The sequence below is a fragment of the Meles meles genome, chromosome 1 (assembly GCF_922984935.1).
Source record: "Meles meles chromosome 1, mMelMel3.1 paternal haplotype, whole genome shotgun sequence".
NCBI lineage: Eukaryota > Metazoa > Chordata > Mammalia > Carnivora > Mustelidae > Meles > Meles meles.
The window spans coordinates 167630672-167702760 of NC_060066.1; the positions used below are offsets into that span (position 1 = coordinate 167630672).

At 37.1% G+C, this 72089-nt stretch overlaps 1 pseudogene; it reads left to right on the forward strand.

The window, feature by feature from the left end:
* Window positions 1-30812: 30812 nt before the first annotated feature.
* LOC123955487 lies at window positions 30813-39316 on the forward strand (annotated as a pseudogene).
* Window positions 39317-72089: the final 32773 nt, after the last annotated feature.

Below are 72089 nucleotides of genomic sequence, written 5' to 3' on the forward strand. Positions count from 1 at the left end.
TTTCATAGTAGTCTTTTATAATTGTGTATCTATGATGTTGGTTGTTACTTCTCTTTCATTTCTTATTTCATATATTTGGGTCCTCTCTCTTTTTTTCTTAGAGTAGGTAAATGTTTATCAATTTTATTTTTCCTCTCAAAGAAACTGTTGTTGGTTTCATTGATCTTTTCTATTGATTGTTTTGTTTTTGTTTTGTTTGCTTATTTCTATTTCATTTCCTCTCTTTATTATTCCCTCCTTCTTCTAATTTTAGGCTTTTTTGTTATTTTTCTAGTTTCTTTAGGTTTAAGTTGAGGTTTTAGATTTTGTTTCTTGAGGTAGACCTGTAGTGCTATAAACTTCCCTCTTAGAACTGCTTTTGCTGCATCCCAAAGATTTTGTACATTGTGGCCTCATTTGCTTTTTCCTCCATGAATTTTTTTTTCCTTTTCAATTTCTTAATTGACCTATTGGTTGTATGGAAGTAGAACGGTTAGCCTCTGCATGCTTGTTCTTTCCCCAACTTCTTTCTTCAAATTGATTTCTAATTTCATATTCCTGTGGTCAGAAAAGATGCTTAATATGATTCAGTCTTCTTGAATTTACTGTGATTTGTTTTGTGGCCTAACATTTGATCTATCCTGGTGAATATTTCATGTGCACTTGAAAAATATGTGCACTCTGTGGTTTTAGATGAAATATTCTGTATATATATATGTGTGTGTTAAAACTTATATGTCATTCAAAGATACAGTTTCTTTATTGATTTTTCTGTCTGGATGATCTATCCATTGATATAAGCGGGGTATAAAAATTCCCTATTATATTACTCCCTTTATATCTATCTAGATTATATTATCTCCCTTTATATCTGTTAGTATTTGTTTTATGAATTTAGGTACTCCAATATTGGGTACATAGATATTTACAATTGTTATATCTTCCTGTTGGATTATAATGCCCTTCTTTGTTTCTTGGTGCACTCTTTGTTTTAAAGTTTATTTTTTTCTGAGAGAACCATTGCTACCTCAGTTTTTACTTGTTTCCATTTGCATGGACTATGTTCCTCTGTCCCTCCACATTGTCTACATGTATGTAGAAGTGAGTCTCTTGTAGGCAGTAAATTGATGTGTCTTTTTTTATTCATTCTTTTACTATATGTCTTTTCATTAGAGCATTCAGACTGTTTACATTTAAAGTAGTAATTGACGGGTATGGACTGATGGCCTTTTTGTTACTATCTTTTGGTTGTTTTGTAGTTATTCTCTGTTCTTTTTTTCTTTCTCTCTTTCCTTGTGATTGATGACTTTCTTTAGTGTTATGCTTGATTTTCTTATTTTTTTGTGTGTATATCTGTTGTAGTTTTTTGGTTTGTTGTTACCCTAAAGTTCATAAGTAATCCAATTAAACACATTTTTCCCCCCATTTTATTTATTTTTTTTTCCGCATAACAGTATTCATTGTTTTTGCACAACACCCAGTGCTCCATGCAAACCGTGCCCTCCCTATTACCCACCACCTGTTCCCCCAACCTCCCACCCCTGACCCTTCAAAACCCTCAGGTTGTTTTTCAGAGTCCATAGTCTCTTATGGTTCGCCTCCCCTTTAAATTTTTTTCTTTTTTTTTTTTCCTGAACCTCTTTTTATCCCCTTTCTCCCCCCCCACACAATTAAACACATTAATTTCACTCCCCCTTCCACATTTTATGTGTATGTGGTCACATTTTTACATTTTTTTTTATTTTGTGAGTTACTTTAACTGATTTCTTGGATTTTACCTATTTTCTTAGATTTCACTACTGTCATAAACTTCATATCCAGCTTTCTAAATGACTGCTATAGTACCTTTACTGCATATTTGCTTTAACTCATGGAACTTCTTTCCTTTCATAAATTTTTAATAAGCCTCCCCCTCCCCAAACTTAAAAAATAAGTTCCTGTAATATTTCTTTTTTTTTTTTAAAGATTTTATTTATTTATTTGACAGACAGAGATCACAAGTAGGCAGAGAGGCAGGCAGAGAGAGAGGAAGGGAAGCAGGCTCCCTGCTGAGCAGAGAGCCCCACGTGGGGCTCGATCCCAGGACCCCGGGATCATGACCTGAGCTGAAGACAGAGGCTTTAACCCACTGAGCCACCCAGGCGCCCCTCCTGTAATATTTCTTAAAGGGCTGGTTTAGTGATAATGAGCACCTTTAATTTTTGTTTGGGAAATTCTTTACCTCTCCTTTAATTCTGAATAATAACCTTGCTAGGTTAACTATTCTTGGTTGGAGGGTTTTGTTTTTGTTTTTGTTTTTTCCTTTCAGCATTTTGAGTATATCATGCCACTTTCTTCTGGTTTGCAAAGTTTCTGCTGAAAAATCAGCTAATAGTTTTATGAAGTTCCTCTTGTATGTAACTAACTTGCTTCTCTCCTGCTGCCTTTAAAACTCTATCTGTAATCTTGGTCATTTTAATCATCGTGTCTTGGTGTGGATGTCCTTGTGTTCAACTTGTCTGGAACTTTCTGTGTTTCTTGAACCTGGTTGTCTGTTTCTGCAGGGCAATTTTTAGCTATTATTTCTCTATTCTCTTTCTGGAATTCGTGCAATGGTAATATTTGTTTGCTTGATGTTGCCCAAGAAATCCATTAACCTATCCTCACCTTTAAAAATTCTTTTCTTTTCTTCTGCTCTTCATCTTAGGTGCTTTCTTATCACTGTGTCTTCCAGATTGCTGATCTATACTTCTGTATCCTCTAATGTACTATTGATTCCCTCTAATGTATTTTTCATTTTGGTTATATTTTGCAAATCTGGTTGATTCTTTTTAAAATATTTTCTCTTTGTTGATGTCTCACTAAGTTCATCCACTTTTCTCTCCAGTTTGGCTCATCACCATTTCATTTAGCATGTTTTTGGGTTTTTTGTTTTGTTTTGTTTTGAGATATTTTTTCTTGTTCTTTCATTTGGAGCATATTTCTCTGTCTCCTCATTTTACTTCACTTTCTGTGCTTGTTTCTATGAATTAGGCACAATAGTTACTTCTAAACTTGAAAGAATGGTCATATCTATGGTCATCCCAAGTGTAAACTGGGTGTGGCTAGCTGACTGGTGCTGTAGCTGACATGAGCTGGGGTCAAGGGGCATACCATGCTGGAACTGTTCTGGTTGGATTCCCAGAGCTAAAGTGGGCACATGCCAGAGTGGTACCAGGCATCTCCACACAGAATGTGCCCCAACAGGAGAGCTGAAGCTAAAGTACATGACCCAAGTATCTCACATAAATTCATACACAACAAATTTCATACATATATTTTAAAAGATTAATTTTTCTAATTATATAATGACAAATTTTATTGTTGAATATTTGAAAAATATAGAAAAATAAAAATAATTAGCATCCATTCAAAATCTGATATTTTAATATATGTAGTTCTAGTTTCATGTGTGTGCATATGTTTGAAATATCATACTGCATATACATACATTTTTATATCCTGCTTTTCACATAGCAGTGCATCTTTAAAATGTAAACATAATTACTGGTGGCTTAATCATGTGCATAATTTACTTAGCGATTTTCTTCAATTGGCTATTTAAGCTAGTTTTGGACATTTAACTGTAAATGAGATTGTATTTAGAACAAAATACAGGAATGATTGGATGTTTATAATCAGGTTTCTTGATACCAGTGAAAAGTCAGAGACTATTCACTGGTTTAGCAAAGTGTAAGAAAAGACTCAGTTAACAGAATCCTTTGTTCTGTGTTGGTTTTAATTATTGTCCTTATCAAGGACAATGGTTAAAAAATGAATTTGAAGGCTAAACTGTCCTGAATTCTGATCTTGGCTCACATGCTGATCCTCAATGTATTAGTTAGTTGACTTCAGACAGGTCATTAAAGTTCTTTAAGCCTATGAATTTTCTTCCATAGAATGGAGTTGATAATACCAGTATGACAGAACAGTTGTGATGATTGATGAAAATAATCCATGTAATAGGACTTATAGTTAGGAGTCGTATATAAAAAAGATACACAAGCAATACAGAACAGTGTCATAGGTGCTAGAATGTATGCGAACAGAGTCTAATGGGAATAAACAAGAGTACTAACTGAAACAGGAATGGCAAGGGACAGGCATGGATAAGTAGGAAGTAGCTAGGAGTAGTAATGGAGTTAAATGTTTTTTAAAGGGACAAAGAGAAGCAAAAAAAAAACAATTTTGTAATTAGAGGACTTGGGAAAACAGGAGTAAGATCAGAATGTAGAAATAGGTAATTAATTTAGAGCATGGGTTGAATGAGCAGTCTGACAGGATTCAATAATCTGTACACATCAGGCTCAAGAAGGAGAAATTGATAGCCATGCATGACCTGTATGACAGAACCATTTTGATCTCTTCTTGTGGGTCTTGTAGAAAAATAGAGGAAAATTGTACCTTCAGTTGTAATATCTGAATACAACTACCTTCTTATTTTGATTATTTTAGGGATACTTTTCTACACATGATTGTTTTTAGATGGTGTGATCATTCCATGTACATAATTTCCTTTTTCCCTACAACTTTATATTATGCTAGGAATGTCTTTCCATATTTTTTTTTGTTTTTAAGATTTTATTTATTTGACAGGAAGGCGGGGGGGCGGGGAAGCAGGCTCCCTGTTGAGCAGAGAACCCAATGTGGGGCTCAATCCCAGGACTCTGAGATCATGACCTGAGCTGAAGGCAGAGGTTTAACCCACTGAGCCACCCAGGAGCCCTGTCTTTTCATATTCTTAACCCTTTGGAAACATTTTCATTTTTCATTTTTATCACTGTGTGAATGGGAAAGAAGCTTGTACTCAGATCCTCTGGGGCCCTGCCTTTCATCCTTTCTGCCAGATCTCTCATTATACGTAGTGCTGAGATGGTCTGTTCTGTAGACACTTCGATTTATTTGTATCTCATCATAAATGTTTTGCACACCTTTGCTTTTATCCCCTCAATGCCAGGTGTTTTTTGGCCTGTGCATATGTGAAACTCAACAGTGTTGGGGAGTTAGCACCTCTGAGGGAATGCCTGACCAAAGGTTTGTTATAATCAGATGGTACAATCAGATGGTATAATCAGATGGTACCCATAACTTTGGATAAACAATTTAGGATGACATTTTTTATGCTTCTTAGAAAGGTCTAACAGAACTGATGTCCTGTTGCCCACAGTGTAACCTGGATACTGCAATTGTAGTCTGGCTTTTCCTCTTTTTCCAGCTCACTAGGCCTAGTTTCTCATTTTCACTCTCTGAAGTGACTTTCCTGAACATGAATGCTTATCAAGCTCTGTTTTGGGGGAAACCCAAGCTAAGGCAAACATTTTTAAGTGTCATAATTAGTGTGTGTCATAAAATTGTCTTTTAAAATGTTCATCATTTCTCATAAGCTTTATTCTAATGAAATCTGATTTATTGGCTTTTCCTAAGGGTTCAGTTCCTAAATTAAGATTGTATTTTGGATAATGGCTGAAAAATAAATGTCTGTTTTACTCCATTCAAGTGCCAACAGTAACTATTTGTCCTTTTTAGGACAAAGTTGCACCTCAGCCCTAAAAACAATGCAAGCCAGGACAAGTATACATTTGGAGCCCTCCCTTCACAAGTAGACAAGGCCTGCAAAGACCTTGTTGCCATATGCCCAGAGTATAATGCCTGGAGGAAACCAAGCATAGTGCCACTGCAAGCATAGCGTCCCAAAAACCTGACCTGCCATCTGCTATGAATTTTTGAATCTTACATTCCACTCCTGGCCTTGCTTTAGTCCTGGAGGCCAAAATCCCACAGAAGACCCCGTACAATTCCTTGGGCTTTGCTCCTTCTACACATGGCACAGATGGTTCAAGGGACTACCTCTAAACAGTATCCTGCTTCTGAGAGTTCCAGCATTATCTATCCGTAATTCTCTGATCCAGGGTTTCTGCTTACTCCTAACTCATGCCCCTTTTTTTATTGACATGAGTTTGATTGGAATTGTAGTCATCTCTATGAAGTACACCGCTGGCATCGAGCTGGATGACTATTTATTTATTTATGGTTTCCACTTTAAAAACAAAAGATTTTATTTATTTATTTGAGAGAGACACACAGAGCGGAAGTTGTCGGAGGGCGGGGGGGAGCAGCAGGCAGAGGGAGAAACAGACTCCTCACTGAGCAGGGAGCCCGATATGGGGCTCAATTCTGGAACTCCAGGATCATGACCTGAGCCGAAGGCAGCTGCTTAACCGACTGAGCCATCCAGGCACCCCTGGAAGACTATTTAAAAAGAAGTTTAGAAGATGCAAAACAGATGATGATGGGATAGAGATATGAATCTGGGTGAAAAATTAGGTTGAAGAAGTGTATATTCTTGGAACCCAGGTATGGAGATTCAAGATTTAGTGTGTACTTTTTCACTTAGATACCAGGCTTCCTTCACCAAAGCCCAGGTGGGTTCAAGTACCACAAGCACATGCCCTATATTTCTAGAAGTGTCTGAAATGCCTAGAGGACAGACATGTGTTACATATCATGTGCTTTCTATTTTACTGAATCAAAGGCTCTACTTGGCTCACACCTAGTGATCATTGTACAAGATAAGTCTTTCCCTCTTCTATTGTTTATTCATTTAAGAGATGCTCAGGAGAGTATACAGAAGCCATGTTCTTTATAGAGATGTCTCTCGGATGATAACTTTATTTAACTATAAGCACATGTCCTTGCTGGGATCTAACTACACTGAATTATTCATTATCAGAACTTAAAACTGTTTCTTTATCTTGAAATCCAACTCTTGCCTTGAACATACTATATAATCTGCTTGTGTACTTTAGAGACAACAACAGAGTTATTTATTCTACCAAAGTTACCTGGAGTCCGTACCATTCATCACAGCTTGCAAACATATTTTGCTTTCTTCTCATTTTTTTCCAGCTTCTTCTCCTCCTGTGAGTAATGAACTGGAAAAAGAGACTGTTTCAGTTGTCATTCTGTACTGGGTAATCCCAAACCTGTGATGTTCTCCTGCTGCCAGCAGCATTCTCACTCTCATTAATTTATTTATTCAGCAAGTATTTATTGACTGTTTTGCCAGGCAGAATATAGCAGTGAAGAATATAAATGTGGTCCTTATTATTATAGAACTCATGATCAATTCTAGACAGTTGTCTCACTTTGTGTTTAGGAGAAATATTAAGCTAACTATACCACGAAGTATAAGTTGGGAAAGGAGTTTGGAACCAGCATTGAAACCTGGGAACCCAACAAGGAATGTTCACTCTCCCAAACACATGAAGAAATTGTCAAGCCGTTGTTAAAATCCCATGAGTTCTACATAGAATAAGAAGGTTTCTAGTCATGTCATGGAGGAAGGACAGTGTTTTCCTATTTCAGTGACCTTGAACAACTATTTTATCACCTTGTATTTATTTTGTCTCAAGTGTAAAGTGAGTGAGGTAATATTTCTTTTTTCATAAAATTGTAAACATTAAATGATTAAGTACATGTAAAACACTCAGAAAAGTGAATGGCACTGAAGTGCTCAGAAATATGAACTATTGTTATTGTTGTTGACACAACAAAGAGCCTCAAGAGGTCAGTATTTTGGATTTTGGATTCAGGGGTGCAGTTATCATCTGTGAGTTTTGTTCACAGGTAGTACAATATTGGCTCTGTAGTTCAGCTAAAGGATAAGCAGAATACTGATAGTGAGAATCAGAGCTTGAAGAGAAGCAGTTCAGGGGAATGGGAAAGGTAAGAGCTAGAAAGGTGCTAAAAGAGAAAGGAAAACTACCTCCGAGACATTAAGTAAGACTTCTAGAAGATGTGACAGATGAACTGAATTTCAGAGAATGGGGGGATTGAGTCATGAAGAGAGGGAAATTATAACTTCTAGGGAAAAGGGTAAAGTGTTTGAGGAACATCACCTTATGCTAACTGGCGTATAGGGTATATTTTGGGTAATATTGAAAGAAGATACTAAAGAGAAAAATCAAGACCACATATGTAAGCCTTACATCAAAATTACTTGTTTGGGAGGAAATTATCCCATACTGTGAATGGAATAATCCAATGGAAGTTTAATTCTTGATATTTAATAGATGTAGATACTAAATGAATAATCTTCTACTCAGTGACCCAGACACCTAAGATCACTCAATTTTGTTGCTCCATCACCTTAGATACCTTAAGTATTGGAGCTGTCTGCTGAATCTTGAATCTGGGGTAAAGACACAGGGAAGAGAGAAAATAGGGAAAGTCATGTGGTTTTAATAGGCCTGCCAAGTGGTAGTCATCATTTAAGGTGACATCCCACTGGCCAGAACTGAGTCACATCATCACATATGATTGCATGGGAAAGTAAAAAATATAGTCATCCCACATGTCCAGGAGGATAAGAAATGGGTTTTGATGAGCACATAGCAGCCTCGGTCCTAACAATGTATTTTTTTTAATTTGAAAATGACTGGGAGATTGAAATTTTTATTGACTAGGAATGTGGGCTTTCCAATTAGACAGAGCTAGTCTAAATCTTGCTTTAGCCATTTACTAAACCTTAAGTAAATTAAATTAAGTATATTAAGTTTCTCTGACTTTGTTTTTCCATCTATAAAGTTGAAATAGCAATAGTACCCATCTCATAAACTTACAGAGTAAAAATGACTTAAGGTAACTACCAGTTTATTGAATGTTTTCCATGTTCTGTGCTCTAAGAAGGCTCTTAGGGATATCTTACTTCACCTGCTCTACTCAAAAACAGAATCAAGAGCTGTAGGGGCTCAAAGATGGGGGAATAAAACATATCTGGAAGGAGCAGAATGAAGGAAGGATTTACTTTGATTCTTTGATTCTTGCATATGAAACCCAACTGTGAATGGCCACACCTATAGTAGCAAAAGGACCCTCCATGTAGAGTGAAAGGCTTATACATATGCATTAATTTATTCATACACTCAGAAAAAATTAATCATCACATATGTCTTAGGCATGGTTCTAGACACTGGGGATTTATCAGTAAATAAAACAGATTCATTTGCTAACATCATGGAACTTAGATCTTAATGGAGAAAGAAATATAAGCAAATACATCAACTAGTGATAAATGTTAAAAAAAGAGAGAAAATGATTGGGATTTATATAATATCCATGATAGTTTTTGAAGGGAAAAAAAGTTGCAGAATATGAAATAATATGGTCCTATTTTAAAACACAATCCTCTAAGGCTATGTATGTGTTAATATGAGCATTGAAAAATGGTCAAGGAATGCACACCATCTTGTTAACATTAGTTATCTCAGGGGGCTGGAGTTGATAAAGGGGAAAGAGACAGATTATTGCATTTTAAAATATAGTCTCAAATAATTGTGTAACAGATGGTAGAGTCAATTCAATCATTAACAACTATGTGATATGTGAACATATGGATGGCCCATCTCCCACAAAGTTGTGTCATCAATAGCCTTTTAAAAACAAGTAGCAGAAGATGAAGACATAGTAGAGTTAAAGTCATAGTCCTGGATGTATCCTTAGCATCATATCCATCAGCAGCCGTATTGACTTGAGTAGGATCAGTCGGACTCATAGTATAAGATGTTTTGGAAGGTGAAGATGGGTGGTTGGCACTACTATGGTCCTCCTTATCTGCTGCCCTCAATACCCAATAAATAAGCTGCTTTTGCCTTTTTAAGGGCCTGAAATCAGCAACATGCAACTCAGTTGTCCCTTGTGACTTAATTCAGATTTGGACCTCTGCCCTTAATTTCAGAAACATTACATGGCACATAAAAATTTTAAAAAATCAATTGTTTTGATTCCATTTAAAATAATATATAGGAAATATCACAGGTTTGGGACATAATCCATAACTCTTATTGGGTTTGAGAACTTAAGCTTCACTATAAAGGAAACATAATTGTACAAACCACAAAATGTAATTGTGAAGGTAAAGTGAGCATATAGCACAAAGTAGTGATAACTAACATTTATTGAATGCTTACTATATTCCAAGTAATATTCTAAGTGCTTGACATGAGCCAGGAATGCCTATTAAATGAGGCATGAATTTGTTAAGTAACAAGGATTCTAACTTCTGTAGGTGGTCAGACTACATTGTTCTTTACTATCTCAGATAATTAGCAAAACACTACATATCTAGTTCTTATTCTTTTTATATTGTAGCTATGGTTTTGGGAGCATCATTCTAAACCTAACATTTCTTTCTGCCTTGATTTCACAGATCTTGGTCTCTTTGAAGAGTGTACTTCCTCTACAGCCATCCTTTCCCTTCAGTTACCACAGTGTACCCAATCATAGAGACAGCAAGGCATTGAGCTGCGGGCATTTTACAAGTGTTCTCTCTCAACCAGCATTATAATCTTACAAAGTAGAAATGGTTTCTCCATTTCTTCAATGGGGAAAATGTGGCTCAGAGTTCAATCACATGACCAGAGTCACAAAGCCAATAATTACATCTCATCCTAATCCCCATGAGCTTTCCACTTAGTCATATACTTCTGTGTTTAGAATGTTATTCCTAGGATTAAATATACTACGCCTGCATTTCTCAAATTCTGTGTTGAGGTACCCCAGGGTGCTTCCACTAACTCAAGGAACTTTTTCAAAATTTCAAGAAAAACAAACTCAGATATTCAATGTTTTTCAGAGACCACATGACCTGCTAGCTGCATATAGTTCAGAGTTTTGGTATTTGGTTTTTATTTCTCGTTTTTTTTTTATTTTTTTTTTTTTTAAGATTTAATTTTCTGAGAGGGGAAGATGGCGGCGGTTGGGGGCGTGTGCAGAGGGAGAGTATCTTTTAAGCAGATTCCCCACTGAGCCTGACTGGGGCTTGATCTCATGCCCCAGTAAATCATGACTTGAGCCAAACCCAAAAGTTAGACCCTTAACCAACCGAACCACCCAGGCACCCCAAGAGTTTCAACATTAACTCACACTGCATTCCTTTTGATGATGTCACATCTTTGCAGAGTTATGATTTTTATTAAAAACAAGCACTAGGGGGTGCCTGGGTGGCTCAGTTGGTTAAGTGCTGAACTCTTGCTTTTGGCTTAAGTCATGATCTCATGGGTCATGAGATGGAGCCCCACCTCCATCAGGCTCCATGCTCAGTTAGGAGTTTGCTTGAAAATTCTTTCTATCCCTCCCCCCACCTCTCTCTAAAATAAATAAATCTTAATAAATAAATAAAGTACCAGGTGTGTGGGAGGAAGAGTTACATGGAAACACCCTGTACTTTCCACTTAATTTTGCTGTGATCTTATAACTGCTCTTAAAAAAAAGTCCACTAAAAACAAAACCACCACATGGGAATCAGTGTGAAACAGTAAGTTAGAGCGGGGGTGTTCAGTCTCATTCCAAAGTCCATGAGGTTATACAGTGTCCAAGAGGCACACAATTTCTGTTAGTAATTTTGGTTCCATAAAAATGATATAAAATATTTTTCTTTCAATGTACCATTTTTTGAACATCCACTAATTAGTTGGATATGAATATTTATTAGACTGTTTGTATCCAACTACTTGATAAAGAGAATTGTGTTAGTTCTCTTGGCTAGGAAACAAATACTGTGACACAAAGTATGTCACAAAACAAAAACATTTTTGAGATTTTCTCCTTTGCTATTAAACCCTTTCAGGATTAGAAGTCTGTGTGATATGATTTTAAAATCTTTCTGTCCTATTTGAACTTTGTATTTTGTATATTTACTGCTGTCCTGAAAGCATGACTCCATTTATATGCAATGTCTGAATAGAGACAAGAAAGTAAGTTAGTGCTTGTCTGGGGCCATGTGTATGTTTTAGGATGGCGGTGGCTAAGGAACAAGTAGGGTCTGCTAATAGCTGTGGACTTCTTTGGGGGAAATATTTGTGAATATTCCAAAATTCAGTGAATTGTGCACTATAAAAAAGGTTGCATTTTATTATATTGGATTATAGCTTAATAAGCTATTTAAAAGGAAAAAAGAAACCTCAGGCTTTCCATTGTGTAAGCTTCAAGGACAATTTTAGCAGTCTTTAATAAACCTCCATGTTACAACTTAAGCCAAAGAATTCACAAAGATCCCAGCAAATGCTAATGGGCAATGAACTCTACTAGTTTCTTGTGGGATTATCTATTCCTTTTTGAAAAGTATCATAGCACCTCCCAAACACATAATTAGAAATTGGACTGAGTGCCATGAGCCACATCTAGTATGAGACCTAACACATAGTGCCAGCTCAATAAATGCTTGCACAGTTGAAGGTGTGTCGGTAACATTCAATAATGGATAGTATGTTTCAGGGAAGAAGCTTTAATAGAAAAAATGTCATGTCTTCCCGAGATAGCTTGAAAAAGGCATGTTACCCATTTATGTTTTTAACCCAGTCTTTGGGTTCCAAATAAGTTATTGGGAATCTTCTTTGCCATTACTGTTTAATTACCATGGAACCTCTAATCCAGGCCAGAAATTCCTCACTGCCCACATTTCTCTCTACTTCAGAATGCGTATCTAATAGCAACCAATTACTTTTCCTACTTTCTCACTTGGAATCTGTTTGGGGAGCTGGGGATCACTATCTAACAAAATCGGTAACATCTGTGACGGAGGTGGCTAAAAGGGGAGAGTTAGTTGGCTAGACAGATTTCCTGCATGGTAAGGCTCTTTTCCTTTGCAGAGGTTGCTCTGGGACAGTTATTTGTAAGACCTCCTCTGATTTTTTTTTAATGTCTTTTTACCCTTTCCCACCCAACTTTTTTCTCTGAAGGGGGGAAAAAAGAGTTTTGTGTTTAAGAGGTCAAGTGACTTAAAGGAACCATTCCAGCCTTCTGAAAGTTTCCATTTCAAACACATGAAAAGTAATTTCAAAGAAACGACCCTAACTCTGCTTTTCTTCAGGTATGGCTTTGATTTTCATGTTGGCGTGCATCTCACACTATTTTAACTGGTCTTCCAAGAAACCAGCCTCAGTGCCTGAATACCGGTGCTTTTTCACATTTGGCCACAACAGAGCTGAAAGATTAGAAACCACATTCATTTTAATACTTATTTTTAAACTATGTGGAAATAAGTCTTCTATAACACTTAGAGACACAAGTTTATACTTGGAAAACACATCCAAGATGGAACGATATTGGATAATTTTAAGAAAACAAGGTAAAGGAAATGATCTTTTAAATTTATTAAATAATTTTTTTGGTATTTTTTCCCTCTTGTTTTATTTATTTATTTTTTTTTACAAAAGTCTTTTCTGTGTTCTTTGGCTCAATTGGTGCCTTGATACAGCTGCAATTTTCAGAAAAGGCAAGTTCAAGGGTGAAAACGATGGTTTTGTTTTGGGGAACTAATTTTATTGTTGTTGAACAGCTTCCCCACTCTTTAGAGCAGACAACAAAAGTGTCATTATCTGGTTTAGAGAGCTGCTGATAAATTATTCATACCACTAATGACGACTCTGAATCTTCCTGGGGAATGCTGTGACTTATTTTTCTTCCTTGAAAAGACGAAACCATTTTTTGGTAGACATTTCTGGCACACCTGCATGCTTGAGGCAATCAGGTGTCATATATTCCTGACACACATCCCTTTCCCCTCATTCTCTAGCTGTGGTTTTAAAATAGAAAACCTCTGGATATTTGGCCTTCTTTTGTATGATAGACACAATTTCTTAAATGAATTCACCAGGTTGAAGGAGGGGGAACTCACCCATAAGCTACTTATGATTAAGGATCTGACACCATGGAATCACATTAATATCTAAATTGCCAGTTGCAGGTGCACATGCCTTTGAAACTGCAGAAATGTTAAGAACTAAGGCAGTGTTAATGAGGAGACTAAACTATTAAGGTGGAACTCAGGTCAGTAGTCTTCACTGAGAGCTTCCTCTGTGCTAAGTACATTGTGCTCATTATCTCATTTAATCTTTATTTTGCTAAAGAGGAAACTGATTCTTAAGTAGGTTAAGTCATCTTTTCAATGTCAGTAACTGGTGAAATTAAAAGTTGAGTCAAAGCACTGGGTGTAATGCATAAATAATGAATCTTGGAACACTGAAAAAAAATAATAATAAAATTGAGTCAATAATATTACTCCAAATACCCTGCTTTTGACAATACAGCTATTTCCTAAGTCCTGTGTGTTAAGCAGCATGTAGGTGTTGGGAGTATAAAGGAAAGTAAGTCATTGCTCCTGCCCTCAGGAAGTTTACATTTTAAACTCATCTTTTGATTATATTATTCATTCACTGGAAGAACATTAACGGCCCATTTGGGGTCAGCTTCTTGCTGTGCAATGTTTGGTACCATGACTCTATTTCCAGAAACAAAATTTAGAACGTGCCATCTAACATGGAATTTGAATAATGAGTTGGAATATAATGGAAATGAATATTTGAATTGGGATGTTTGACACTCCTTGTGAAGAGGAAGAGAGGGGACAAGAGGAGGCAGAGGAACCAGCTATTAAGAAAAGAGACTACTGAAATTGAAAAAAAAAATGACTATCTTGGGATCATTATTCTGAAGAAAGGCCATGTCCAGATGAGATGGATGTTGTTAGTCTCTGGCAGCTTCATGCACAAAATAAACTCTTCCTTTGGACTCAAGATTGGCAACTAGAGAAGCTGAAGGACAGCTGATGCCAGAGCTCTGCCAATGAGTCTATTGCTGAAAATCTTGTGGTGGCTGAGCAAGGAGCCAAGGAGGGGATACCACAGGAATTCCCTTCTCTACTGGGGTATGTGTAGAATGGACCAATCCAGGAGTGAAACAGGGACAGTTGTGAAGATAGGCTTTATTGCAACCTTCCATTTATTCAATTATGCCAACTGGCTAGAAATGGGAATATTTATTTGAACCTATGTATGATTGCTCTAACAGGCAAAATTTTTGTAGGAAAACTGTTGACAAGTTAACTGCACAAATATAAATTATTTCTGCCCTTTAATGATAGGAAAAGTCTCTTTCCTTCGTTGTTCAAAGATTTTATTTATTTATTTGACAGACAGAGATTTTAAGCAGGCAGAGAGGCAGGCAGAGAGAGAGGAGGAAGCAGGCTCCCCGCGGAGCAGAGAGCCTGATGCGGGGCTCGATCCCAGGACCCCGAGATCATGACCTGAGCTGAAGGCAGCAGCTTAATCCACTGAGCCACCCAGGTGCCCCATCTTTCCTTTGTTGTTAAGGACAGGTTTGAGGTTCCAGTTTTCAACTTTGACCATTCCATGTTGTTAGTCAAACCACTTTTTCAACAGAATGTAAAAAATTAGAAGCAAACTATTTTCCTCTCTCCCCCAGGAAGGCAGAGAAGATGGAGATTAAAAAACTTTCATCAGAAAGAAGCATCTTTCTGATGAATCATAAAAGGCAGTGGGAGGGGAGGCAAATTTTGTTTTACTCAAAGATAGGCAAATTCAGCTCTTGAGGCTAGGTCTCTTTAAGGAAATTACTTCATCTCATTAGACTTTGATAACCCATTCTGTGTTGGACAGAATGTGCAAAGTAACACATGTGTCAACTGAGATAGACTAGGTTAAACTGCAGTAAGAACTAATTCTCAAATCTCAGTGGGTTAAAACGAAATGTTTATTTCACACTCAGAGTATGTGTCTAATACAGGTTGACAGCAGACCTTTGCTCATCATAGTCACTCAGAGATCCAGCTTTACACATGCTTCCACAGTCACCACAGCAGGAAAAGAAGATATGATAAATCAGTAACATGGGATCTTAAAGCTTCTGCCCACAGGTCACTTCTGTTCCTACTGCCCAGTCAAAGGAAGTCACCTATTACTTCAAGGAGTTATAGTGTGGGAGTGAAATCCTACCAGGTTCTTGGAAGGAGAGCCAGAAGTATTTGATGAAAATTCTAGAGAGTATCACTGTAGATGAACCTCCTGATGTACCATCCTCTCCCAAAATACAAAACTCAACACCAGCTATAGGATGAAGAAAGGGGAGGTATGCATTGTTCAAGCTCATCTACAAAGAAGAAAACTGAAGTTTGGGTGGGATGAGTGTGTACACAAAGTTGATAAATTGATTTCATTTTTCATTAGCTTTAGGAAAACATGAATGAAATCCTCAAATTATCTATTTTTTGTTTAGCTAACACATGTCGTATGGTTACAGTATAGATAAGAACTGTACTAGAGTATAAACATTTATTTCATTTAATTTTGTAGAAATCTTTACTATGTACTATTTATATAGCTTAGTATCACCATGGACTCATGAATTCCTTTTTAATCCAGTTACTCACTTTTTAGAAAGATATTTATTTATTTATTTATTTATTTGACAGCGAGAGAGGGAATACAAGCAGGGGGAGTGGGAGAGGGAGAAGCAGGCTTCCCATCAAGCAGTGAATGAATCCTAGGACTCAATCCTAGGACTCCAGGATCTCGAACTGAGCTCAAGGCAGATGCTTAATGACTGAGCCACCCAGGTGCCCCCATTATTCATTTTTAATGAACCAGTTGTCTCAGATTCAACCAGGGGGAACCACTTCATGTTAACTCCCATTTCTTTTTCTTTTCAGTCACCTTTACTGAGATATAATTTATTTAAAAAAAATGTATCCAATTGAAGTAATTCTAAGGCTAGTTAACCAAATTGAGGGCATAGTACCAGAATGCAATACCATGGGGGAGAATGTAATTCTAGTTTTTAAGCATGCATAGAAACTTTGGTCATATTAAATGAACAAAAATATCACAATAAGTTTCAAGTATTCAGTCAGAAAATTTTATGAATAGGAGGAAGCTAAGATTTTCCTCCTTGCCTTATTATTCTAATCTGTCTTCTCTAGTGCTGTATTCTGACTGATCTTACCCTATGATCCAGCTATGTATATACTTTCCATACCTCAGGGCCTTTGAACATACTATTCCCTCTGCTTATGATGCCTAGTTTGCTTGTCTTCCTGGAAAATACCAACTCTTTCCTTTGAGAGACAATTCAACCAACACCTTTTCTAGGAAGCTTTCCCTGAAACACTTTTCTCATATGATGACTTCATTGATTTCCACCAGGGAAATAATTATGCTCTGTCATAATTCTTAGAGGAAGAGGTTGTGTTTTTGTCCATACCTTCAGTACCTTACAAATGGCCAGATTTTCCATGTGTGTTGAATAAATCCTTATGCTGATGTCATTAAAGTATTCTTTTTTTACTAAAGTATTTTTTTTGAGGAGGATTCCTGTAAATATAAGTTCTTTATTTTAAAATTTCTTTAATCAAAAAAAGAAGTTAGCCAATAGGCTAAAGTAGGTAAACTCAATGTGTTTAAATAAATGTATATGCTCGGTGTGGTGGTAGAGTATGGACTCTCAGATCACAGGCATGACTTTAAACATCTAGTCCTGTAGCTAACAGTGTTATCTTGCTTCAATTTCCCAATATTAGTCCTTCTTAAATTGGAGATGATAAGGCAGGTGTGTGTGTGTGTGTAAGATCATTAACATATATGAATATCCAGCACACATTAATGCTCCATAATGAACAGCTCTTATAGGAGGTTCCTTTGCACTTTTAGAAATTTTCCAAAGAACTAATCTGAGACCAGTTTTTCCATCTCCATGTGTCTTGTATAAAATACATTAAAGAACAATTTTCATGCCTCAAAAGACCATTGTTTTTAAAACTGGGATGATGACCCCATGGTTTAGTATACACCACACCAGTGGACACAACATATGCATATGAAATTCATGAGCATTTTTCCATTCATTTGAGCAAAAGACTCATCTCCCCGCCTTCTCCAGCTTTACAGAATAGATCAAGGGTCCAACCATTCTTCATTTCTTTCAACCAAGCCTGACATCGAATATGCCTGCCTTCATTGCTTTCAGAAATAATTAGGTGTTGAAAGCTCTGACTAGAAGGATTAGAGATATGAATAACAACTTGACAGATCAAATCAAATACATTCTGATTTGATTACATTACTAAGTCAATTATTATTTCTTGTCACATTAATTATGGCAAGAGTTATAAAATGTGTCTTCCAATAATTCCCTAACTAAATCATAATGGCCATATCCTTGTGGTGAGACTGTGTAACAACAAGGGTACATGTTTGTGCCAGCAGTAGAAGAGGGAATTGAGGAGGAAAGAACTTTTTTTTAAAAGATTTTTTAAAGTCACTTCTACACCCCACATGGGGCTGAAACTTAACAACCCTGAGATCAAGAGTCACATGCTCCACTGACTGAGCCAGCCAGGTGCCCCAGGAGGAAAGAATGTTTATATTAGTTTCTTTACTGAATATTAAGCACCCTCTCTGTGTTAGGCACTTGGACTTAGTTATAAATGTTGAGGATAGGGAAATAAAAATATTCAGCTCCTGCTACCCTCAAGGAGCTCACAGTTCTGAGGGTGAGAAAGACCTATAAAGAGGTAAATCCATTTTAAGACCCAGAAAGGAGATGAACAGCACAGTGACAGAGTGGAAAGAAGCTTAATTCTGATGTTGTGTTCAGAAAAGTCTTCATAGAGGGTTTCCTGTCTGGCTCTCATGTTATCTTGAATCAATTCTACCCAGAAAGTGGCTAAAAGATATTTTGTTGGAAAAGATCCTTGTGAATAGGATAAATGACCCAGGAACATACTGAACATCAAGGCCTAGAGAAAAATCAAATTGCCACTCTGTCTCAATAGTACACACAGAGTTTTCAAGTGAGACTAAGAGATACTTAATGTTGAATCAAAATATAAAGTTACTTCAATGTATGAGTGTGTGCTTACATGTATTCTTGAGTTTGAAGATTCCTCCTGTGGGCCAAGTAGATGGCTAAGAACATCCTACTACTTTAGCTTACTCACCTCTCACATATTTTTCTTGAAGTACCAAGTCTCAATGTTTTGGTGATAGAATATTGAGAATTAGGGGGACTGAGTAATTCACCACAACAACACAGCTAGCATATGGCAGTACTAAGATTCAACCTGGTCATCGCTGATTTAAGAGAATTCCATTGTGATTATGGAGCAACTCAAAATGTAGACACTATCTTTCTTGAGGTGGGTCAGCATGTAAGTGACTTGTTTGAGATCATAAAGCAATTTAGGAGCAGAGCTGAAATTTACACTCAAAACATACAAGTTGCCTACAGGTGACTATTCTGTTTTCAAATTCTGTATTGAGCCAGAGTACATGGTCTGGGGCATCCTGTAATCTACATATATATGATATGTGTAATAAAGTGAATGGTGCAGAGCAGACCCAATGGTTCTAAGAACAAACTGCTCTACCCAAGAATCCTCAAGCAGACTTCTCTCTGAGCGCAGAGTCTGACACAGGACTTGCTCTCACAACTCATGAAGTCACGACCTGAGTTGAAACCAAGAATCAGATACTTAACTGACTGAGCCACCCCAGTGTCACTACTCTCTTGTTTAATGGAAGAAAGTGGAGAAAAGAGAAAAGGAATCAATTAAGTACTCTTCTAAGAACAACAATAATTATAATACAATTACAATAGCTATCATGAACCTAGCATATATTATAAAGAATTAGAAGCATTTTATGGATTAACATGTTTCATCTTCATTACCACCCTAAAAAGTAGGTTTCCTTATGATTCCCATTCTACAAAAGCAGAAACTGAGGAGCAGAGAACTTAAATCTCTAGCCCTAGGTCACAAGATGAAAAAGGTAGCATTAGTCATCTTTCAAATGCTCATAGTTTACAAATGTATTCTCATTTAACATTGGATTTAATCATATAAAATGTTACTGCCATTTTGCAGATGAGAAAATAGACTGAGAAGGAGAATGAAATGCCCAAGGGTCATCAAGAACAAGCAGCAAAGATAGGATTTTAAGCCCCAGACTATGAGTTTGTTTTGGGTACTAGTTATCTGTTAGACCAGAAGTATATTAAAAAAGTGGGGGGCACCTGTATAGCTCAGTGGGTTAAGCCTCTGCCTTCGGCTCAGGTCATGATCCCAGAGTCCTGAGATAGAGCCTTGCATTTTGCTCTCTGCTCTGCGGGGAGCCTGCTTCCCTCCCTCTCTCTGCCTGCCTCTCTGCCTACTTGTGATCAGTCTCTCTCTGTCAAATAAATAAATAAAATCTTTTTTTAAAAAAAAGTACACTTGGATATAAACAAATCTTCATGAGATACATATGGCATGGTGGAGACATAAAGTTGGCTGCTCTTGAATCTATTAGTTATAGGTTCAGTGAATGTATTTGTCATTTCCCTATTTTCTCCAGCTCCTTTCAACTATTGACCGATGACTTCAATGATAGGGGTTAACCTGTTAACTAAATTATCCAAATTAGACCATGTCCTAGCAGCCTCACACTCACCAAAATGTTGAAACTAGAATTTCTCCTATTCCTTTTAAGAGGTGGCTGTAACATAAACACTATACTCTAGAGCTCATAAAGTAAAACCTTTAGAGCTAACTGTATGGATTCAAATCTTGGTTTAGGTTATTTCAATCTGTGTGACCTTGGAAAAACTATTGATCCTTTCTGGGATGCACCTTTTCCTGGAGGCTATAATAGTTATGAGTGAAGCCCCACATCTAGCCAAGGACTAAGCACTCTTATGACCCCCAGACCAGTCACATAATTGTTAACTCATGGCCTAACTCTTTTTGGCACCCTCCCAAATCTTGCTTTCTGTGTACCTAGGCCATTGATTGAGACACTGTGTCACATAGAATTTCCCATCGGAAATTATGATAGTGCCATCCTTATGACTTTAAGAATCTGTGCAGATTCTTGATCTTCATGGATATCAAAGTGAGAGAAGACAAAGCCTGAGTTATAGCTCACTGACAATCATCCCACCGGCTCTTGGTAAATCAACTCAAAGAAGATTCCTACACTGTGTAGTATTACCACAGTTCTGCCCTAACCTTGTGCCCTCCCCTTTCTCAACACCTGCCTAAAATTCAAGTATTACTTGCTATTAAATGTACATGAGTAACATATCACTTAATATAGCCAAAACAATCCAGAGGAAATTTATAGTGTTCTATCCTTGAACCTCTCTCATCCAGTATTTTAGATCAAACTTTCTATCTCAGGGTGAGATTATAAAAAGCATGAGCTTAAAATCTGAGGAGATGTTCTAATGTAAGTTTACATAATGGGTAAAGGTGGAATTTGGATGGAAACTAAGTTATCATTTTAAGATATTTTCTGTGATTCCACTTATTAAGATTTTCTGGGAATAAGTTTTTTTCATAAAATTATAAAACATGCTGTCTAAAGTAGGGGATCAGTAAGAATGATGTTTCAAGATTCCAGGCAATTCTAAGATAAATTATTATGAGACTCACAGTTTCACATTTTGTGGTTTTTAATGACTGCTGTTGGCCCAGCCTACCCCAGAATTCAGGATTATGCAGCAAATCCTCACGTACTTTCTAGCATTTACATAATTGGTCCCTAACAGAGTTTATTTTGCTTTAATTTTCCAGATTTTATATACTAATTCAGTATTTTGCCAGAAGTTGAAGATCTTTCCAACAATCTGTACTCATGAGGGAGGCAGAGCTTCCTATATGTAGTGGCTGAAACAATTTGGTCCAAATGGTTGATGCTACAGGCAAAATATCCAAAGATTGTTCACTTGAAAATTATGACACTTTTTCAGGATTTTACATTGCATTATTTGTTTTATGGACTATTCAGTATGCATTGCACCAACACTAATTACTGCACTAATAAGTCAGTGTGTTACTAAGATGTTTTGCCATTATAATTACAGCCACATGTTGTTGTCCTTCCTCAAATAGTCCAGGCGTAATTGCATCGTTTTTCAGGAGAATTTATGTGGTACAGCTTAATTCAAAATTAGTACATGAATAAATGAAGTGCAAACTATTTTCTGCACTGACTCACATGCAGAATAAATGTTGTCAAGAGGAAAGTAGCCAAGCTTTCATGTTCCCAGTTGTCTGTGGTAATTTCCATGATCAACCTCCAGTGGTAATTTATGGAAAGAAGGTCACAACTGGCAGAGGATTCTGAGTGGATGTGTGGAAAGAGTGCTATACAAGGTAGTAGGAGCATGGGTTCTAGTCTCTGCCAGTCATTTGTCATATGGATTTTGGGGGTTGTTTCCTTTTCAGAGGCTCCAATTTCTTTATCTGAAAATTTAGGAAGTTGTTCAAATGATACTAGGTTCTCTCTAGTTTTCTCCCCTAATGATGAATTATATCTACCAGTGTCCTTCTGTGAAGATAGTATTAAAAGTCTGCCTTCCCTTAAAAGGATTACTATCTTTCCTATGCTAAAAATTATTGATGATGCCTACTATGGATGTAATCCAGATCATTTGAGTTCTACATTCTATAAGGCACCCCCATTCTCAAAATGAACCTGTATAATCTCTTCCTTACACTTTCATTTCTTTACTTTTTTCTGTATCTTTCTTTTTCCTTCCCTTCCTGCTAACAAAGTTAATCTGTGTTCGTGAATATGTACATATTGGTATCCTGGTCTTTGGAAGCTGGGATCCCACTGCCAATAGTCCTGTATGTTGGTGTAGAAGAAAGGTCCTGCCCTGTACACTTAGATTGTTCTTTAGTTTGTGATGGTAAGCTCTGATTTTTTGAACTAAATTCTACTGGTGGTAGGGTGTTGTAGACCTTGACTCAGAAGGCACATATAAGTCTTACGGCAGCAGGCTGTGGTTAGATGAGACAAAAAAAATATATCAGTCTTTGTCCAACAGCCCCTGTAAACAACTACATGTTTTATTTCTACAAAGAACCTGGGTTTAAGAGACAGGTTTTATCCCATGGGAATGAGTAGAAAGATAGGTAAGATAGGAAAAGAGAAATAACTATCAAGGATCATAGCCACTTTAGTGCCTCAAATTGCATCCTGTTTCTACACAATTTGACAAGTCTCTGAGTTTGTCCATCTGGACAAATCTTTGGTTTCCTCAAATGTAAATTGGCATGTATTGCATGGAGCACTGGGTGTGGTATATAAACAATGAATCTTGGAACACTGAAGAAATAAAATAAAATTTTTAAAAAAATGTAAATTGGAGATAATCTTACCCACAAGATTTTAAATGAATAATATATAAAGCATGTGTCCCATGAGGCCCCCAAAACCTGTTGATTTCTTATATCCATAAAGTTAAGTCAATAAATATAAGTGATTAGTTGTTAGAACATTTCAGGTGGTGACAAATAGTCAACAACACTGTAGAGATGGAAAAACAAGGTATGTTCAAGGACTCCCAAAATAAAGTAGAAACTTCAAGAAAGGAAGAAGTAAGAAGGAAACACGGAATGGTAGGTGGGGGCCAGATCTTAGAAGGCTTTGGACATCAGGCTGTAGAACTGAGCTTTATGCTGGTTCTGAGAGAGAGAGGATTAAGTAATGGAATCTTGAGTTCATAGTGAGGAGTTTGCAGGGTCTCCATGAGGCTACAGGATGCTCTCGTGCAAATAATTTTTAAAAACTCACATCTTCTTCAAGATACTTCTTCCATCAGTTAGAAGTTTATGGTAAATATACAGTTCTATAGTGCTTATGATATAAGATAGGCATCTCTGTGCAGTGCACCTGAGCAAGAGATACTGAGATATCTGTGGCCTATGGAATTTTTAAATTCCCAGTGGTGGAATGGAACAAGAAGTGATAAATTAATTCTTTTTTTTTTCTTTTCAAAAAATATATTCCAAGGACCTTTCAGATACAAGGACTTGAGATACAGCAATAGAAAGCCACATTCCCTGACACTGATGAACAGAGAGGCAAGATTAAGATGAGATAAATTATTTGGTTGGTCATAGATTTCTCCCATAATATCAGAAAGCTGAAATGATGACATACATAATGAGTATCTGACATTCTTGACTTAAAGCAGTGGTTTTCAATCACCACTGCTGATTTTGCCCCTCTGGTGACATTTGGCAATGTCTGGAAACAGTTTTGGTTGTCACCACCTGGGAGCAGGGAGGGGCATGCCACTGGCATCTACCGGGTAGAAGCTAAAGGTACTGTTAAATATCCTACAAGCCACAGAACATCCCCTTGTCCCAAACAGCAAGCAATTATTTAATGCAAATATCAGTAGTTCTAAGGTTGAGAAACCTTGCTATGAGTAAATATTACCCATTATGCTACTGTAAGAGTTCATATAAGAGCTAATCAAGCATGAAATAAATTCTAGCAGTAACCCTAGGTACAAACTGTGAGAGAATGAGATCATTAAACATAATAATAATTGGAAATGGAGTTGCAGCAAGGGAGAAGAGTCAAAGATATGTCTAAGAATTAATTATAGGTTGAATACGAGAAGAACAACAATAACATTGCTACTAACAAACTGCTCACAGGAAAGAAGTGATGGATTTGGCTTTAATATGTTGAGTTGATGATATGTGATGGACACATACAAGACTCAGAGATGGGAGTGGGAAGACAGTTCAGGCCACTGGAAACCTCAGGGTGTAGAAGTCTTGGGCAGTGTACTTGGAAGATGTGTGGGTGAGTTGCATCTTCATAAGCAATTCTGCACACAACATGAATGAAAAGAAATGCCCCATAGGCTGTGGTTTTAGTGCCTGAAGAACTTGGGTGGTTCTCTTCCACCCACCCCCATCCCTCAAAAAACCACATCTTATCCCTTTCTACACTCATATTTGCTTCCTTCCAGGCTAAATTCTTTTGAAGTTAATGGTTACAATGGATGGGAAAGTGTGGGGAAGAAGTGCAATCTGTCCCACACTTCTTCAATTTCCATTAAATTACATAGGTCTTGAAAGATAAAAGGAAAAGGTCTGGGGGCAAAACACATTTTAGGTTTCACTGAACCATATTTTGGGTTTCCTGATCCAGGGCTTGAACATTCCATTTATTCAGCCAGATCATGAAGCAAATCATTTCAAGGCTGAAACCAGTTGTGTGGAATCTAGGACCCACAAGACCAAGGTCCAGGGATTGTGTGAATCTCTTCTTTATCAGAGGAATGCAGCAATTGCATTTTATGAGTGATTCCATTTTTTAAAAAGATTTTGTTTATTTATTTGACAGAGAGAGAGAGCGAGCGAGAGATCACAAATAGGCAGAGGCAGGCAGAGAGAAAGGGGAAAGCAGGCTCCACACTGAGCAGGGTGCCTGATGCGGAGCTCGATGCCAGGATCCCGAGACTACGACCCAAGACAAAGGCAGAGGCCTCAACCCACTAAGCCACCCAGGCGCTCCAGGTGTTTCCATTTTTATGAGATTTAGAAATTTGCCATTAATAGGAGAGGACTAGAAGTAAGCCCATCTGCCTGTCTTCTTGCCTTCCTTCCCTTTTTCCTTTTCCTTCCTTCAACAAACATTTATTAAATGGTGGACTTAGGCCATTTTTTTTCTCTAGTTCTCAAAGATAGAAAGATGATGTTTTATAGTAATCAAAGAAGTTTTGCATTTTGTCACTCTCTGCTTCTTATAACCTCACAACCATTTTCCACGAGGGAGTCCAGATGTTATCACCTCATTTTTCAGACAGGAAGCCTGGGCCCAGAATAGTTGTATCTTAGAGTTATATAGTCATTTCTTGATATACTCAAGACTAGAAGCCAGGTCTCCTGATTTACTAATCTGAGTGAGAGTAGCAGAGGGAACTTTGTGAAGTGATCCATAGACTTTGAGATAATTCACTGTAAAGTCCAAGCATGTATGAGGAGGAGATGGTAGAAAAATGAGTATTATAACTGGATGGTCGAGGTATGTGAGACTTCTCTGGACTTGGTTTCCTCATCTGTAAAATGGGAATACAAGATGAAATAAGTGGCTTTGAAAGTTTTGTTTTTTTTAATAGCTAAAATGTATTTTCAAATAAGACACTCTTTAGAACCTTTAGAACATAGAACAGATTACAATAAGTCTGCTTTGATTAAAATAGCAGCAGTGACCCCAGAACAGTCTTCCTTAGCCCCTTGCCAAATCACCTTCACTTTATCACCAGTGGCCACTTTGCCTCCTGCAAGACTTAGAATTCTTCAACATGATATGAAATACCTTGGGCAACATCCTCTTGACCTAACAGTCTGTGTTTTAGTCATGATCATCTCTTGTCTACTATATACTTTGCTTTTAGAGCTATCATTTCAGTAAGGAAACTGAGTGCATGAAAGCTTAAGGAACTTTCCCAAGGTTATTTAATTAACATGATATGGCTTCAGTGCCTAGGTTCTTTGTACTAGTTGGTGCTGCTTACAATGGATCTGAAATGTCCTGCCTCTATAGTTAGGAATTCCTGTATATTAGGTGTGGTATATGAGATCTAAAGCCATAGAAAGCTGGTCAGCTTATGCTTCCTGCTCTGTAAAGGAAGAGGCTCTCTGAGCTATTCCGTTGTACAGCATAGCATGCCAGCCTGTCTTGTAATGTTATTTACGTCATGATGTATAAGCCAAATGTGAAAAAAAAAAGATTTGGGCTCCTATCTCAGCCTTGGACCATATGGTTATGATGGAGTAAAGAAGGAGGGATGGGGAAAACTTATTCACTCATTCATTCGACAGTGTGTTATGTGCTAGGTACTTTATTCTAAGTATTGGCAATATGGAACTAAGCACAAGAAATAAAGTCTTTGCCTTTCTGAAGCGTACAGTCTTGTGATGGAAATGAAGCATTAATCAAATTAATATTTGTGAAACAACAAACTGATAAGTGATAAGAAGGAAAGATATTGTTTCTTGAGGATACAGAGCACCTAAACAAATTTGGGAGATGAGAAAAAGCCTCCCAGAGGAGGTGGCTTTGAACTGAGATACAAAAGAACAGAGAAAATTAGTTATGAGAGAAAAAGTGGTACAGGGAGAGGAGACAGCAGAAGTATGGGGAAAGAGAGAAGTCTCGCTGGACTGGAGATAATAAGGTGGGTGTGGTATGAGATGGTCTATTGACACAGAGTCCAAGCCAGGCTGATCACAGGCTGTATGCATCGTCTCAGTTTTATCCTGAGTGTAATGGTGAACCACCAAAGAGTTGCAAATTGGGGGTGACAGGATCCTATTAGGGTTCTAAAAAGATCACTCTTGTTGCTGCATGGAGAATGTGGTACTGGCCTGAAATATTTTGGGCCCTTCTTGTCTAAAAAGTAATCAAAACCATCAAGCAGCCTTTTGAAAACAGAAAAATAGGACTTAGTCTAAGATTTGCAGTCAAATGCTCTACCCCTGAGCTATACCCCCTTTAGTCTAAGATTTGATGAAAGCAAGGTTTTTAGTACTTGAGAAGTTGAAATGCATGTATATAATTGGGGAAAAAATGACCTGATTTTAAATCTGGGGTCATTAACTCTTATCAGACTAATTATCTCACTTCTCTGTACCTTAGTTTCCTCATCTGCCAAAAGAAGTAACAACAATACCTACTTTAAATAAATGTTAAAAAAATGTTTAAAAGGAGCGAGATGCCTGACACTGAATATTAATTCAGTACACATTAATGACTTATCTACAGTTTAAGTTTTATGTCCTGAGCTGGTAATTGTTTAGTTTATAAATAAACTAAAGAGCTGCCTGACACCCAGATGTCTAAATAAGAAAACTAAACAGATGATTAAAAATCATTTATTGAAACGAACAATGACAGTTGTTATTACCTTAGGTAACAGGTGCTTAATTGCCATTTCCTGTCCAAGGAACGTGTTCCCAGGAACAGTGTACCCAGCAGGTTCCTGAGGCTGTACAGGTGGAGTCTCTCCTTGAATACCTCATCTAGAAGTGCCAAGTGCGTATTTTGGCAATCTGAGCCAAAGGGCCCAACATTTTCAGCAAGATTTAGAGGCAGAGCCTCTTTTGCAAAAGCAGCCAATTCAGCTTAAAGCTAGAAGCTCTGCTGATCCAGAAGAAAGACAGCCAATACTTATTTGGCTTCTGGAGCACATAGCCAGGCAAAGCCAGAAGGCTATTGCCCCATCCACAAAGGGTGTAATCACTGCATCCTAGCTAGCTCTTCTAGAGAAGATGCTCATGGTACCCTACCTGGGTTCCCTTTTTGAGGCAAATACAACCATTCATTTGTCCCATGAGTACTGGCTGCTAACAGCACAGAGTTCTTCACTTCCCTGAAGAAATCCCTTTTGTGTCTAGAATGTTAGGCCTGCTCTCACTCTGGGGGAAGACTGAAAAGAGGAATGATTAACATGGGGCTGTAGAAGGCTGGCCTCTTGCCTGATGATGGGACTAACTCTGGGGTATAAAATGGGCTCCAGATCCTGTTCTAGGATAAAGATGAAGCTAGTCTTCAGTTGCGAGCTCATTCTTAGCTTTCTCTCCCCACCCTACTGCTACCTACCTTGGTCCTTATACCTCCTTTCTCCTGAGAATACAGCCTTCAATAAACCATCTGCACAGGAATACCCATTTCAGACTCTTTCTAGGGAGTCCAATCACATTTCAAACATTCACTTGTTTCTTGGGTGCCTATCAAAGAGTTATAGTTAAAAGCAGAAGCTGCTAAGTCAGACAGATCTGGGTTTGGATCCAAGCTCTATCACTGACTCTATGACCTCAGGAATATTTCTTCTGAATAGAGAAAGCAAAAAAATTTCTCTATAGGTAAAAAAGAGACAGACATATCTCAAAATACTGTTGTAAGAGATAACCAGTTGAAAAGTACTTCGTTTTTAAGATAACCTGTGGCCTTATATAATACAATTGCTCAGAAAATATTTGCTTAGTCAGTAAACCCGTATTTATCTCCTGCTTTATGCCAGAAACTGTTTGCCCTGGAGATAGAGACCAGTTTGAGGCGAATTAACAAAGGTTATGACAGAACGAGATGGCAGGGTGGCGGGGGATATGGGACTAATGGTACAAGGACACCATGTAAATACTTCCATATTTCTGCATGATCATATACTTTCTGAACAAAAATTATTAGCAAGCTGGATTAAGGATAACTGATTAGTAACCCTAAAATAGTAAATTACCCCAGAGAGAGAAAGAGAGAGTTAGGGGTTTATCCCACTAGAGCTAGGTGTTTCAATCTCAAAGGAAGACAAAACAAGGAGCCATTTGTTATAAAGCTTCCAAAAGATTGTATCTACCTTGGGAAATTTTCCAGAGAAGATCTGTTTATATGAAGAAAGGTTTCTCTCCCCTCTCTGAGAAAGGGACCTGAGAAAGGGGTAGGGGGTGGCAAGTGTGTAGTGGTTCCTATATAAACACCCAGATTCATAATTTGGAGAATCCTTTCTTTATATATGCAGTGTGACATTTGTTCTCATCGCTGTCCTGAGGGGGTAGAATGGGGTATAAAGAATCAATGCTGTTATTGCTGTAAATAATAATAATGCTGGTCTTTGATCCACAAACCTAATGTTTGCTTTCAGAATAAAATAAATAAATATGGGTATTCAAAATTTATTAGTGGTGTATCATGAAGAATAAACTGGGGTTCGCTAGGCAGAAATATATTCCAGGCAGAGGAAGGAAAATGTGCTGAAAGATGGATACATGCAAATAAAATTCAGTGATACTATAAGTACATAAGCATTTCAACTGCTTATCTAGGATCTATGTTCATTCCCCATTATGCACGGCCCATCTCCTTTTTGCTCTAATAACGTAACAGTGTTTGGCCATCATTGGTGATGTCTCAGTGGTATCTTCTTTAGGGAAGGAAATATTAAGCAAATACTAACATTATGTCTTGAAGTATATAAAGAACACAATATTTTTTCTTAAGTGTCAAGAACAATGTGAATTGAAATAGAGATGCTTTGCTTCCCCAGGGGGCATTAGAAATCAGCAAGGTGCCAACCTGTATACATGTATGGATTGAAGTGAGTTGATCCACACAACCCCAGTAGAGGGAGATTATCATCTACAGAAACAAAGAAAATGATTCAGGGGAGAAAAATTATGGAGTATGCAGAACACAAGAATTGAAGAGAGCTCATTGATTGATGTCTGCTGCCCAGGGCTAGGGGCTTCCCCGGGGATACTTCTGTGGTTAAGAGGTTTGAGGTATTTAATAACATATTTGGAAAGCCTTCTTAAGTCCACTTTAAATGAAAAACATTAACTTAATGATATAAGAAGACAGGCTTTATTCTTTGAATAATATTTTTAAAACTATGCAAATACACATACAGAGTTATGATGTTGGCAGGCACATTAATAGAAATGTCAGAACAAAGTCTCTTACTTGCAGTAATAATAATAATGCCTTTCATCTAAGTAGTACTTTCAGTGTAAAAATATTGTCACAAACATGGTCTCATTGGACTCTCCCACAGCCTTTTGAGGAAGGCAACCTAAACTTATGAGAAAAGGGAAGGCTTTGGAATGGGATAGATTGGGGCCCAAATCCAGGCTCCTTTACTACCATGTTATCTTCAGCAAATCTCCTAACCTCTCTGGAACTCAATTTCCTTATCCATGAAAATAGAAAAATGAACACTTTGTATAAATCAGTTGGAAAATTAAATCACAAATGCAGAAATCACCTAACAAACAGGCTAGCATAATAGATTATTAATAAGTTATTTTTTTTCTAGGTACAGGTGGATTATGATAGCTTCTTTAATTTTTTTTTTCTGGAGAGAAAATGAAAAATTAAGAGATAAGTGACAATATCAAGGCCACCAATTAGAGAAATACGTTTAACACCAAGTTTTTACATTTTCAGAACAAGTCCTTCTGATTAGCACTGTGCTGTGAAACAGTCCTGGTAGAGTCCTTTTTTTTTTTTTAGCACCTCATTTGGGATCAAAGAAATTGAGTTTGTAAAATAAGCTTGTAGAACGTTGATATAAAGTCTCCCCTACCCCTACCTCTCCTACCCCACCAAATATGTCTACCCCACCAAAAAGACCTCCTGGTCTCCAAAACCTGTGACTGTTATCTTAGATAAAGAATGACTTTTGTAGCTGTAATTTCAAGATCTGGAGAGGAGGTGTTATCTTGGATTATCTGGTGGGCCAGATATAATCACAAGGACCTTTCTAAAAGTAAAGCAGGAGGAGACAAAATATCTGGAAGAGATAATACTATGCTGTTGGCTTTGAAGATGGAGGAAGTGGCCACAAGCCAAGTAAGGCAGGTAATGTTTACAAGTTGGAAAAAGAAAAGCAACAGTTTTTTCCCCTTGAGTCTCCAGAAGGATTATAGCCCTCCTGACCCATTTTAGACTTCTGACTTCTGGAACTATAAAAAGATAACTTTGTGTTGTTTTAAGCCACTAGGTTAAAGTAATCTGTCACAGCAACAATATGAAACTCATACAGACCCAATAGAAACTTTTAACCTCAGGAATGGTGAAGAGTGGACTTTCTAAGTTTAATTTGCACATATATTAGCAATGATAATGTTTCAAAAGTAAATGTATGATTCTTCCTGCCATTTTCTATTCCAGGAAAATAGCGTTGCAAGTAAGACCCTCATTTTCCTCCACAGCATGAAAGTTACAATAGGTGTTAGAGAACTTAGTGATATAACAATTTTTAATGATATACTTTATTAAAGTCTATTATTATATATGTGAAGTTTAGAATTAGCTAAATGTTTGATATTAACATTCTAACCAGTTTAACTGTGGGTCAGGAGATACTGTAGAGTCCTAGAGATAAACTTATATCAGAGAGATTTATTAGTTGCTTCAAAGAAATGTTTTAAGATATTTATTCTTTATGCTTCAATGGGGGCAACTAGGCATGTGTAACTCCAAATATACAGAAGCTATTATTTAGAATTATAGAATCATAGGGTCTCAAAGTTGGAATGAACTTTAAAGGATGCCAGAGTCAATCATTCGGAGAATGCCTATACCTTCTGTTAGGCATTCCAGATAAAAGACTTATGGGGAGACCAGACCTCTCCTTTGCCTAGCATGTTGGAATATCTACCTATTCTTTTTCAACTCTTGACTTTCACTGCAACACTGATATGATATGTTGGGGCCATATCAATGACTTCTTTTTAAAGATGTACATGCAGTGAAGATAAAGCTTCTGGCCAAAAGTTACACAACTGGTTAAAGTAATTTCAGGGCATTTCTAAATAAATCCTTTTGAGGCCTCATTGAACTGTATTTCATGTAAACCTAGGGTTCTAAATCAGAGCTGGGTTCTCTGGTTGGGGTTGGAGAATCAATGCTGAACAAGTCAAGCATAAATCCTGTCATTATGTAATTTATAGTCCAGTGAAGAGTACAGATAATGAAGCAGATACAATACCATGTGGTTGTTGCAGGTGAATGAACTCATACATGACATGTGGAATAGCAGGTCAGGAAAGCCCTGAGTCCTGCAGTTATGGCCCCAAGTGCAGGTTGTTTATTGCACTATGTGGCCTCTGGGATGGTAATTATTTCACCAAATTATCCAGGACTGACCTATTTGTGAACCTCATTTTTTTTTTCTGTTTTCCCCTTCTTCCCCGGAGTGTGTGATGAATGCGAAATTAATGGCAGAGTCAGGCACAACCAAGCCTAACTTTGCCCAAATTCAAGAATCCTTCCAAGAATCTTAGTGAAGGTAATGGTCCTGACTATATTTAGAGATCCCTAGTAATAGTAAATCCTGGAAATGTAAGATTCTATTTCTATTCTATTTCCCACAGAAATAGCTAAGTCAACAAGCTCAAATTATCCCTAGTTTAGGTGAAGGGAAGGAGAAGGTCTAAAAAAAAATATAGCTTCTATCCTGATGAGTCACTAGTTAATGTGAAATTATAATATGTCAAAAGAAGTGAAAGTTTGAGCCAGAATAGTATTACTTCAATTGGAATTAGAAGCAAGCTATAGGGAAAGAAACACAATGTTTCTTGAGTATATTTCAGAATATGGAAAAACATCTTATTCTCTTATGAGTTTGTGTGTGTGAGAGAGAGAATACCAATCATTTTCCTTTAGTGATGTGCCTTATTCCAGTGGCATGGTTTGTCATACTGGGCTAGAGGAGGAAAAAAGAAAAAAACAAACATTTTTCAAGAGCTCCATTCTGAAATTTTTTCTAGAATTGTGACTTGGGTATCAATATCTGAGTCCCACCTCCCTGCCATTATATTAATGATGCTTTCACTTAGAAGAAGCTCAATAGGAAAAAAACCAGATTTCAGTTCTAGGTCAAAACCCATTTGAAATATTGACTTGAAGAATATTTTTTAGGGGATAAAAAGAAAGTGAGAATAGGTAGTAGACAGATGATTTGGAATACATTAAATTATTTGCTGAAATGATCATCTCTGATATCATCTCTGATATTTCAGTTACTGAACCTATAGGTTTTCTCTAATAGGGCATTGGTTTTCACTTTCTTTAAATGGAAATAGAGATGACACACAATATTAATTTCAGGTGTATAGAATAGTGATTTGACAATTCTGGACTCTACTCAGTGCTCATGGTGATAAATGAAATCACCATCTGTGTGATTATAATACACCATATTGTGTATTGTGAACATAATACAACATATTATAATATTATTGACTATATTCCCTAAGCTCTGCTTTTCATCTCTATAGGTTATTGATTTTGTAGATGATTTTTAGATTGATTTTATAGATTAAAGTTCATCTATTTTGCCTACTTCTCATCCAACTACCCTCTGGTAACCATCAGGTCTTCCCTATATTTAAAGAGTCTCTTTGTTGTATTGTTTTTTAGATTTCCCATTTAAGTGAAATAATATGGTATTTGTCTTTCTTTGACTTATTTCAGTTAAGGTAATACCCTCTAGATCCATCTGTATTGTCAAGTGACAAGGTCTCATTCTTTTTAGTGGCTGTGTAATATTTCATTGTACATGTGTATTATTATACACATTTTTAAATTTTTAATTTATTTCTTATTTTTTTTATAAACATAAAATGTATTTTTATCTCCAGGGGTACAGGTCTGTGAATCGCCAGGTTTACACACTTCATAGCACTCACCATAGCACATACCCTCCCCAATGTCCATAACCCCCCTCCCCCTCTCCCAACACCACCTCCCCCCAGCAACCCTCAGTTTGTTTTGTGAAATTAAGAGTCACTTATGGTATGTCTCCCTCCCAATCCCATATTGTTTCATTTATTCTTCTCCTATCCCCCTAAGCCCCCATGTTGCATCTCCACGTCCTCATATCAGGGAGATCATATGATAGTTGTCTTTCTCCGATTGACTTATTTCACTAAGCATGATACCCTCTAGTTCCATCCACGTCATCGCAAATGGCAAGATTTCATTTCTTTTGATGGCTGCATAGTATTCCATTGTGTATATATGCCACCTATTCTTTATCCATTCATCTGTCCTCAGTGCAGTCAGATGCAATGACCCCCTTTGCTTGCTATGAGTGCGCTGGGTAGAGTCTGCTCCTGGTTCTATTGAGAGACCTGGCTAAGGCAGCAGTTGGCTCATTGGGGTATGGTGTCAGCAATCAGCCTAGCTTCTGCAGTTAGCCTCTCCTTCACAGCTACAGGAACAGCAAAGGGCAGGGCTTGCTTCCTATGCAGCCAGCTGAGTGGCTCAGCTGCAGGAACTCTGGTTGTGCTCATGTATAGCATTTTCTTCTCTCCTCCCCAAGGCAGCAGTCACTTTGGAGTAGTGCTGGTCCCAGACAGGGCTGCCTGGCAGGTGTGATAGGACAGGAGTCACTTTGGAGGGAAGCCTGCTGAGACTGGCAGGCTGGGAGTAGTGGCTCTACATGGAATGTCAGTGTGGGGTAGTGGCGCTAGCAAAGTAGTTGGAGAGTGTTAGAACTGGCTCCCTGAAGTGTTCAGGGAGTTTCCAGCCTAGTTATCTAGGCTGGAAAGGAAGGAGAATTGTGCCTTCAAAGTGGTTGCAAGGATTAAATTGTTTATAAACACCTACACTAAGTTTATATTCAATAAATTTAGTACATCGTGTAATACAATGAGACAAATGTGAACTTTGAAATCTCACAGATTAAAAAGAGTTCAAGTCCAAGCTCAGCTTCCTATTGGGGCCAAGACCCCTCTCTCTGGGCCTCAGTCTTCTCATCTTTGATACAGAGGAAAGTTTCTTTCTCTCAGGCATGTTCTGAAGGTTGAGCAAAATTATGCATCTGAAGTGATTTCCTGGTGGTACACATGGGAGTTTATCACACATACCAGGAGACAGGGCACATTTGCTCATGTTTAGGCAGTGGCTTTATTAACTCTCTTTTGCTGAGTTCCTGTCTTGATTCAAGCACTTCCCTAGCTTTTGTAAGGGACACCAAGAAGTAAAGCACACAGCAGATATGATCTCGCAGAGGGGGGGCTTAGGGCTACACTGTGGTATCGGTTTCTTTGCAGATGTTCTGACTAAATATTCCCAAAGAACCCTCAAACTTTATCTGTAGGCACCTTTGCACATGTTTTCAGAACTCTTTATCATGTACATTTCATAGTAAAAATCAAAGAAGTATTTATCTTTCTTTTTTTTTTTTTTTTTTTTGCATGGCTGTCACAGTTCTCTCAGACCACAGTCTGAATGAAATTTAGCTCTGTTTCTGCAGAGTCAGTAGCTGTAATGATCATGTGATCTTCCAAAGGGACACTGGACACTAATTACGACCTCATTTCGAATACTTTTACGGGAGATTGTTTGGGAAGACTTGGGTGGTCCTAGTCCCTGACTACCACTCCTCTACCTTCCTATACACATATGATGAGAGATAGGTCATGGAACAGGCTCACCTGGTATCCACATAGCTCTCTGCTCCGTTACAGTGTCATGCATACTCTGGCTTTCTTATCATCTCATCTTAGAAGAGAAAGAAACACTGCAGAGAGCTCATTTCTTCTGCTTCAAGCCAGTTACTGAAAATGGTAAAATGGAAGAGTGGCAGAGCCAGAAAAAGAAGCCGCCTTGACTCTGCCAAGCGTGTGCTCCTGCTGCCAATCGCAACTCTTTGTGTGTAGACAGTCTGTGCAGCAGACTAGGACCTGCTTCAAGTACCGCATCTGCCTGGGGCTCTTTCCCAGTATAGTTTGCTGCTCTCCATCCCACCCTGAAGGATATCACCGCCCTGATTCCCTCCCAAGCCTCCGTGACAGCTTCCTGTCAAGTGACTCTCCCCCACAAGTCTTTTTTGACAAATCTCAGAGATGCAACAGCTGGTCACCCTTCAAGACTTGCACATGTCTCTGTTGCCACTTATGTAGATTTCTTTCTTCCTTATTGATTTTTTTCCATTTCTCCTCTTCTGTTTTGTGGGTATCAGCTAACAGTTTACATTCTCTTGTATTGCTCAGTTCTCTCTATTTAAAGTCCCTATCTTGTGGCAACTTCTGCACATATGGACCTTCCAATTATAAAGTTATAAGGAACAATAATAGATACTAACTTGTCTGTTTACATTCTGTTCTACTGTTCAAAAAGTTTTGCATAGCAGTTATGTTACAACTTCTCTCTGAGGTAAGCCTCTGATACAGAGGTTTACTTTTACATTTTTTTAATGGAATAGTGAATAGCTTCAAAATAGTTATAACATATATTTAAAAAAACAAGCATCCATATACCCATCATCACACTTATAAAATAAAGCATTATCTGAACCCCTCAGAACCAGCCCTCCATCTCAGTAACCTCTTACCTTCCCCCCGTGTCACAGCCATCTGGATCTTACATTATCACCTCCTTAGTTCTCTTTGTAGTTTTACCACATATATGTATCCCTAAATAGCATAACATTTCATTTTGCCTACTTTGAAGATGGAATGTAAATCAAATTATACTGTTTGCATCTTTTCAAACTGTGCTGTTCAATTTCATGGCCGTGCAACTACTGAGCACTTGAGAAAGGACTGGTCCAAATTGCAATGTCCTGTGCATATAAAATGCATGCCAAATTTTGAGGATTTGGTACAAAAAAAGTCATATAAATATTTTTATATTGGATTCATGGTGAAATATATTAGACTGAATGAAATATATTATTAAAATTTCATGTTTCTTTGTTTTTAAATGGCTACTAGAAATTTTAAAATGAAATATGTTTCATCATTTTTCTACTAGACAGAGCTACTCTAGAATTTGTATTTTTACTTAGCATCTTCTTTGTGAGATTCGCTCATGGTGGTGTTGATAGCTGTATTCACTGTGTTGTCACTTTATTATTCTGTACTATTATTGGTAGACATTTGTATTTGTTCCATTTTTTTCCCCAGTTACCAACAGTGTTATTTGAGTAGGCAAGAGTTTCTCTAGGGTATTGCTAGGTCCTGGAGTTTGTACCTGTTCATCTTACTAGATACACAAAATTGTTTTCTGAACCAGTTGTACCATTTTTTTTTCCCTGCCAGCAGTGTAAGAGAATACTTATGCTCCATATCAGAGGTCAACAGACATTTTCTGTAAGCAGCCATGTAGTAAGTGTTTTAGGCTTTAGCACCAAGTGGTAAAATTGAGCAATGGTTCTCTGTGAAAGACTAATAATCTTTTTTACACTTTTCATTTAAAAGTGTAAAAAGCATTCTTGGCTCATGGGCTATACAAAAGCAGGTGGCAGACTAGATTTGTACCATGTGCTACGTTTGCCAAATCTTGCGCTGCATCATTGTTAACATTTGAAATTGCCAAATTTTAATTTTAGCCAATTTTACGAGTACAAAGTTGTATTTTCATTTGACTTACCCAGCTTACTAATGAGGATGAGAATCCTTTCGTTGACTTACTGGTCATTCATGTTTCCTTCTCTGTGAAATGTTGGTTTGATTCTGTTGTCCATTTTTATTAGTCTGGTATCATTTTAGAGGCCATGAAACTAACTTTGCCTGAGAGGAGATATTTGATATGAATGTTTTAAGATCATAGCTAGGAAGGAACAGAACATGAACTCAAGCTCTTTCTTTTAATTGCAATGTCTTTTATGCTTTCTTTAAAAATGAACTAACAGTAGGGGCACCTGGGTGTCTCAGTCATTAAGCATCTGTCTTTGGCTCAGGTCATGATCCCAGAGTCCTGGGATCGAGCCCTGCATCAGGGGTGGGCAGCTCCCTGCTCAGTGGGAAGCCTGCTTCTCCCTCTCCCATGCCCCTTGCTTGTGTTCCCTCTCTTGCTGTCTTTCTCTCTCTGTCAATTAAATAAATACATAAAATTTTTGAAAAAATAAATATAAATTGGTAAAACAAACATATGAGTAAAAATTCCTAGAGGTGAGGCACCATGAAACATGAATTTCAAATAGTTACAAGGATCTTTGATAATTGAATGATTAGAATGAAAAATAAATATTATTGTTCTTTAATCTTAACTGATACTTTGATGACTATTATAATACCCCACCCCCACGTGTGCATGTGTCCATGGACTCATGCCAATGTGTATGCACACACATACAGAATTTATCTCAATAAGTCCCACTCATTCTTCTGGGCTTAGCATTGATATCACTGTCTTGGAGATGCCTTACCTGACCACCCACTTCACTTCGTGCTTACTCCTGACTGGCCTTTTAACTTCTTAACATTTTATTGTCTGCTTCCTTCCTTAGATTGGGAGTTGCTTAAAGTCAGGGGGTGATTTAATTCACCATTTTCAATACTGAGTACTCTTCTAACATAGTAGATGTTTTAAAAGTACTTCTTGAAACATCTTGGTAACCCCCTAGAGAATCATAATTCACTTATTCCAAGGAAAGATACAGGCTTGTACTATAGAAAATGCCAGTTAATTTCCAAGGAAGGTGTTAGTCATGATACGAAGCTCTTCTGCTTGATGCTACCACCAAGCATTCATCTCCAGGTGCCAATTGGGCAACATGTTTACCTCAAGCTAACTATTACAGGTACTGAAATTGTGAAGCCATATACACCTATATCTGATTTCTCTCAGAGTTCAAGGAACCAGTTCTTCTCAACAATAAATACATCTACTTTTTGATCAAAATCTATCCTAATAGACTCTTCACACCAGAGCTTGATCATCTTTAGATTGGAGATTCTGTTTCCATAAGCAATCCTGAGGGCAATTTTAAAACATCCCAGTTCCAAGAATTAGAAGATCTCTTTTTATTGGCAGCTGGAATAGGCTTCACACCAATGGTTAAAATACTGAATTATGCTTTGACTAACATACCCAGTCTCAGGAAAGTGAAGCTGATGTTCTTCAATAAAACAGAGGATGATATAATTTGGAGAAGCCAGTTGGAGAAATTAGCATTTAAAGATAAAAGATTTGATGTTGAATTTGTTTTCTCAGCACCTACTTCTGAATGGAATGGCAAGCGGGGACACATTTCACCAGCTCTTCTTTCTGAATTTTTGAAAAGAAGTTTAGACAAATCCAAAGTCCTCATCTACATTTGTGGACCAACACCATTCACAGAACAAGGAATAAGGTTGCTGCATGAGCTGAACTTTTCCAAAGATGAGATCCATAGTTTTACAGCATAATGAAGAACTGTCATTGTCCTTTATTCAACTGTTTTTGTCTAAATTTGTGATTATTTAGGATTTTTTAAGAGCACATTTTTGTACATACTAACTAAAGTGTCAACTAGAATCCAGGTTTCAGTTTTTTCAGTGAAATCAACCGTTCCTTCCATATAGATGACTTGTTGACTTTATTTTGTACCATAACTTATTTTACTACTGATCTCTGACCTGGAATCAATCATGGCAACAAGTCCATATAGGAGTCTTTTGTGACGAGTCACAAACTTCCTTACCATTTAAAGTGTATCACTGTTTTACAGTAAGCTCTGGTGTTTTATGACATGATAAAGTAAATGATCATTTTGATCATGTTTCTATGCAGTAAAATGTCTTCTTAGCAATACAGATTAAATTTTACATTGCACTGTTAACTCGGGAAATGATTGTTTATGTCCTTGTAATACTATTAAAACTTGGAATGTTACAACTTAAAAAAAAAAAAGTACTTCTTGAGTGAATGAGTGAGTCAATGAGTGAATGAGTGACTTCTACACATCAGGTATTGTGGGGTCCATTTGTAGGCAAGGCCAATCCAAACAGATTGTCTCCAAGGAGTTCAAATATATTCCACTTTCACTGTAAATTGACTAACTCAAGGAAATCATATAACTGAAGACAACTGGATTGCATGAAGCCCAGACCAAGAGTAATAATGTGTCTGTGTCCCTCCATCTCTCCAGCACCTTCTTAAGAGTAAGAAGGAGCTCTTATTCAAAGAAACATAAAAAGGGATTTCGTTCAAAACGGGGCGAGGTGTGGGAGGTCGGGGGAGCCAGGTGGTGGGAATTATGGAGGGCACGTCAGAACGTGTCTAATTTGATTGTATTTTTACTAGAGACAACTACTGTTTAAAATTTTAAATACAATCATCTAAATCACTAATTATTGATCACAAACCAGTACTATTTACCATTAAACTGTATATTACCTAACTGGAAATACCCACAATGTTTCCTATAAACCTTGACTTCACTGATGTTTTTAACTGCTCTATTTTACTAGAATAAAGAGAATTTTTCTGTCTTAAAAAAAAGGGGGATTTCATGAGTACTGGGTATTACGCATAAGTGATAAATTATTGAACTCTACATCTGAAACTAATGGTGTACTCTATGTTGGATAATTGAATTTATCTGAAAAAATACAAAAAAAAAGGATTGCAATTCTAGATTCTAAGATTTGAATATTCCTAAGATTAAAATGCAGTATTTCTTGAGCAGTATATCTGAAGCATAATAATAAGAAATGCAGCGCTTGAGAAGTATTATTAGGAAGTTGGTGTGGATTCTGTTGGAGAAGAGGATGAAGAAAAAGTAGAGGAATACTAATTATCATTCCTTTTAACCCTGCAGCATGTAACACTCAGAACTTTAGGTTCAACATTAACTGATAGTCATTAAAGCTTTCTGGTTAGATTGTCTTTACTTTTTTTTTTTAAGATTTTATTTATTTATTTGACAGACAGAGATCACAAGTAGGCAGAGAGGCAGGCAGAGAGAGAGGGGGAAGCGGCTCCCTGCTGAGCAGAGAGCCTGATGTGGGGCTCACTCCCAGGACCCTGGGATCATGACCTGAACAGAAGGCAGAGGGTTGAACCCACTGAGCCACCCAGGCGCCCCTAGATTGTCTTTACTTTTAACTGTGATCATTTTCCATTTGTACCTGTAAGATTTTTCCATCATATCTCAAAGTAAAGGCAAGAAAAAAAAATCACGCTTTATAGAACAAATTTATCCTTTTTACATTACTAACCCCAATGCTTGATCTATATATTAATGTACTATTTCTATGAATATAATAACAAATAAAATAAATATTTATAAAATAATATATGCAAATATAAATTATTTATATACATATATAAACAAATTGTTTTAAATTTAAATTTTTGATCAATTTAGAGAGAATAAACTTCTCAAATGTCCTCTACCAGAATCCTGAACAGAATAGCCCTATAAACACAGATGCCCTGGAGACTTGCCTTTCCATCCTGGTTATACAAAGACTTTTTCCATTTAGATAATCATTATAACATTCCTCATAAGGGGCAGGGAAAAAATTATGTCAAGTTTCAAATAAAGACTAAGAATTGGTCACTCACAAGATACTGTTAAGAGTCCCTGATAAATATATGCTGTTAAGGAAAGTCTGTGAAAGAAAAATATTTGTTGGACTTCATATCCTTCTTGTCTAGAAGAATAAAAATGGACCTATCACATTAATAAAAGGAAGGCCTAGGAGATCTCACATATCTTTCAAAATTAATTTCCACTGGATTGAAGGGCTAGATGAAATTTTGAAATTTAAAAATGCAAAAGAAAACAGGAGTGATTTCTAAAAATCTTACCAGAGGGGGAAGAATTTTCTAAGCTTAAAAATAGTTTAGGCAAAAAAAAAAATAGTTTAGGCAAGAATAAGAACAAAATAATGAAAAAGAATTATGAATCCAGAAAAGTCACCCAGAAATGTGAATTCTAAACAGTTTGATAAGAACAGCAATTCGAGATAATAATGAGTTTTAGAGGAGGTATATATTTAAATCTCTACATTATTTTTACAAAAATGAATTCTAGATACATATGTAAATATACATGCAAAAACAAGAGTACTAAAAGATAAAAATGGGTAACTTTTTTTAAAAAAGATTTTATTAATTTGTCAGATCGAGAGCACAAGCTGGGGAATCTGCAGTCAGAGGGAGAAGCAGACTCTCTGTTGAGCAGGGAGCCCAATGTCGGACTTGATCCCAGGACCCTGGGATCTTGACCAGAGCCGAAGGCAGGCGCTTACCTGACTGAACCACCCAGGCATCCCAAAATTGGTAACATTTTTATTTAGTAATCTTAGATAACTCATTGACTTTTAGGAAACTTTGAGTGTGGAAGGCTTTTCTAATTATGACATTCTAATTATTAAAAAATGAGAAATGGACTCCAAATAGATAAAAAAAAATGGTGCATAGAAATAAGTATCCAAAATAAATTAAAAGTCATTTGCTAACTGAAGATTTTTTTATTATTATATTCAGTTAGCCAACATATAGTACATCATTAGTTGTTGATGTAGTAGAGTTGTTATTCATTAGTTGTGTATAACACCCTGTGGTCATCACAACACTTGTCCTCCTTAATACCCATCACCCAGTTACACCATCTCCCTACCCCCTTCCTTCTGAAACCCTCAGTTTGTTTCCCAGAGTCAACCGTTCCTCATGGTTTGTCTCCCTCTCTGACTTCTTCCTATTCAATCTTCCTTCCCTTCCTCTATGGTCCTCCACATTATTCCTTATGTTCCACATATGGGTAAACCATATGGTAATGGTCTTTCTCTGCTTGAATTATTTCACTTAGCCTAAAACAAAACAGTATTTATTACCTACTTTACCAACCCCCCCAAAACAGAACAATTCAATTTTTAAAAATCAAAAAACATGATTCCACAGTTCTTATAGTTAAAAATATAATTGGTCTTCAAATCTATGAGTGGATGTTGCATGCATCACACACATTATGAGAGGCATGCAAATAAAAGCAAGATAACTTATTTTACCTACAGAATTAACAAAATAAAAAGCTTGGGAAAAACAGTGCTGGCTAAAGAGTAGGGAGACCATTACTACATAAAGTAGAAGCAAAATTCATGTAGTCACGGTGGAGAGCAATTTAGTAACTCTTATTAAATTTTAGAATGTACATGTATATTTTGACTCAACTATTTCATTTTTAGAAATTTTGACTACAGATATAACATATATTCACACAGGTGTAAAAGATGTGTTGACAAGGATCTTTATTACAATTTTGTATGAAAAAAACCATGATACAATATAAATGCCCATGAAGAGAATCAATTGCAGTATAACCATATTATGGAATATTATACGGTAGTTAAAAATGAGATTTTTAAAATTAACAGACACTTATGTAATGTTTACTAAATGCCATTTAATTTTCCTAACAATTTTATAAACTAGGTACTATTATCCTCATTTTATGGATTAGAAAACTGAGCTGTAGGTAGCTTTTACAACCTTAGTATATTATTTAACCTATTATATGCTGAAGCCAAAATTCAATTCAGGCAACCTAGCTCTGGATTCTATGCTACTTTTTTTAAAAAAAATTTTAATTTTTTAAATTTCTTTTCAGTGTACCAGAATTCATTGTTTATGCACCACACCCAGTGTTCCATGCAATACATACCCTCCATAATACCCACCACCAGGCTCACCCAACTCCGCACTCCTATCCCTTCCAAAATCCTCAGTTTGTTTCTCAGAGTCGGCAGTCTCTCATGTTCATCTCCCCCTCCAATTTCCCAAACTCATTTCTCCTCTCCATCTCCCCATGTCCTCTGTGTTATTCCTTATGCTTCACAAGTAACTAAAACCATGACACTTGTCTCTCTCTGCTTGATTTATTTCACTCAGCATACTCTCTTCCAGTCCCATCCATGTTGATACAAAAGTTGGGTATTCATCCTTTCTGATGGAGGCATAATACTCCATTGTGTATATGGACCACATCTTCCTTATCCATTCGTCCGTTGAACAGCATCTTGGTTCTTTCCACAGTTTGGCAACTGTGGCCATTGCTGTTGTGAACATTGGGGTACAGATGGCCCTTCTTTTCACTATATCTGTATCTTTGGGATAAATACCCTGTAGTGAAATTGCAGGGTCATAGGGTAGCTCTATTTTTAATTTCATAAGGAATCTCCACACTGTTTTCCAAAGTGACTGCACCAACTTGCATTCCCACAAACAATGTAAGAGGGTTCACCTTTCTCCACATCCTCTCCAACACTTGTTACTACCTTCAAGATATTCTACCTGTGAATATTATAATGTTCATTTAACTTTTAAACAAAATAACGAAGTGAAGAATATGGTTATCATGAGCCCATCTGTATTAAATACATCCTCATACATATATGTTTCTAAAGTAATAGACATTTCTGGAAAAAAACACAAACAATAACAGAAGGTATCTCTAAGTACTATTTTGTATGTATATTACCATAGCAAAATATTGAGAATAACCCAGCCCTCTGAAAATATGTAGATTATGGTATTCTCCACCATTAAATTTTTAAATTATGGTATTCTCCACCATTAAATTTTTAAATTCTCCAGCCATTAAATTTTTTGTTTGAGAGTTCATAATAGTGTAGAAATATACTAAAAGAAAAATATCATTGTATATTCATTACAATATGATATTGAAAAACTATATATACAATCATTATAGTAATGAAGGTTCAAAACATTAGCAGTAGTAATTTGAGGGTAGTCCAATTAAGAGTTTTCCATCTTCCTACTTTTAAAAATTTCTGAATGTTCTGTAGATATTACATTTATAGTAGAGTATATTTTAATTTACAAAAATAATGGCACCAACTCTGAGAAAAACAGACTTACAAAGCTGAGGCTTAGCTTTGGGACCATAGTGACCTCAGTAAGATCTTTAAAGGTCATGACAAACATCTCCCACAAGGTTTTGGGTAGAAGAAAGAAATCTATGTGTAAGGAACTATATCTCTACTCTAACACCCCTAGTCAAAATCCATTAAAGAGAGGAAGGAAACCCAAGGATAACACAAAACATCACAGAATTTACTCTTAATTGGGACAATATACTTTGGACTACATTGGTATAGAAGGTCATCAGAACACATGAAATACCACCAAAAGATCAGGTTGGAGAACATACTTCATGGTCCTTTTCAAAAGTTCCAGGGTAGGTTCTGCATTAATTGTGCTTTCTTTGTTACATTAATTATTGAAGCAGCATATGACTGTTTTGTTAAAGCCATAGATACATGTCTGCTCAAATAAATTAATGTTCCGATCTCAACTGGATGATTTGGCAGGAATAATACACTCACCAGCCAATGTGTAGACTGACCCACATGACTCTCTCTCTCAAGGATCTAAAGTGGGACATTGTATATTACTCTAACAAGCAGATAGAGGCAATACATTTTTCTTTTTAAAATTTTCCTAGTAGCATCTATTGACCTTTACCAAACATCCTGTATATTATACATGTGCTGGAATTCAAAAATGCAGGAGCAAATCTGGGAAATGGTATGCAAATTGTGAAGGTGCACAGGAGGCACTTTTCAAATTAACAAAATCTGAGAACTGGCATCTCAATGCTTAACAAAAAGACTTTGCTTTCAAGGTGAGTTATACATGCACACACCCATACACATGCATACATTTAAATATAAATGGTTATATATACCATTTTCTAAAAGACAGATTACCTGGAAAGTTTAAAAAAGCTTCTAGGTCTGTATTATTGGAAAGCACACAAAAACATTTTGTGTTAAGATTGTTTTTATCCTGTTTGACCCTACTCCAATTCCTTCTACAAGTTTTTGCCAGACTAAGCAACTTAAGGCATCCTTGCTCAAGGGAGGATGGAAGTATTCTATAGTGATGGTGTTTTCAAGTTATCTATTCTTCTGTATTGCCAGAAATTGAAATGCACTACTCTCCATTCTAGACATAAAGCACTAACTATAATTAAATATAATCGACATGTATAGTTTATTACCTGGGAGGCATAGTTAAATTCTAGAGAGAGCAGATCTTTTGGTTTCAAGCCTCAGCGCTTAGAGGCTACTACACGGTAATCAAATAGTTAAAAGAATGGGCTTTCAGTTCATTCTAACTTTGCGTGCAAATTCTTACAACTTTTCTTGCTGGCTGAGTGATTTGGGGCTGTCGCTTGATTCTCTGAGCCTGTTTCCTCATTGGTGAAAGGAGGTTGTCAAAATGCCTAGCACATAATAATTCAGAGACATGTTAAAAGGCCTAGTAGGGAGCACAGCCCATTTGAAGAGTAGAGATAAAGAAAGACTTTACAAGCCTGGAAAGTCAGTGGCCATGTCAGGATTCTCAGCTTTAAGGATTTGACTATTCATAAAGTTGGTTAATAATGTTAAGAATTTTGAACTTGATCCTAATGGTATGAGGAAATTGTCGATATAGAAATACATTCCAATGAAGGCTTATTGAGGGGATTATTAAACAGTATCTAATGTGTGATAGCACTTTCTTTAGGCATTACTGAGTTCAAGAAAATCAATCAGCCAGGGAATTGTTCAAGTTGTCTGAAATTCAATTCTACCAAAATTTTTGATTCTACATCTTATTAACCATTTTTATATTACCTAGGACATGATGTCTCTGTAAGTTTAGATCTACATCTTAAAACCAGTTTTTATTTTTTTTTAATACTGTAAAAATAAAACCCCTCTCTGTCTTTCTTTTTCAGTTCCTTCACTTCTACTCTTCACAGGCTAATGCCATTTCCTTTCAACCGTGCAAAGAAACCAAATGTCTGCTGTGGATTTGTTTGTTGATAATAATGTGAGTGGTTTTTTTTTTCCATTTTATTTTATTTTATTTCTTTTCAGTGTTCCAGCATTCATTGTTAATGCACCACATCCAGTGCTCCATGAAATACATACCCTCCATAATACCCACCACCAGGCTCACCCAACTCCCCACTCCCATCCCCTCCAAAACCCTCAGTTTGTTTCTCAGAGTCGGCAGTCTCTCATGGTTCATCTCCCCCTCCAATTTCCCAAACTCATTTCTCCTCTCCATCTCCCAATGTCCTCTGTGTTATTCCTTACGCTCCACGAGTAACTAAAACTATGATACTTGTCTCTCTCTGCTTGATTTATTTCACTCAGCATACTCTCTTCCAGTCCCATCCATGTTGATACAAAAGTTGGGTATTCATCCTTTCTGATGGAGGCATAATACTCCATTGTATTTGGGCCATATCTTCTTTATCTGTTTGTCCGTTGAAGGGCATCTTGGTTCTTTCCACAGTTTAGCAACTGTGGCCGTTGCTGTTATGAACATTGGGGTATAGATGGCCCTTATTTTCACTATATCTGTATCTTTGGGATAAATACCCAGTAGTGCAATTGCAGGGTCATAGGGAAGCTCTATTTTTAATTTCATAAGGAATCTCCACACTGTTTTCCAAAGTGACTGCACCAACTTGCATTCCCACCAACAGTGTAAGAGGGTTCCCCTTTCTCCACACCCTCTCCAACACTTGTTGTTTACTGTCTTGTTGATTTTGCCCATTCTAACTGGTGTAAGGTGGTATTTCATTCTGGTTTTGATTTGAATCTCCTTGATGGCTAATGATGTTGAACATTTTCTCATGTGCCTGTTAGCCATTTGTATGTCTTCTTTGGAGAAGTGTCTGTTCATGTCTTCTGCCCACTTTTTGACATGATTATCTGTTTTGTGTGTGTTGAGTGTGAGGCCTTCTTTGTAGATCTTGGATATCAGCCCTTTATCTGTAGTGTCATTTGCGAATATCTTCTCCCATTCCATGGGTTGCTCTTTGTTTTGTTGACTGTTTCCTTTGCTGTGCAGAAGCTTTTGATTTTGATGAAATCCCAAAAGTTCATTTTCTTTTTTGTTTCCTTTGCCTTTGGGGACACATCTTGAAAGAAGTTGCTGTGACCAGTGTTGAAGAGGTTACTTCCTATGTCCTTCTCTAGGATTTTGACAGATTCCTGCCCCACATTGAGGTCTTTTATCCATTTCAAATTTATCTTTGTGTATGGTGTAAGAGAATGGTCCAGTTTTATTCTTCTCTACATAGCTGTCCAATTTTCCCAGCACCACTTATTGAAGAGACTGTCTTTTTTCCACTGTATATTTTTTCCTACCTTGTCGAAGATTATTTGACCAAAGAGTTGAGGGTCCATATCTGGGCTCTCTATTCTGTTCTACTGGTCTATGTATCTGTTTTTGTGCCAGTACCATGCTGTCTTGGTGATCACAGCTTTGTAGTAAAGCTTAAAATCAGGCAACATGATCCCTCCAGTTTTGTTTTTCTTTTTCAGCATTTCCTTAGAAATGCAGGGCCTCTTCTGGTTCCATACAAATTTTAGGATTGTTTGTTCCAGCTCTTTGAAAAATGCTGGTGGAATTTTTATCGGGATGGCATTGAAATTATAGATTGCTCTACGCAGTATATACATTTCAACAATGTTTATTCTTCTGATCCATGAGCATGGAATGGTCTTCCATCTTTCTGTGTCTCTGATTTCTTTTGTGAGTGTTCTGTAGTTCCTTGAGTACAGATCCTTTACCTCTTTGGTTAGGTTTATTCCCAGGTATCTTATGGTTCTTGGTGCTATAGTAAATGGAATCGACTCTCTAATTTCCCTTTCTTTATTTTCATTGTTAGTGTATAGGAAAACAACTGATATCTATACATTGATTTTGTGTCCTGCCACATTACTGAATTGCTGTATGAGTCCTAGTAGTTTGGGGGTGGAGTTTTTTGAGTTTTCCATATACAGTATCATGTCATCTGTGAAGAGAGAGAGTTTGACTTCTTCTTGCCAATATGAATACCTTTTATTTCTCTTTGTTGTCTGATTGCTGTTGCTAGGACTTCTAGTACTATATTGAAAAAGAGTGGCAAGAGTGGGCATCCTTGTCGTGTTCCTGATCTCAAAGGGAAGGATGCCAGTAATGCGGTTTTAAATTGTACTATGGAGGCACCTGGGTGGCTCAGTTGGTTAAGTGTTTGCCTTCAGCTCAGGTCATGATCCCAGAGCCCTGGGATTGAGCCCCACATCTGGCTTCCTGCTTGGTGGGGAGTCTGCTTCTCCCTCCCCTCTGCCACTCTCCCTCCTCATTCTCTCATTCACTCTTCCTCTCTCAAATAAATAAATAAAATCTTAAAAAAAAGGAAAAAAAACAAAAAACCCATACTATGCACTGGGGCACCTGGCTTGCCATTCGGTTTAGTATCAACTCTTGATTTTGGCTCAGGTTATGATCTCAGGGTCTTGGGATTGAGCCATGCATTGGGCTCCATATTCAGCAAGGTGTCCTTGAGGATTCTTTTTCCATCTTCCTCTGCCCCTCACCCTGCTCATGCATGCGTGCTTGCTCACTCACTCTCAAATAAATAAATAAATCTTTTTAAAAAATATACTATGTACCTATCTGTCAACATCATTTTGTTTGAGATAACTGTTTTGGAACTGAGGATTTGCATGTGAGATTTAAAAATTTTTAGATGCTGTTCTGGTACCTAAACAGTCTTTTGTACCTTTTTGATGCTTTAGTCTAAAAGGTGAGGCTTGTGGGAAACTCAGGGTTGTAATGATTTAACATCAAAGCCTCAGAACCCGCAGCTACTGAAGAGACAATGATTGATTGAGTCTAAAAAGGAAAATTAATTTAAGAGAGGAAACATTTGGACTTCAAGTCTTCTGAACTTTAATTAAAATGGTGATTTAATTTTTAGAATTACTTTTCACTCCTTGTTGGACTTCATATCCATCTTGTCCAAATTGGGAGATATTTTGTATTACAGGTACTATATTAATTTATGTATTTCTGTTTTGCCATCATTTGGACTTAAACTTCTGGCACACCCATATTAGATAATGTGCCTCAGCAATAATTTGAGATGGGACTAAAATAAGGAATAAAGTTCCAGCCTGGGGTGCAGTGTGGCCTTTAGTCAATAAAAATAGGCATCCTATGCTGATTCACATCCATGATGCTTCTTCCTGGAAGGCTGTTGCATAGGCTACACAGGTTGGGGCACATACATTGTCATGTGAATGTTACCACTTAGAGAACGACCACAGTAGTCAGCTCTGCTTCTGTGGGTAAAAGCTGCATTGCCCATCACCATCGCAGGAGCAGATGTTGCTTTTGGTGAAGGAACTACTCTAAGAGCATTGTTATAGAGCTAACCTGCAGGCCTCTGCTTCCAAGGAGATAGTCTACTGGGTATTGACATGGGATGGAGTGTTAAGATGAATGAAATAAGGAAACAAAAATCAGAAATTATAGGAAACAATATTTTTTGTTCTCCTTTTTCTTGTTTCAGCCCACAAAATAGGAATTCCTTCCCTCTCATAAATATTGGAAAGTGGTCTTATGCCCTTTTTCCTCCCACCCTCATGTTATCCTAAGAATAAGCCATTTTCTCAAGTACAGTTTTATGTAGAATAAGGCTGACATCTTGATGATTTGGGAAGGAAAAAGTGAAACAAGATGGGATCAGGAGGAACACAAACCATAAGAGACTCTTAATCTCACAAAACAAACTGAGGGTTGCTGGTGGGGGGTAATGGAGAGGTGGTTGGGTTATGGACATTGGGGAGGGTATGTGATATGGTGAATGCTGTGAAATGTGTAAGCCTGATGATTCATAGACCTGTACCCCTGGGGCAAATAATACATTGTATGTTAATAAAAATAATTGATAAACAAAGTAATGCATGTACAAAGGATATACAATTTAAAAAATTAAACTCCATTCTGCCCCCCCCCAAATGCCAGATAGACTCCTTTTAGAACATTTACACATAGGGGGGCCTGGACACCTCAGTTGGCTGAGCATCTGACTCTTGGTTTCTGCTCAGGTCATGATCTCAGGATTGTGAGATGGAGCCCGGCATTGGGCTTGGTGCTTAGTGCAGTTCGGCTTGGCATTCTCTCTTACCTTCTCCATGCTGCACCCCCACCCAAAACACATAAGTAAAAAAACTTTTTTAAATAGAACATTTACATATATATAAAGGTGCTTTCTGTATATAAAACCAAGACATACCTTATAGGTCTTGTACCTGCAAGGTATGAGAGTCCTTGATCCTCAATTCCTGATCGAATATCATCTAGTTAGGATGATAATAAAAGCTGTTAGCTCCTAACTTGAGACCGCGCTGAACAAAAAACTGTGTTTGAAGCTATTTGCTGTTTTACATAATTCACCATGGACAGGGGTCTTTTGTCACAACCTTTTCAGCATATCATTAAAGGGCTTGGATATTTATGAGAAGCTGTTACTTCTAAGAGAAGAGTTGCTTTTCAGGATCACCAGCTCACAGCGTTTTAGGTGCATGTCTCCTCATCCAAATGGTTTATGTTAGAGCACCTGTTGGTGGTGGAGCAGGAAACAGTTGGCAGTGAACTACAAGTGTAAGAATTTGAAGGTAACTAGGTCTTATTACCGTATGCCTGCATAAAAATATTATTTCCCTACTGTGGATGGAGGAACAGAAGCCTTGTGTCTGCTAAGATATGAACATTTGTTTGGGAAATTTATGTTGATATATAACAGCATATGGTCTTTTTCATCATGGATTTATGTACAGGAGGCAAGCTTCATGTTCACAGTTAGAAGCATTAAAGATGGAGTCTCGTGAGTGACCTAGTGTGTGACTGTCTTGTCATCTGCGTGCGATAAGAGTCACAGTGCTTGGCACATACAGACACCATCTCCTTTCCCAAAGAGGAAAGGCCAACCCTCCTGGTGGAGAAACTGATCTTTGAAATTATCAAAGGGACACTGAAACTACACACATAGAATCCAGGAAGGAGCACATCTCGCCGGTGTAAAGGAGCCATAGTATTTCAGAGACTTCTCAAGACTGGCGGCCAAAACAAAACACATTGACAGTTAGGAGCAACAAAAATATGTTACTAGGTCGGGCTAATGAGTAGGAATTACTCTTTACACTTGCTTTTTTATTTCATTTTTCAATTTTATTTAAAAAAAATTGAAGTATAGTTGACAATATTACATTACGTTGAGGTGTCCACAGTGATTTGACAGCTCTATATGGTATGCTATGCTCACCACAAGCATAGCTACTATTACCATATAATGCTATTATAATACCAATGACTTATTTTCTATACTGTATCTTTCATTTTTGTAATTTATTCATTCCCTAGTTGGAAGCCTATATGTTCCTTTTCTCTTCAGTCATTTTGCTCATTCCCCACTCTCTCCCCTCTGGTAACCATCAGTTATGGGTCTGCTTTTCACTCTTTTCTGATTTGTTTTGTTTTGTTTTAGATTCCTTATATAAGTGGGATCATATGGCATTTGTCTTTCTCTGCCTGGCTTATTTCACTGAGCAAAATATCCTCTAGGTCTAACCAAGCTGTCACAAATGGCAAACATCTCATTCTTTTTATGACTGAGTAATATTCCTCCGTGTGTGTGTGTGTGTGTGTGTGTGTGTGTGTGTGTGTGTGTGTGACACCTTCTTTATCTATTCATCTATTGATGGATGGGAACTTGAGTGGCTTCTATACCTTGGCTATTATAAATAATACTACAGTAAACATAAGGGTGCATCTATCTTTTTTTTTTTTTTTTTTTTTTAGTGTTCTCTTTTTATTTGGGTAAATATCCAGCACTGGAATTACTGGATTGTATAGTATTCCTATTTTTTAATTTTTGGAGGAAACGCCATACTGTTTTCCACAGTGACTATTCCAATTCATATTCTTACTAACAGTTTACAAGGATGCCTTTTTCTCTACACTTTTAGCAACACTTGTTATTTCTTGTCTTTTTGATTCTAGCCATTATGACAAGTGTAAGATGATATATCATTGTGCTTTTGATTTGCATTTCCCTGACAATTAGTAGTGTTGAGCATCTTTTCATGTGTCTGTTGGCCATTTATTTCTTCTTTGGAAAAATGTCTATTCATGGGCTCTGCCTATTCTTTTTTTTTTCCCTCTTTGGTGTTGTATGTGTTTTTTAAAATATATTTTGGATATTAACCTCTTATTGAACATATCACTTGCAATTATCTTCTCCTATTCAGTAGGTCACCTTTATTTTGTTGATGGTTTCCTTCAGAAATCTTTTTATTTTGGTATATTTCCAAAAGTTTATTTTTGTTTTTGTTTCCCTTGTTTGAGGTGACTTATCTAGAAAAAATGATTCTAAGTCCTATGTCAGAGATTACTGCCTATGTTTTCTTCTATGAGTTTTATGCTTTCAGATGTTATAGATAGGTCTTTAATCCAATTTGAGTTTATTTTTGTATATGGTGTAAGAATGTGGTCCAGTTTCATTCTTTTGCATGTAGTTGTCCAGTTTTCGCAGCACCATTTATTGAAAAGACTGTCATTTCCCTAATGATATTCTTGCCTCCTTTGTCCTAGATTAATTAACCGTATCAGCATGGATTTATTTCCAGGTTTTCTATTCTGTTTCATTGATCTATGTTATTTTGACTTGGTAGTAGGTCTTCAAATCAGGGATTGTGATAACTCCACTTTTGTTCTTTCTCAAGATTACTTTGGCTGTTGAGAGTATTTTGTGGTTACATACAAATTGTAAAATTGTTCTAGTTCTCTAAAAACACTATTGGTATTTTGATAGGGACCACATTGAATCTATAGATTGCTTTGGGTAGTATGGGCATTTTAACAATACTAATTCTTCTGATCCATGAGATTGTGTCTTTGTTTCCATTTATGTGTGTCATCTTCAATTTCTTTCATCAGTGTTTTACAGTTCTCAGAATACAAGTATTTTTATCTCCTTGGATCATTTCTTCCTAGATATTTTTCTTTTGGTTCAATTACAAATAGGATTTTAAAATTTCTTTTTCTGCTATTTCATTATTAGTTTATAAAAACACAACAGTTTTCTGTATATTAATTTTGTATCCTGCAATGTTACTGAATTCATTTATTAGTTGTAATAGTTTTTTTGATGGGTTTTCTATGTGTATATGTAGTATCATGTTATCTGCAAATAGTGACAGTTTAACTTTTCCCTTACCAGTTTGGATGTGACTTTTATTTCTTTTTCTCATCTGGTTGTTGTGGCTAGGAGTTTCAGTATTATGTGGAATTAAAGTAGTGAGAGTGACGTCTTTCTCTTCTTTGTAATATATTTTTTTTAGTGCTTTTTTGTTTTAATTCCATATTTAAATTGTGTTTAGTTAACATACACCATATTTTTAGTTTCTGGGTAGAATTTTGTGATTCATCTGTCTTAAATAAAACCCAGTGCTCATTCCATCAAGTGCCCTCCTTAATGCCAATCACCCAATTACCCCAAGCCCCTACACATTTCCCCTCCAGAAACTCTCAGTTTGTTCTCTACAGTTAAGAGTCTCTTATGATTTGCCTCCCTCTCTGTTTTCATCTGATTTTATTGTTCCTTCCCTTTCCCTGGGTTCATCTGTTTTTTTCCTTAAATTCCACATATGAGTGAAATCATATGGTATTTGCCTTTCTCAGCCTGACATATTTCGCTTAGCATAATACCCTCTAGTTCCATCCACATCATTGCAAATGGCAAGATTTCATTCTTTTTGATGGCTGAGTAATATTCTGTGATGTGTGTGTATATGTATATACCTCATCTTCTTTATCCATTCATCTGTTGATGGACATCTGGGCTCTTTCTGTAGTTCAGCTATTGTTGCTGTTGCTGCTATAAATATTGGGATACATGTGCCCCTTTGTATCCCTATCTTTGTTTCCTTTGGATAAAGACTTCGTAGTTCAGTTGCTGGGTTGTGGGGTAGCTCCATTTTTAACTTTTGAAGAACCTATATACTGTTTTCCAGAGTGGCTGCACCAGTTTACATTCCCACCAACTGTGTAAGAGGGTTACTCTTACACTCTGCATCCTTGCCAACATCTATTTTTTCTGGAGTTGATAATTTTTGTCATTCTGACTGGTATGAGATGGTATCTATTGTGGTTTTAATTTGTATTTCCCTGATGCCAAATGATATTGAGCAGTTTTTCATGTGTCTGTTGGCCATTTGGATGCCTTCTTTGGGGAAATGTCTGCATGTCTTCTGCCCATTTCTTGACTGGATTTTTTGGTTTTTGGGTGTTGAGTTTGGTAAGTTCCTTATAGATTTTGTGTTACTTTATCCATGTTTAGTTAATTTGAGCCTTTGATTTTGCTCCCACTTGGGATTCTGAAGAGGTGGGTGAATATTATACTCCTGTCATTTTCAATTTCAGACCTATCCCTGATAACATGGAATAAGTAGAAGTCTTAACTAAATTAAATATATGGATGAATCTTATTGAAATTTATGTTGATACCTTCATTGTTTTTAAATCATAGATACAGAAATCTTGGTAGTATGGACAACAAAATGGGCTTTCACAGTAGTAATAAACCAAATAACTAAAAACTAATATTTGAATGAGTAAAGAGGTGCAATAAAACTTAGCTTAGTAATATACTATGAAATGGGAAGAACTGCTTTATCTCTTGTAGGGTCCTCTAAAAGAAACATATACCCTTAATACCAATGCCTCCTCATCTATACATGTATTTCAGCAACTAGTCAACAGAATAAGATCTTTTTTAAAAATTTGACAAAATATTGGGCCCTGTGTATAGCAGAAAAGTATAGTTTCCTCTTTTTGTCTATTACAATTAAAATAATCTTTTTGTGTTTGTCTCTTCTTTGTAATCTTAAAGAAAAAGCGCTCACTTTTTACCAGTGAGTATAATGTTAGGTATGGGTTTGTCCTACATGGCCTTTATTATGTTCTCTCTAACCCCAGTTTGTTGAGCATTTTAATTGTATATGGATGTTGAATTTTGTTGATTTTTTTCTGCATTTATTGAGATGTCATGATTTTTGTCATTCATTTTGTTAATTCGGTGGATTATGTTGATTGATTTGGAAATATTGAATCATCCTTGCAGCCCGTTGAATAAATCCCTCTTGTTTATGGTGGATGATTTTTATAAAGTACTGTTAAATTAGGTGTGCTAAGATTTCATACAGGATTTCTACATCTATGTTCATTGGGGATACTGGCCTGTAGCTTTCTTTTTTTGTAATGTCTTTGTCTACTTTCTGTATAATGGTAATGCAGACCTCATTGAACGTATTTGAAAGCTTTTCTTCCTCTTACATTTTTTGGAATAGTTTAAAGGGAATGGGTATTAACTCTGCTTTAAATGTTTGGTGTAGAGTTCCCTGGTGAAGCCATCTGGTTCTGGATTTTGATTGTTGGTAGCTTTGTAATTGATTGCTCTATTACCTTCACTGTATGTTTACTTCATTTATGGACTGTTTTCCTTTACAGTTTTCTTACTTTTAATTGTGGCCTTTGTTTGCCCACTTACAGAGGTCATTTTAACATTTATGTAAGGCTGATTTAGTGACAATAAAATTCTTTAATTCTTGCTGTCTTAGAGATTCTTTATATATGTATATATATAGTCTATATATATAGAATTAAAGAAGTTTATTGTCACTAAATCAGCCTTACATATATATATATATATATATATCTGTTAGGTCTATCTAGTCTAATATGTCTTTCAAAGACACTGTTTCCTTATTGATTTTCTGCCTGAATGATCTATTTATTGACATAAGTGGGGGGTGTTAAAGTCCCCTACTATTACTATTTTACTGGCATTATCTTCCTATATGTTGTTAATATTTGCCTCATGTTTTTTAGATGTTCCAATGTTGGGTGCACAGATATTTACAATTATTGTATCTTTTTTAAATTTATTACAATTATTACAATTATTATATCTTATTGTTGGATTGATTCCTTTATTATTTTGTAATGCCCTTTCTTGTCTCTTTTTACAGTCTTTGTTTTGAAGTCTGTTTGGATGATATTCTGGCTTTTTCTTCTCTTCCATTTGCATGATGTATCTGTTTTCCAACTCTTCATTTTCAGTCTCTATGTATCTGTATGTAGGTCTGAAGTGAGTCTCATGTAGGCAACATATAGATGAGTCCTGTTTTTTCATCCATTCCATCACCCTCTTATGTCTTTTGATTGGAACATTTAGATTTACATTTAAAGTAATTATTGATGTGTGTACTTATTGCCATTTAAAAATTGTTGTCTGGTTGTTTTGTAGTGCTTCTCTCTTCCTTCTTTTCTTGCTCTCTTTCCATATAGCTGATGACTTTCTTCAGTATGATGCTTGACTTTCTCTTTATTAATATCTATTAATAGATTTTTGGTTTGTTGATACCATAAGATTCATAAATAACATACCAAGTATATAGCAGTCTGTATTAGGTTCAAACACAGTCTAGAAGAACTTCATTTTTACTCATCTCTCCATGTTTATGTATATGTTGTCATATTTTACATCCTTTTCTTGTGTGATTTCCTTGAACTTTTTAGATATAATTGATTTAACTGCTTTTGTTTTTTAACCTTCATACTAGCTTTGTAATTGATTGCTCTATTACCTTTACTGTATGTTTACTTCATTTATGGACTGTTTTCCTTTACAGTTTTCTTACTTTTAATTGTGGCCTTTGTTTGCCCACTTACAGAGGTCATTTTAGCATTTATGTAAGGCTGATTTAGTGACAATAAACTTCTTTAATTCTTGCTGTCTTAGAGATTCTTTATCTATACTTCAATCTGGATAATGGCCTGTAGAGTATTCTTGGCTATGGTTTTTGTTTTTGTTTTTGTTTTTTTCCCTTTCAGAACTTTGAATATATCATACCATTCTCTTTTAGCTTGTTCAGTTCCAGCTGAAAAATCAGCTAATAGCTCTATGGTGTTTCCCTTGTATGTAACTGTTTGCTTCTTTCATTGCCTTTCAAATTCTCTCTTTATCTTTAATCTTTGACATTTTTATATATTGTGGTGTGAATCTGTTTGGTTTCACCTTGCTTGAAACGCTTCGTGATTCCTGAACCTAGGTATCTGTTTCTTGCCTCACATTTGGCAAGTTTTCAAATATTATTTCTTCAAATAATTTTCTGGCCCTTTCTCTCTTCTTCTGGGACTCCAAAAATGATGCCCAAGATATCCTTTAACCTGTCCTCAGCTTTGTTGTTGTTGTTGTTCTTTTTCTTTTCGCTGTTGGGTACTTACTATTACTCTGTTTTCCAGGTCACTGATCTGTTCTTCTGCATCTCTAATCTACTGTTGATTCCCTATGGTGTATTTTTCATTTCAGTATTGTATTTTTCAACTCTGATTCATCTGTTTTAGAATTTCCTATCTTGTTGTTGAATTTATCCCTGAATTCATCCACTTTGTCTCCAGTCCAGTGAATATCTTTATGACCATTGATTTTAGCTCTTCATTAAGTAGTTTTGTTATCTCTATTTCATTTATTTTTCTGAGGTTTTATGTTGTTCTTTCAGCTGGAAAAATATACCTTTGTTTCCTCATTTTTTTGACTTTCTGTGTTTCTATGAATTAGGCAGAGAAACCACTTCTTCTGAATTTGAAGGGCTGCTCTTATGTATGTTCATCCCTTGTATAGTCTATATATACTTGGCACCTTTGCTGGCTATCTGGAGCTGTGGCTGGCATGGTCTGGGGGTCCCAGGGCCCTCTGTTGGGGATCTCCTGATGAGATGGCAAGAGCTGAAGTTGGCATGGGCCAGGGCATTTCTGGGCTTCTTTGAACAGAGAGCACCCTGACAGGAAAGCTGAAGCTGAAGTGGATGTAAGCCAGGGGGTCCCAGAGCACTCTGTGCACTGGGTATCCTGGCACAATGACTAGAACTGAGGCGGGTATAGGCCATGGTATCCTGGGGTGCTCCACATAGAGGGTACCCTTATGAGACAGTTGGAGCTGAGGTGGGCACTGTCTCAGGGCACTCTTCATTGGGGACACCCTAATGAGTTGTACAGTGCAAAAGTGGGCATGGGCCAAGAAATTTCAGGGCACTGTGCATCAGGGGTGCCCTAGCAAGTCATTTGGAGCTAAGATAGTATGGGCTTGGTGCTCTGGGGTGCTTTGCATCTGTGTCACCATGGCTAGAAATGGCTGGAGCTATAATGAACACTGATCAGATGTGTTCTATTATGTGCAGTGTTGAGGCCACCTTGCTGGGACAGCTGGGCTGGTGTGAGCTAGGGGGCTGGGTGGTACGCTGGCTAGGATACTTAGATTCTATTCCTCTCTACACTATCAAATTTGCAGTATTGGGTATGGGGGTTTCTGTTGTTACCATGTCTCCATCTCTCTTGCTGTTCTCTGTGTGGTCTCTCTCCCTTTTTGGGTAGAAACTATTCATTCAGTCCTCAATTGTTTTTTAGGAGGAATTGCTCTATAAATTAAATGTGTATTTGGTATGTCCTTGGAAGAGGTAACTTCAGGGTCTTCATGTGTCACTTTCTTGTAACTTCTCTTTCAGTATATACCCCTTTACACTTGCTTTTGAAGATAGAATGTGGGACCTAAAAGACCCTGGCAAAATAAGATTGTCAGTATTTCAGATTAATAAGGTTTAGGGTTTGGCTATAATTTTACTGGATTTCTATGGTTGCTGTTGTGTTTTATTTATTTTTATTCATTTTGCTAGCCAATTTAGTAATTATCCTTCTTTTTTATATATATTTATGCCATCCAGTCCACAATTATTTATAGTGCTGGGAGATAGTTATGTTTAGAAGGTACTAGCTTTGAAATTATTCTAGCTATTTCCAGTAGTATGTGAGTAATTTATAAACTCAAAACTCAGTTGCTTTATCTAAGTGGTAAGGCTAGTCATTATCTTGCCTTCTTAACAAGGATGCTATGAAGCTCAAATACAGAAATATGCATGAAAGTGCTTTTTAAACTGGAGGGAGGAAGGGAAGCAGGGATGCTATGAATATGAGTATACTTGTGTTAGTTTACTCAGGCTGCCAAAACAAAATACCACAGACTGTGTGGCTTAAACAACACAAATTTATTTTCTCACAGTTCTGGAGGCCAGAAGAGCCAGCAGGTTTGGTGTCTTCTAAGGCCTCTGTTCTTGATTTGTAGATGACCATCTTTTACTATGTCCTCAAATGGTCTTTCTTCTATGCACATGCATTCCTCATGTTTTTTGTGTCTAAATATTCCCTTCACATAAGGATATCATATTGAATTAGGGCCTACCCTAATAGACTCATTTATCACCTCTTTAAAATCCATATCTTTAAATATAGCCATATTCTGAGGTACTGGGGATTAAGACTTCAACATGGGACTTCAGTTTGGTGGGGCATAATCTAATCCATAATAATATTGTAGAAACCATTATTTAGGATTTCTGATTTTGTGCAGACTTTTGGATTTCTTTTTTTATTATTTATGAAAAAAATATATTTTTTATTATTTTTTCTTAATTTGTTTATTTTCAGCATAACAGTGTTCATTGTTTTTGCACAACACCCAGTGCTCCATGCAGTACGTGCCCTCCCTATTACCCACCACCTGGTTCCTCAACCTCCCACCCCCCCCGCCCCTTCAAAACCTCTGGTTGTTTTTCAGAGTCCATAGTCTCTCATGGTTCATCTCCCCTTCCAGTTTCCCTCAACTCCCTCTCCTCTCCATATCCCCATGTCCTCCGTGTTCTTTGTTATGCTCCACAAATAAGTGAGACCATATGATACTTGACTCTCTGCTTGACTTATTTCGCTCAGCATAATTTCTTCCAGTCCCGTCCATGTTACTACAAAAGTTGGGTATTCATCCTTTCTGATGGAGGCATAATACTCCATTGTGTATATGTACCACATCTTCCTTATCCATTCATCTGTTGAAGGGCATCTTGATTCTTTCCACAGTTTGGCGACCATGGCGAATGCTGCAATAAACATTGGGGTACAGATGGCTCTTCTTTTCACTACATCTGTATCTTTGGGGTAAATACCCAGCAGTGCAATTATTTATGGAAAATATTTTAATTTGATTACAAGTTAATATGATTATGATGAAAGTAGGGAAATTTGGTCATGAGGTTCTTTGCAACTATTCCACTATATAACTGCAGAATTCAGTTATATTAAGAGATACAAATTAACTTGGAAAGAAGTTCCAAAATGGTAGCTCTAGTTTAAAGCAAATTATTGGATGACTGCTCAGTTGGTTAAGCATCTGCCTTCAGCTCAGGTCATGATCCCAGGGTCCTGGGATGGAGCCCCGTGTCAGTTTCTCTTCACTGGGCAGTCTGCTTCTCCCTTCCCCTCTGCCCTTCCCCCAACTCATATTCTCTCTCTCTCTCTCTCTCTCTTTAATAATTTGATTAAATCTTTTAAAAATAAAGAGCAAATTATGGGAGAAATCACACACACACACACACACACACACACACACACACACACATGTCCTATGTAAAATTATTATTGTTTCACTAATAATGTTTTCTAGAAGTCCTGTGAAGAATCATTTAAGAAAGTATACAAGAAGTGTTCCAACAGAAGTTTAGCATTAAAAAATGTAATGATAAAATGACTGTCTTTCTGCTGATTCACTCTGTTTGATGGCACATTGCTAACTCCCATCTGCCTCTCACTCTGTTTCCATTCTTCTGGTCCTACAGCTGTAGGTTTCTTTCCTCTGCATCCCCCTCATCCCACACCTTCTGTTCCCTATATCACAGCACAACTCTTCCATAAATAGTGCTTAGGCAACCACCTGCACCATCATTTGTCACTAGTATCTCTCTCTCTCTGTGGCTTTATTTTATTTATTTTCTTTTTTTACTGATATTGTCTACGTTTCACAGGCTGGCCCTTAGCATAGGTCTAGTTATCTAAATTACCTGCATTCATATTGTGTGGAAGGCTGTCATATTACTGACAACACTCACCTGTACTCTCCTCGATCTCCTCTGGCAACAATTTATTCTCAATATATGTTCCAGGAGCCTACTTCTATTTCCTCTGTTGTAACACTTGTCACATTGTGTGTACTTGTTTGTAGATTCTGTCTTCTCTGCAGGATGGATGATCCCTGAAGATAGCAACCATGTCTTCTTCATTGTTATTTCCCTTTAAATTAGCACAGTGTCTGTTTTAAAGTAGATTTTAATATACTTTCAAAAGATAGGGTATAGTGGTTTAAAGCACCCTGGAGCCAAACAAACTGCCTCAATTTTTGACAATGTGTGATCTTAGGTAACTTGCTTAGCCCTCTGTTATCTCTAAAATGGATATAGCAACAGTACTTATCTCTGAGACTGGTGGGAATTCTAGGAGGTGATATAGTTAAGCATTTAGAACAATGTCTGATGCATAGGAAACTAGAATAGATTGGTAGCTATTATTGTTACTGGCAGTTAAATTATGGATAGTGGGATGAAGGGATGAATGGGTGAATGCATTTTCAGTTGACATTTGGCAATAAGTTGCTAAGTTAGTATCACTAATAAAGTTTGAGGCATGTTTTGTTCTAATTTTAAAAATACATTAGACATTTCAGATGTCTTTATTTTTTTTTAAAGATTTTATTTATTTATTTGACAGAGAGAAATCACAAGTAGAGAGGCAGGCAGAGAGAGAGAGGGAAGCAGGCTCGCTGCTGAGCAGAGAGCCCGATGCGGGACTTGATCCCAGGACCCTGAGATCATGACCTGAGCCGAAGGCAACGGCTTAACCCACTGAGCCACCCAGGCGCCCCTCAGATGTCTTTAAAATATGGTTCATTTTGCTTTACTACCAGATTTGTCTTGTCAACAGTGATTATATGGGCTCTATCAGAATCAATAGTGGGGCATGAATTTTTAAGACGGAATGGGTTAGGATGCAGTTTTCCCCTAGCATTTCTGACAGCATCTTGGATTGTATTCACATCAAAAGTTTCCCTTTCATCATATATTGTCTTTTCATTTTTCAATAACTATTTTCCCTGCAGTGCTGGCACATAGTAAGGCTTTCGGTATTGGTTGAATGAATGAATGAATGGCATAGGACAGACAATGGGAGGAATTATTGTTCAAGAAGTTCACTGCTAGAAATATACTGGAATATTACAACTGGAGAATAACTCTAAAGAATAGATTCATTATGGTGGGATTCTTTGTTTTTCTTTTTTTGTTATTGTGCCTTGTTTTATATTATAAAATAAGCTTTTATTGCAATAGAGTAGAAAGGTCCCTAGTCTCTAATTTTTTTGGATGTATGAAGATAGAAGTCATTTATGTTCCATGAGCCTCAGTTTTTCATAGTTAAATGAGGATAATTATATTCATCTTATAGTAGTGTGTGGATTAAAAGATATAGTTGTATTGAAATACCTATGCATTGTGGTATTTGTGAAAGCTTTCATTTCCTTTCTTCTGGTTAGTCACCAGCCATATTTTTCACTTTCTCATTGTAACAAGAGAATGGTGATGATTAATGAGACACTGTAGTTATAAGCAACTTGGTGGGGAAAATTCTTTGCTTATTCTGTGAAAGTATTTAACAAAAAAACTTCAAGTTGAAAACATCAACTTTATGATGGAAAATGAATGCCAAGAGCAGGTAGTATTTTTCAAAGTATTGGAACTTTGGACAAATAGTTAGGAATTTGGCCCTCAACAACTTCAGAAATCTATAGACCAGAGTTTCTGTGAACTTGATCAAACCTGAAGGCCTCCAACTTGAAACAAATTATTGTAAGAGTGATATAGCTATAGGCATTTTTAATAACCATAAAGGTAAAAAGCAAAAACAAAATTCTTTGCATCTGAAACTATCTACGGTCTTTGTTTCAAGTTTTTATTTAAATTCCAGTTAGTTAATATGTAGTGTAATAATAGTTTCAGGGATAGAATTCAGTGATTCATCACTTACATATAACATCCAGTTGTTATCACAAGTAACTTCCATAATACTGTATTTACATTTTTTAACCTATTTCTTCTTTAATTTTTGCAAAAGACTGCCATTTAGTTATGTGGGTTCACCTATTGCCTTACAATGGCTATTGTATGTCAGCTAGAGAAAGAGTACGGTCCTGTGAGGATAGAGATGTGGTTTCTAGTCCTTGACCTATTCTGATAAACTACATCCTTTGGTCAAGTCACAATATCCACTTAATGACCAGCATGAAACCAGAACAGGATTTTTCCTCAAAGATTTGAGGCTTTGTACAAGAAATACCCAACCTCACCTGTTCTAAGAGTCTTTAAGGTAAGGGGGTCAGAAGAGGGAAAAGCTATGAAAGCAGTGGTAATTCTAAAATCAACCAGCTGGCCTCATTTAATGATAATTGACCCAAAGTAGGTACCATATCAATCAACCATTAATCTGATTCAAAGATTTCTCTTTTTCATTTGAGCTCTTTTTCTTTTTTATAAATTTTGAGGTAGCATGCTGAAATGGAAGGCATTAAACTAGAAATCAGAAGGTACATTTCTTTGTTGGACTCAAGTTTATCATTTCCTTCATATGTTTCCTTGGCCAAGTCTCTCTCTGATTTTTCGAAGTCTGACCTCTTTTTTTTTTTTTAATGAAAATAAATTTTCGCCCTGACTAATTTATATGTCCTTTGTGATAACCTAATTTAATTGAACTTAACAAATATTTGTGAACTATTGCTAGGTGTCAGGCACTGTTACTTCATGCATTTATTAGATTCAACAAAAATTCTTGGACATCCACCATTTACTAGATGCTCTGCTAAGTTCTAGCCTACTGTCACAGGAGCTATAATCTCATGAGGGATGATGCATGAAATCTATTGATGTGTTCAGTACTCTCCCAAAAGTATAACCATATTACTATATGAAAAGAGGATGGGATGATTAACTTTGCCTCAGGTAGTGGCAAGGTCAAAATCCTCAAAAATATTATGCCTCCATCAGAAAGGATGAATACCCAACTTTTGTAGCAACATGGACGGGACTGGAAGAAATTATGCTGAGCGAAATAAGTCAAGCAGAGAGAGCTAAGTATCATATGGTCTCACTTATTTGTGGAGCATAACAAAGAACACGGAGGACATGGGGAGATGGAGAGGAGAGGGAGTTTAGGGAAACTGGAAGGGGAGATGAACCATGAGAGACTATGGACTCTGAAAAACAACCAGAGGGTTTTGAAGGGGCGGAGAGGTGGGAGGTTGAGGAACAAGGTGGTGGGTAATAGGGAGGGCATGTACTGCATGGAGCACTGGGTGTGATGTCAAAACAATGAACACTGTTATGCTGTAAATAAACAAATAAATAAAATAAATAAAATTAAAAAAAATGAAGTGGCACTTGAGTTTGATCTTAAAGCATAGACAGAATTTCTCTAGGTGAAATTCTCTAGGTGAAAAGATTAGCAAAACAGAGAATAGATATAGAAATATCTGACTTCAAGCTATATTCAAAGCTATATTACAAACTCAATGATGTGATCATCAAGACAGCACGGTACTGGCACAAAAACAGACACATAGATCAATGGAACAGAATAGACAACCCATAAATGGACTTTAAATTCTATGATCAACTAACCTTTGACAAAGTGGGAAAGAATATCCAATTGGAAAAAAGAGTCTTTTCAATAAATGGTGCTGGGAAAATTGCATAGCCACATGCAGAAGAATGAAACTGGACCATTTTCTTATACCATATACAAAAATAGACTCAAAATGGATGAAAGACCTAAATGTGAGACAGGAATCCATCAAAATCCTAAAGGAGAGTACAAGAATATATAATATGTATTATAAGAACATATTACATATATATGTATAGTTATATATATATAAATTTATTTAGAATATATATATTACATATATGTTTAGTATATATATATATATATATATATATATATATATGTATATATATACTCACCACCATAAGATTTCTTATCTTTTCTCTTTTTGCCACCTTTAGTCACTTGTACTAAAGATTGGCTTCCTCATATGATCCTACTTATATGAAATGTCTAGAATAGTCTATATCATAGGCAGAAGGTATATTAGTGGCTTACAGGAAAATAAAGGTACTTTTAATGAGTACAGGGTTTCATTCTGGAGTGATAAAAAAAATTCTAGAATCAGTGATGATAGTTACACAACTCTGAATCTACCCAAAACCCCTGAATTGTGTACTTTAAAATACAAAATTCATGGTACATGAATTATAAAACAATAAACCTGTTATTTAAAAAAAACACACAAATAATGGTTTCCAGAATGAGGTAAATGGCCTCTGGGAAATTCCAGATGTCATATTGTGGCTCTTACCACCAAAGGTTGACTCTCATATCCAGTTCAAATAGAATAAAACACAGCTAAAGGGAGAAGAAAGTATTACTGGCCCATGGGATCAGGAGTCCATTCGCAGACTGTCAGCTTTGGGCAGAAGAACATCATCATGAAACACAAACATGATCCACTTTTCCCTCAGTGGATAGAGGGTGTGCTTTATAATCAGACTGTGCTAGATTGAAATCTATGTTCTAACCAACCAGCTATATCACCTTGGACTAGTCATGTCTCTTCCCTTGACTCAAATTATTTTTCTGATAAGTCAGGATAATAATTCATAGAGGTTTCAGAAAGATTAAGTAAAATAATGTAGCAGAAGACTCTAATACAGTTCTTGAGATAGGTGGCAAATTCCATTCTCCCCTGAGATCTAGTCATATGTAGAGAATGTAGGAATTGGCAGAGTCTACCAGGAAGTAGTATTTCCCCTCCTATATTGTGGGGTTATTTGGGGGGAACAGGGGCCAAGAAGCTTCCCTATCATGAGTGTTCTGTGGTTCCTCGAGTACAGATCCTTTACCTCTTTGGTTAGGTTTATTCCCAGGTATCTTATGGTTCTTGGTGCTATAGCAAATGGAACCGATTCTCTAATTTCCCTTTCTGTATTTTCACTGTGTACTTGAGGAACTACAGAACACTCATGAAAGAAATTGAGGAAGACACAAAAAGATGGAAGACCATTGCATGCTCTTGGATCAGGAGAATAAACATTGTTAAAATGTCTATACTGAGGAGGAGTCAAGATGGCGGAGAAGTAGCAGGCTGAGACTCCATCAGGTAGCAGGAGATCAGCTCAATAGCTTATCTAAAGATTGCAAACACCTACAAATCCAACGGGAGATCGAAGAGAAGAAGAACAGCAATTCTAGAAACAGAAAATCAACCACTTTCTGAAAGGTAGGACTGACGGAGAAGTGAATCCAAAATGACGGGAAGATAGACCGTGGGGGGAGGGGCCAGCTCCCAGCAAGTGGTGGAGCAACAGAGCACAAAATCAGGACTTTTAAAAGTCTGTTCCACTGAGGGGCATTGCTCCAGAGGCTAAACCGGGGTGAAGCCCACACGGGGTCAGCGTGGCCCCAGGTCCCGCAGGGTCACAGAAGGATCGGGGATGTCGGAGTGTCGCAGAGCTCGCAGGTATTAGAACAGAGAAGCTGGCTACAGAAACAGAGCCGAAGACTGAACTCTCAGCTCGGGGTTACCTTGAACTTGTCACGGGCTGGGTGAGCTCGGAGTGCGGCTAGAGGCTGGGGATACGGGACTGATTGGGTGCTGTTCTCTGGGGGTGCACTGAGGAGTGGGGCCCCGGGCTATCAGCTCCTCCGGGCCGGAGACTAGGAGGCTGTCATTTTCATTCCCATCCTCCAGAACTCTACGGAAAGCATTCAGGGAACAGAAGCTCCCCAAAGCAAACCCGAGCCGATTACTTAGTCCTGCCCCCCGTCAGGGTGGTGCAATTCCACCTTGGGCAAAGACACTTGAGAGTCACTACAACAGGCCCCTCCCCCAGAAGATCAACAAAATATCCAGCCAGGATGAAGTTCATCTATCAAGGAATTAGGTTCAATACCTAAGACAGCAGCGGAATTCCAGAGGAGGAGAAAGCAAAGCATGGGGTTCATGGCTTTCTCCCCATGATTCTTTAGTCTTGCAGGTAATTCAATATTTTTTTTCAAACATTTTTCTTTCTTTTTTCTTCTGCTAAATTTTTAAAAACTTTTACCCTTTTCTTTTTTAACGTTTTTTGACTAGTTTATTTAAAATATATATTTTTTCTTTTTTTTCTATTTTTTCTTTATTTGTTTTATTTTTTAAATTTTTTTCTTTTTTTTCTGAACCTCTTTTTATCCCCTTTCTCCCCCCCACAATTCAGGGTCTCTTCTGATTTGGTTAGAGCACATTTTTCTGGGGTCTTTGCTACCCTTTTAGTATTTTGTTTGATCCTTCATATCGTCTTATCTGGACAAAATGACAAGGCAGAAAAAATCACCACAAACAAAAGAACAAGAGGCAGTACCAAAGGCTAGGGACCTAATCAACACAGACATTGGTAATATGTCAGATCAAGAGTTCAGAATGACGATTCTGAACGTTCTAGCCGGCCTCGGAAAAGGCATGGAAGATATTAGAGAAACCCTCTCTGGAGATATAAAAGCCCTTTCTGGAGAAATTAAAGAACAAAAATCTAACCAAGTTGAAATCAAAAAAGCTATTAATGAGGTGCAATCAAAAATGGAGGCTCACTGCTAGGATCAATGAGGCAGAAGAAAGAATAAGTGATATAGAAGACCAAATGACAGAGAATAAAGAAGCTGAGCTAAAGAGGGACAAACAGCTACTGGACCACGAGGGGAGAATTCGAGAGATAAGTGACACCATAAGGCAAAACATTAGAATAATTGGGATTCCAGAAGAAGAAGAAGAGAGAGAGGGGAGCAGAAGGTCTATTGGAGAGAATTATTGGAGAGAATTTTCCTAATATGGCAAAGGGAATAAGCATCAAAATCCAGGAGGTGCAGAGAACCCCCCTCCAAGTCAACAAGAATAGGTCCACACCCCGTCACCTAATAGTAAAATTTACAAGTCTTAGTGATAAAGAGAAAATCCTGAAAGCAGCCCAGGAAAAGAAGTCTGTAACATACAATGGTAAAAATATTAGATTGGCAGCAGACTTATCCACAAAGACCTGGCAGGCCAGAAAGAGCTGGCATGATATATTCAGAGCACTAAACAAGAAAAACATGTAGCCAAGAATACTCTATCCAGCTAGGCTATCATTGAAAATAGAAGGAGAGATAAGAATTTGCAAACACCAACCAGCTCTACAGGAAATATTGAAAGGGGTCCTCTAAGCAAAGAGAGAGCCTAAAAGTAGTAGATCAGAAAGGTACAGGGACAATATACAGTAACAGCCACCTTACAGGCTAATAATGGCACTAAATTCGTATCTCTCAATAGTTACCCTGAATGTTAATGGGTTAATGCCCCAATCAAAAGACACAGGGTATCAGAATGGATAAAAAAAACAAAACCCATCAATATGTTGCCTACAAGAAACTCATTTTAGACACGAAGTCACCTCCAGATTTAAAGTGAGGGGGTGGAAAACAATTTACCATGCTAATGGGCATCAGAAGAAAGCTGGGGTGGCAATCCTTATATTAGATCAATTAGACTTTAAGCCAAAGACTATAATAAGAGAGGAGGAAGGACACTATATCATACTCAAAGGGTCTGTCCAACAAGAAGATCTAACAATTTTAAATATCTATGCCCCTAACATGGGAGCAGCCAACTATATCAACCAATTAATAACAAAAGCAAAGAAACACAACAATACTAATACAATAATAGTCGGAGACTCCCCTCACTGAAATGGACAGATCATCCAAGTAAATGATCAACAAGGAAATAAAGGCCTTAAATGACACACTGGACCAGATGGACATCACAGATATATTCAGAACATTTCATCCCAAAGCAACAGAATACACATTCTTCTCCAGTGCACATGGAACCTTCTCCAGAATAGATCACATCCTGGGTCACAAATCAGGTCTCAACCGGTATCAAAAGATTGGGATCATTCCCTGCATATTTTCAGACCACAATGCTCTGAAGCTAGAAGTCAATCACAAGAGGAAATTTGGAAAGAACCCAAATACATGGAGACTAAACAGCATCCTTCTAAAGAATGAATGGGTCAACCAGGAAATTAAAGAAGAATTGAAAAAATTCATGGAAACAAATGATAATGAAAACACAACAGTTCAAAATCTGTGGGACACAGCAAAGGCAGTCCTGAGAGGAAAATATATAGTGGTACTAGCCTTTCTCAAGAAACTGGGTGGCTCAGTGGGTTGGGCCGCTGCCTTCGGCTCGGGTCATGATCCCGGGGTCCTGGGATCGAGCCCCGTGTCGGGCTCTCTGCTCAGCGGGGAGCCTGCTTCCATCTCTCTCTCTCTCTGCCTGCCTCTCTGCCTGCTTGTGATCTCTGTCAAATAAATAAATAAAATCTTTAAAAAAAAAAAAAAGAAAGAAACGAGAAAGGTCTCAAGTACACAACCTAACCCTACACGTAAAGGAGCTGGAGAAAGAACAAGAAAGAAACCCTAAACCCAGCAGGAGAAGAGAAATCATAATGATCAGAGCAGAAATCAATGAAATAGAAACCAAAAAAACAATAGAAAAAATCAATGAAACTAGGAGCTGGTTCTTTGAAAGAATCAATAAGATTGATAAACCCCTGGCCAGACTTATCAAAAAGAAAAGAGAAAGGACCCAAATCAATAAAATAATGAAAGAGAGAGGAGAGATCACAACTCACACCAAAGAAATACAGACAATTATAAGAACATACTATGAGCAGCTCTACGCCAACAAATTTGACAATCTGGAAGAAATGGATGCATTCCTAGAGACATATAAACTACCACAACTGAACCCGGAAGAAACAGAAAACCTGAACAGGCCCATAACCAGTAAGGAGATTGAAACAGTCATTAAAAATCTCCAAACAAACAAAAGCCCAGGGCCCGACGGCTTCCCAGGGGAATTCTACCAAACATTTAAAGAAGAACTCATTCCTATTCTCTTGAAACTGTTCCAAAAAATAGAAATGGAAGGAAAACTTCCAAACTCATTTTATGAGGCCAGCATCACCTTGATCCCAAAACCAGACAAGGATCCCACCAAAAAAGAGAACTACAGACCAATATCCTTGATGAACACAGATGCAAAAATTCTCACCAAAATACTAGCCAATAGGATTCAACAGTACATTAAAAGGATTATTCACCACGATCAAGTGGGATTTATTCCAGGGCTGCAAGGTTGGTTCAACATCCGCAAATCAATCAATGTGATAGAACACATTAATAAAAGAAAGAACAAGAACCATATGATACTCTCAATAGATGCTGAAAAAGCATTTGACAAAGTACAGCATCCCTTCCTGATCAAAACTCTTCAAAGTGTAGGGATAGAGGGCACATACCTCAATATTATCAAAGCCATCTATGAAAAACCCACCACAAATATCATTCTCAATGGAGAAAAACTGAAAGCTTTTCTGTTAAGGTCAGGATCACGGCAGGGATGTCCATTATCACCACTGCTATTCAACATAGGACTAGAAGTCCTAGCCTCAGCAATCAGACAACAAAAAGAAATTAAAGGCATCCAAATCGGCAAAGAAGGAGTCAAACTATCACTCTTCGCAGATGATATGATACTATATGTGGAAAACCCAAAAGACTTCACTCCAAAACTGCTAGAACTTGTCCAGGAATTCAGTAAAGTGTCAGGATATAAAATCAATGCACAGAAATCAGTTGCATTTCTGTACACCAACAACAAGACAGAAGAGAGAGAAATTAAGGAGTCAATCCCATTTACAATTGCACCCAAAACTATAAGATACCTAGGAATAAACCTAACCAAAGAAGCTAAGAATCTATATGCAGAAAACTATAAAGTACTCATGAAAGAAATGGAGGAAGACACAAAGAAATGGAAAAATATTCCATGTTCCTGGACTGGAAGAATAAATATTGTGAAAATGTCTGTGCTACCTAAAGCAATCTACACATTCAATGCAATCCCTATCAAAACCTAGATGTCCATCAACAGATGAATGGATAAAGAAGATGTGGTATATATACACAATGGAATACTATGCAGCCATCAAAAGAAATGAAATCATGCCATTTGCGACGACATGGATGGAACTAGAGCGTATCATGCTTAGTGAAATAAGTCAATCGGAGAAAGACAACTATCATATGATCTCCCTGATATGAGGACATGGAGAAGCAACATGGGGGGGTAGGGGGATAGGAGAAGAGTAAATGAAACAAGATGGGATTGGGAGGGAGACAAACCATAAATGACTCTTAATCTCACAAAACAAACTGGGGGTTGCTGGGGGGAGGTGGGATTGGGAGAGGGGGAGCAGGCTATGGACATTGGGGAGGGGAGGCGAACCATAAGAGACTATGGACTCT